This window comes from Aegilops tauschii, chromosome 4 (genome assembly GCF_002575655.3).
Source record: "Aegilops tauschii subsp. strangulata cultivar AL8/78 chromosome 4, Aet v6.0, whole genome shotgun sequence".
NCBI lineage: Eukaryota > Viridiplantae > Streptophyta > Magnoliopsida > Poales > Poaceae > Aegilops > Aegilops tauschii.
In genome coordinates this window covers 116,108,441-116,180,529 of record NC_053038.3, presented here as the reverse complement: position 1 = coordinate 116,180,529, position 72,089 = coordinate 116,108,441, and positions in this window count along the sequence as shown.

Below are 72,089 nucleotides of genomic sequence, written 5' to 3'. Positions count from 1 at the left end.
TCATAGTGACGTGCTATGTAACGCCCACGATGCGGCTATATCTCCCACGTGTCGAGGCACGACTTGGAGGCATAACCGCATGGTGGTTTTGTCGCAAGAAGGGTCATCTTCACACAATCCCATGTAATGAACAAGAATGGGATAAAGAGTTGGCTTACAATCGCCACTTCACACAATACATAAATTAAACATACATCATTCAGAGTACAATCAAGATCCGACTACGAAACCAAAATAAAAGAAGATAACCCCAAATGCTAGATCCCGATCGTCCCAACTGGGCTCCACTACTGATCATCAAGAAACGAAACATAGTAACGACCAAGGTCCTCGTCGAACTCCCACTTGAGCTCGGTTGCATCACATGCACTGGTATCGTCGGCACCTGCAACTGTTTTGGAAGTATTTGTGAGTCACGAGGACTCAGCAATCTCACACCCGCGAGATCAAGACTATTTAAGCTTATGGGTAGGAGAAGGTAGTGAGGTGGAGCTGCAGCAAGCACTAAGCATATATGGTGGCTAACATACGCAAATAAGAGCGAGAAGAGGAGCAACGGAACGGTCGTCAACTAGTAATGATCAAGAAGTGATCCTGAACTCCTACTTACGTCAAACATAACCAAAAAGTCATGTTCTCTTCCTAGACTCCGCCGAAAAGAGACCATCACGGCTACACACGCGGTTGTTGCATTTTAATTAAGTTGAGTGTCAAGTTCTCTACAACCGGATATTAACAAATTCCCATCTGCCACATAACCGCGGGCACGGCTCTCGAAATTTTATACTCTGCAGGGGTGTCCCAACTTAGCCCATTATAAGCTCTCATGGTCAACGAAGGATATTCCTTCTCCCGGGAAGACCCAATCAGTCTCGGAATCCCGGTTTACAAGACATTTCGACAATGGTAAAACAAGACCAGCAAAGCCACCCGATGTGCCGACAAATCCCGATAGGAGGTGCACATATCTCGTTCTCAGGGCACACCGGATGAGCAAGACATCGGGTTGGCATAGACCCTGGTTGCCCAGGGGGCGCCGGACATCGCTCGGTTTGGACCAGCACTCGAAGGAGCACTGGCCCGGGGGGGTAAATAAAATGACCCTCGGGCTCCGGAAACCCAAGGGAAAAAAGGCTAGGTGAGGCAAATGTAAAACCAAGGTTGGGCCTTGCTGGAGGAGTTATATTCAAGGCGAACTGTCAAGGGGTTCCCATAACACCCAACCGCGTAAGGAACGCAAAATCAAGGAACATAACACCGGTATGACGGAAACTAGGGTGGCAAGAGTGGAGCAAAACACCAGGCATAAGGCCGAGCCTTCCACCCTTTACCAAGTATATAGATGCATTAATTAAGATAAGATATATTGTGATATCCCAACATAAACATGTTCCAACATGGAGCAATCTTCATCTTCACCTGCAACTAGCAGCGCTATAAGAGGGGCTGAGCAAAGCGGTAACATAGCCAAACAACGGTTTGCTAGGAAAGGATGGTTAGAGGCTTGACATGACAATATGGGAGGCATGATATAAGAAGTGGTAGGTAGCGCAACATAGAGATAGAGTGAACAACTAGCAAGCATAGATAGAAGTGATTTCGAGGGTATGGTCATCTTGCCTGAGATCCCGCAAGGAAGAAGAACGAGTCCATGTAGAAGACAAATGGACGTAGTCGAACGAATCCTCACAACTTCGGAACGAAACCGAAGCTAACGAGAGAAGCAAACCGGAAAGAAGCAAACAACATGGTAAACAACCATCACATAAACATGACATGATGCACAATCAAGTATGATGCATGTCCAGTTTAATGAGCATGGCATGGCAAAGTGCACAAACAATACTACAAATTAAGTGGAGCTCAATAAGCAACGAGTTGCATATTGACGAAACACCACATCAATTATTTAGTTCTCCCTCGGTTATGTACCCAACAATATTAAATATTATTAAACATGGGAAAAGGGTGAAGCATAAGTAAACTAACTATTTAGGCAAGTTTAAATGAGGCCGGAAACAACAAACAACAATTCCGGAAAATCCCCATATGCGTATTTTGGATTTGGTACTGTTCTGCCCTAAACACAATTTTAATGTTGTTAAACAGCAAAATGAAGTGCACCATGTTAATCTATGCATTTTTCCACCCCATTTACATATAAAGTTTATTAAATTTGGAGCTATGGTTATTTAGTTATTAATTAAAGCATTTTAGCATGGCATTTGAGCAAATTAATTCAAACAGCATTTTAAACATTTTAAACATGGATGACAGTTGGATATTATGAAACTAGATGAAATTCTAAGCATTTTACATATATAAATTATTTACATATGATGCATGGTTAATTAGTTATTAGATGCATGAACACTAGGGGTTTTTCTGTAAAACAACAATTCACTGGATAATTAGACAAATCGTTCGCAGGAAAAAAAACTGTGACTCGGGCCGAAACTGAGAGGGGCTGGGGAGTTGCTCACATCGGACTTGACTAGGCCGGCTCGGGTCTGGAAGGAAGCAGGCCGACTAGGTGGCACCATGGGACTTGGGAGCGATGCTGATCCGGCGACGGCGGCGCAACGACGGGAGGCCGACGGAGGCCGGGAGCGGGCGGCGACGCTCCAGGGTTGCATAATTTGGCGACAGAGGGAGTTGGCGGGGACGCGAGCGTACCGCAGCTGCGACAGGAGCTCCTGCTGAATAAAAGAGAGAGGGTTCAGAGAGAGAGACGGGGAGGTTGAGATCCGGGGAAGAAGAACTGCCGGAGGAGGAAGGAGAAGAAAGGGATGGCACGGGGCCCGGGGAACCTCGGGAGGTTGCCGCTTGGTGGTCCGGCGAGGTCCTGCGGTGGCGCTCGAGGCAGCAGGGGGTCGGGATGGCCATGGCAGTTCCTGTCAGCGGCAAGAGGTCAGGCCACAGGGAGAGGCAGGGGGCAACAAGAAGAAACAGGGGGAGTGGGAGAAGAGGAGCGACGGGGAGGTCCTGGCCTAACGACGGCGGGGCTGCTGCTTGCTCCGGGTGAGCGGCTGGCAGCGTCGAGTTGATGGAGACAGGGGCGAGCGCTGGTTGGCTCGGGGCTGAAAACAAGGGGAGGTGGTGGATCGGGAGGGATCCCGATGGAGAGAGTGGCGGCTGGTGGATGGGTAGGCGGGTGAGATCTCGAGGGAGGAGGAGGGAATGGACAGGGGTGGCGGCGGCTAGGAGGATCGATGGGACAAGGCCCCTAGGATCTAGGGTTGGACCTATATATATGAAAAAGGAAGGAAGTTTTGATCTTCCGATCGAAATCCGATGGACGAGAATAAATAGGTTAGAGAGTCTAATAAATAAAACAATGATATTTTGGGGATGTTTGGGGATGATCCGAATCCAACGATGACGACTGAGCGGTTCGGGTCCGGAGAAGTCAAGAGAGGTTAGGTGGTTTGACAAGAGGGAAACGAAAACCCGATGGGACTCGAAACGGTCAACGAACGCAACAGAGAGAAGCGAGGAGCGGCAACTACGAGCGGATGCAAGTTTTAAGAAAACAATGCCGATGCAATGCGTATGATGCTATGAGATGAGATGCATGACATGAACAAAATGCAAAACAAAAGACAAAAACCCAACCATGGAGGAAATAACATAACACATAGCCGGAAATGGCAAGAGTTGGAGTTACCAATATGGAAAATTACATCCGGGGTGTTACAACACTCCACCACTACAAGAGGATCTCGTCCCGAGATCTAGGATGGCACCGGAGAAAAACGGAAGAGGAAGATAAAAGGTAAAACTAAGTTGCTTCTTCGACGAATGAGTGAAACCAAGGAACCTTCGAAGGTTAAACAATTTTTTGAAAAGAATACAATGGAGATGAACGAAGTTGAAAACACTCTGTTAGATAAGAAGAACATGGGATACGACGAGAACTAAGTGGTTAAGTGACAAGATAGATATTGAAATCACTCCAGTTAAAACAAGATAGAGAAGGAATAACAGTGATATAATTTGGGCAGCACTCCGACTGTAAATGGAAGGAATTGAACATGATCTTGACAAGATGAGAGGATACTTGAAAAGAGGACACGACACTGCGGTTGAATGGATAAGCACGAAAAGAACATGGTCCTCACAGTTCGAGATGATGAGTGAAGAGAGCAACATCACAATGCCTCCAGAACGAAAGAATAGAAGTTGGATCGTTGGAAAGGAAAGAATTGAGAAGAAAATGATATCTTCTACCACAACTGAATTTTAAAAGCATCCTTAAAAAAGAAGGATTGAACAGAGTTGTTGGAAAAATCAACAATGAAAAGAACAAGCTTGTTGTGGGCTTATGGAAAACATCTCAAAAACTTGAGGTGAAATTCTGCCACTAACGAAAGAACAATAGATTGGATTGATATGAACAAGGAGACGAGAAACTTATTCGCCGGGAGGATAAATGAAGAACTTGGGTCATTTATGAGCACCATAAACAGCAAAAATCCTTAGGGAAAGCTTTAGGTGAAATATAACCCAAGATAACTCCAATGAAGAGGTTGATTGGTTGAAAAGATGTCTTGAGCGAAGAGAAAATGATAGATTTAAATATGTCACTCTTGAAAACTTGTGAATCATGAAACCCGAAGGGAAATTATCGACAATGACATAACACCACCTCAAAAGATAAGGTAGAAAGAATTGCACTTCGGAATGCAAGATGAAGAATGCTTGAACTCCTCAAAACAAAACATGTGTTGAGCACCATGTTTATCTTTGAGTATAGCTTGGCGGATCTTAACTTCGAGAAAAATCTTGAAGAACAATTCGAGAATGAAAGGCATCCTTGATGAACCATCATGTAGAGCCTCCATGAATAACTCCGGTAATGAAAGGATGATAAAAAGAAAGAGAAGTTGAAAACACAAGGTGAAGCCTTGCGATGATTTACATGGAGCTTCGCGACGAGATAAAGCGGAAAAACTTGGAACTCCGGAAGAAGGAATTAATCACTTGGATGAAACCATAATAAGAATTACGTTATGCGTATCCTTCACCAATTTAGATTGATGACAAGCAACGGATTTGGCATACTACTTATTCTCGTACAAAGGATTAAGATAGATATAGCGCAAACTTGAGAAGGACTTCAACGAACCACCGGTAACAACGGAAGAGAATTTGGAAAGAACGAATGAATTGATACGATAACAACGGAGGAGAATTCTTGAATGAACCACCGTAAGAATTGAAAATGAATGAAGAAAAGATAAAGAAACACCAGGAAGAATTAGAAAACGAACGAAGATACTTGAGAGATTAAGATACATGAGAACGAAGAGATCATGAACTGATTAGAGGATATCTGAAAGCTGAGAATGAATAATTCTGAGATGATGGGCTCCGGAGAATCAAAATGAAAAGACTCCTGAATTGCTCTGGATGGGTGAAAAGAATTCTCACAATCGAAAACAATTATGAGAGGATGGCATGAAGCTAGAACCATGAATCTTTGGAAGAACGGGTAAGGATTTAAGAGGAACTCCTCTTCGGTCTTCAAAATCCGAGAATGACGACGAGAAACACCACCATGAATTGTTGAGATACTCTGGGATGAAAATAAGAAAGGTTGAACCAACAATGAAAAGAATTTGGAAGATCTTGGAAAAAGACATCTGACTGATGATAACTCATTCTTACGTCAAACTTTGAAATGAATTTGGGAATAACTCCGGGAAAATTAGAAGAGTCAGGTAAGATCCTGGGAAAAGACCTGTGGGTTAGGGCCCACTCAAAAGAAAACACCGTTGAACGATTGCTTAGGAAGAGATAATGCACCGGTTGATTTGAACGTCTTGAACGAGGTAACAACCTCGAAATAGCTTGGAAGGAATAAGAATGGAAACTTGAATCTTCTGGGATATCTTCAGCACTCCAGGTAACATGAATAGCAAGAGGTGGATGATTAAGAGATGTACCGACTTGAGAAAACATTTGAAACAAGGAAAGGATATGATCGACAAAGCTTGAATTGAATCCGCCGGAGAAGAAAAAAGAGCGAAGAATGATAAACTTGAAGCTTCCTGAGCATCTTCCTGAGAATTAGCGGATTAGAACATTGATGGAAAAGAATGGAGAAACTTCACATCCATAAGATGGATACATGATTAAGAAATTTGAGTCCTAGAAGAAAGAGGGTGGGAGGGCGGGAAAACAAAGGCAACTTGGGGCAGATGGAATAAACACCGTTGAGAAAACTTATAATTGATCTTGCGGATGGGGAGAATGATGGGATCATCTCGAAGAGAAACGCACCGGTTGGAAATAGAATTAAGATGGAAATCTCGATGATCAAGAAGGATTAGTATCCACATTGAATATGAGAACACCACTTAGAAAAGGTATGGAATCCACATTTGACTTCGAAGCAACTCGAATACCACAACTTAAAACAAAACAAAGGATTTGGCTTGCGGAATAAGCCGGAACAAACATATGATAGAGATTTCGTCCGAAGTTTTCATGGTGGGGCCCACACGGGCTCGATCGTACAACACCATCATGTACAAGGCAGTGCACATGACATACGAAGCGTCCCCGAGTCGGCATAGCCAAGGACTCTTTAAGACACTACGAGACCACTGTAAAACCGACCGTGGATAGGCGTACCACTAGACGTCGAACCCCAATCTCATATCATGCATCTGTCGGAAAGATATCCTATGAGCTACTTGAATTCCCACTTATAAACTCTCGAAACTTTCTGGTTATGCAATCAGGTGTTGGGGATACAGGGGACGCAATATATCTCACCCAAACTAACAATACCTAGATCCAGTTGTATCCATCCTTCAACACATAACCAAGAAACCTTCGGAAATCATTTACCTCAACCTTCGAAAAGCATCCGTTATACGAGTTATGGCAATACTCCCGAACTCCCGCCCCAGTACTGGGTGGCGTCGAGGTGATCTCACCAACAACTGCATAAAAGAGATTTTCGATGCCGGCGAAACTCAGGTATTCCAGAACTGCAACAATAAAATTGTGACGACAACACCTCAGAGCTCAACTCCCCGGGACACTGCCACAACCCCTAAATGTCAGGAGGCACCAAGAACAATGTTCTCGTCACAAAACCATCGGAACGATTCCAAGATACCCGCGTGATCCTAAATTTTTTTAGTGAAATTTGAGGAGAGGAGAGTCAAAACTTCTACGTCAGGGGCCTCACCAGAGCGACGAAGGGACTGAGGAGTAAAAAGAATGCTACTCTCACATATATATAATCCTAAGACTCAAAAACATTTTTTTCTAGACTCAACAATGCCAGCGATTCGATCAAGCAGGGGGCTCCTAAGTCGGGGATGGCTCTGATTACCAACTTGTAACACCCACGATGCGGCTATATCTCCCACGTGTCGAGGCACGACTTGGAGGCATAACCGCATGGTGGTTTTGTCGCAAGAAGGGACATCTTTACACAATCCCATGTAATGAACAAGAATGGGATAAAGAGTTGGCTTACAATCGCCACTTCACACAATACATAAATTAAACATACATCATTCAGAGTACAATCAAGATCCAACTACGGAACCAAAATAAAAGAAGACAACCCCAAATGCTAGATCGCCGATTGTCCCAACTGGGCTCCACTACTGATCATCAGGAAACGAAACATAGTAATGACCAAGGTCCTTGTCGAACTCCCACTTGAGCTCGGTTGCATCACCTGCACTGGTATCGTCGGCACCTGCAACTGTTTTGGAAGTATCTGTGAGTCACGAGGACTCAGCAATCTCACACTCGCGAGATCAAGACTATTTAAGCTTATGGGTACGAGAAGGTAGTGAGGTGGAGCTATAGCAAGCACAAAGCATATATGGTGGCTAACATACGCAAATAAGATCGAGAAGAGGAGCAATGGAACGGTCGTCAACTAGTAATGATCAAGAAGTGATCCTGAACTCCTACTTACGTCAAACATAACTGTAGCGACCAGACCTCAAATGGCCTGTGCTGCTGTGCACCAGTGTCATCCCTGGATCAGTAATGCTGACACGCACAGTACAAATGGAGGATTTATAACGGAGTAGCAATCACACACTTATTACATCGAATAACTCCGAAGAGTTTAAGTATGATAAACATGGCTTAAGGCCATCTAAAAACGATAACAGCGGAAGACTTGGAAGATAAGTGAGTCCATCACTCCAGCGGCATCACTGAGTATAAGACCACGACCTAAGGCACCTTAATCGTCGTCTGAAAAGTCTGCAACATAAAATGTTGCAGCCCGAAAACGGGTCAACACATAGAATATGCTGGCAAAGTAACACATAGAGAGCAATGAACAATAATAATGCTATACTATATGCATATATGGCTGGTGGAAAGCTCTATGGTTACAGTTTTGCGAAAAGCCAATTTTATCCTACTTCAAAGGAATAAATTTTATTTAACTATCATGGTGGTTGAAACATTGAGAAGGTACCTCCAACTCAATCCCAATTAAGTGTCATCATTAACCCAACAAAATTAATTATAAGTTTCACGGTGATGAGATTCAAATGATAATCCAGGTACTAGATACTCAAGTTGTCCATAACCGGGGACACGGCTAACCATGATTAGTTTATACACTCTGCAGAGGTTTGCGCACTTTTCCCCACAAGACTCGATCGCCTCCGCTTGATTCTCGCACTGCATGATGTTTGAGAAACGGATGACCGAGACACAGTCTTTCAGAAACAATCACTCTTTACTCTGGATGGACCGGTACACCTACTTTCCCCTACATCTGCTAGTCCACCTCTTCAAGAGATCCTGTAACCTACTCAGCTATGCTAGAGCCCATAATAGCTTGTGGCTGCACACGGAAGTTTCTAGCATGAATAATCTTATGATCCCTTTGAGCCTGGGTGGCGGACCTTATAAAATCAGACAACACTGGGTTCTCCAGGTGCCTCAATCCACCCAGATGTGAGTTTTAGTTGCCACCTTAAGTTGAACCATTAATAAACATCTCACATCTGTCATGGATATCACTCAAACCCAATCCACGTCTACGAGCATAGCATGGCAATATAATAGCAACGTAGAAGTAACTCCCAAGGGTTTGATAAGAAAACAGGTAATAGGTACTACCTCAACTACTTCCCAGTTCCCACAATTTAATTAGATCCTAATCATGCAATTGTTTGAGGAATAGATCTAATGCAATAAAACTGGGTATGGAAAGTATGATCAAAGTGTTACTTGCCTTGCTGATGATCCGCAAAACCTAGCGAGTCGAAGTAACAAGCGGCACACTCCGGGTACTCTATCGCAAAAAACAAGCATACAATCAGTACTCATCTAATGCACAGGTAAAACTCGAATGAAAGATCGAACCAGAAAGTTCAACTTAAGAACTCCGGTTTGCAAAAAGAATCAACTCGAAAGAAGCACGAAAGTCAAACGGCGAAAGAAAGAAACTTCGTTTGGTAATCTGGATCTAGGTCAAATTTTACTGTAGCAAAAACGTGTTTGAGTAGATTGAACGGAAAGAGAATTTCGAGACGAAACTCTAGGCGCTTGAATCACCTGATTCCGATAAACGAGCGAGAAGATAAACAGAATCGAAGATTTGATCAGAGATCGAATCTGAGAAAATAACGAGAAAATCCGACAAAAAGAAAAACGGACGAACGGTTAAATAACGGACGTTTGTTAACAGAGAAAAACCGACGAACGCGTTCGTTAAAACGAACGGTTCGGTGAACGCTCGTAAAATAATAAAACCGAAAAAAAACCGATCTAGGGTTTTTTTTTAAACGAAGGGGTTTTTTTTAAACGAAAACCGGCAAAGTCAACGGGCGGCGGGCAGTACCTCGGGACGGCTCAGGCGGGGGCTCGGGCGGGGCTCCGGGCTCGGGCGCGGGGCTCGGGGGTCGGGCGAGGCGAGGGCGGCGGCTCCGGCGGCGGCGGCGCTGGCTAGCGGCGGCGGCGGCGGCGGTGAGTGCGGCGGCGGCGGCTGCGGGTTGAGGGGAGAGAGAGAGGGGGTGGGCCGCGGCCTGGGCTCGGCCCAGCGGGCGCGCGCGTCTGTTTTTTATAAATAAGTTCCGCGGAAAATAATACGTAGAAAAATAAATAAAAATCGGAAAAAATATGAAATAAATTTTCCCCGTCTAGTTAGAAAATTTAGAATAGGGTGAACATTTTTTTTAATCAAAATAAATATTTTGAAAACATGCAATATTTCTAATGCAATAAAAATTGCAAATAAAATCCAAATAAATTCCAAATAATGATTTTAACATTTTTCCTCCAGTATTTCAATTGTTTTGGAGAAGTCATGTTTTCTCCTCTCGTTTTATTTTAAAATGAAATATTTTTTTCAGAGAGAAAAATAATTAAAACCAAAATCCTCGTCTTATTATTTGATGAAAATCAAATATGAAAATTCGAGTAAATCCCCAACTCTCTCCGAGGGTCCTTGAGTTGCTTAGGATTTATTGAGGATTTGTCAAAATGCAATAAAACATGATATGCAATGATGATCTATGTATAACATACCAAATTGAAAATTTGGGATGTTACAAACCTACCCCCCTTAAGATGAATCTCGCCCTCGAGATTCGGGTTGGCTAGAAAACAGGTGGGAGTGGTCTTTCCGTAGATCTTCCTCTCGCTCCCAGGTGGCTTCATCTTCTGTGTGGTGACTCCACTGAACTTTGCAAAACTTGATAACCTTGCTGCGGGTAACTCGGCTGGCATACTCGAGAATCTTAACAGGTTTCTCCTCATAAGTCAAATCACTTTCCAACTGAATCACTTCCAGTGGCACAGTATCTCTCAGTGGTATCTCAGCCATCTCTGCGTGGTACTTCTTCAACTGCGAAACGTGAAATACATCATGTACTCCAGACAATCCTTCGGGCAATTCCAACTTGTAAGCAACTTCTCCCATACGTTCCAACACTCTGTATGGTCCGATAAAACGGGGCGCTAACTTTCCTTTAACTCCAAAGCGCTTCACTCCCCGAAGGGGTGATACTCGAAGATACACTCTGTCTCCGACTTCGTGAATGGTCTCCTTTTGTTTAGAATCAGCATAACTCTTCTGCCTGGACTGGGCTACCTTGAGCCTATCGCGAATCATCCTCACTTTCTGTTCAGACTCCTTAATCAAATCTGGTCCAAACAACTGACGGTCTCCAACTTCGTCCCATAACAACGGTGTTCTACACCTCCTTCCGTACAAGGCTTCGAAAGGGGCCATCTTGAAACTGGTTTGATAACTGTTGTTATATGAAAACTCCGCATATGGCAAATTGTCGTCCCAACTAGATCCATAATCTAGTGCACATGCTCTCAACATGTCCTCCAAAATCTGGTTGACTCTCTTGGTCTGTCCATCTGTCTGCGGGTGAAAAGCTGTACTGAATTCCAGCCTGGTTCCCAATGTTTCATGTAACTGCTTCCAAAACTTCGAGGTAAATTGGGTTCCTCTGTCTGATACAATGGTCCTTGGAACTCCATGCAAACATACGATCCTGGTCATGTATATCTTTGCCAACTTAGCACTGGTGTAAGTGGTCTTCACTGGAATGAAATGAGCCACTTTCGTCAATCGATCAACTACAACCCATATCGAGTCATAGCCTGAACGAGTCCTGGGTAATCCGGTGATAAAATCCATGCCTATTTTATCCCACTTCCATTCGGGTATCGGCAATGGTTGTAGCAATCCTGCTGGCTTCTGATGCTCTGCCTTCACTCTCTGACATACATCACAAACTGCTACGTACTCCGCAATATCCTTCTTCATTCCGGTCCACCAGAAAGTATTCTTCAAATCCAAATACATCTTGGTATTCCCTGGGTGAATCGAGTACGGTGAATCATGGGCTTCTTGCAAAATCAACTTCCTGATCTCCGGATCATTTGGCACATATACGCGGTCCTCGAACCATAAGGTATCGTGCTCATCCTCACGAAATCCCTTGGCTTTTCCTTTGCTCATCTTCTCCTTTATCTCTTCAATCTCCTTGTCTGTCTTCTAAGCTTCTCTGATTCTTTCCATCAAGGTAGACTGAATCTCCAATGTCGCTAAATAGCCTCTTGGGACTATTTCCAAACATAGCTCGCGAAGGTCCTCGGCTAACTCCTGAGGTAATTTTCCTGTCATGAGGGTGTTGACATGACTCTTGCGGCTCAACGCGTCTGCTACTACGTTAGCCTTTCCAGGGTGATAATGCAATCTCATATCATAATCTTTAATGAGCTCCAACCATCTTCTCTGTCTGAGATTTAACTCCTTCTGCGTGAAAATGTACTTCAAACTCTTGTGATCCGTGTACACTTCACAATGGTTTCCGATGAGGAAATGTCTCCATGTTTTCAATGCATGCACCACGGCTGCTAATTCCAAATCATGCGTAGCATAATTCTTCTCATGGGGTTTAAGTTGTCGTGAAGCATATGACACGACTCTTCCTTCCTGCATAAGCACTGCTCCAAGTCCTCGACGAGAAGCGTCGCAATAAATTTCATAGTCCTTGCGTTGATCGGGCAGAATCAACACTGGTGATGTAACCAATCGTTTCTTCAACTCTTGGAAACTAGCTTCACATTCCTCAGTCCAATTGAATTTGGTGTCCTTCTTCAATAGCTCAGTCATGGGCTTAGCAATCCTTGAGAAATTCTTGATGAATCTCCGGTAGTATCCTGCAAGTCCAAGAAAACTCCGGATTTCTCCAACTGTCGTGGGTTATTCCCAACTGGTCACTGTGTCAACCTTGGCAGGGTCTACTGCTATTCCTTCTCCAGAAATAACATGTCCAAGGAATCCAACTTCCTTCAGCCAAAACTCACATTTGCTGAACTTGGCATATAACTGATGTTCTCTGAGCTTCTCAAGTACCAATCGTAAATGCTCCTCATGCTCTTCTTCATCCTTGGAAAAGATTAAAATATCATCAATGAACACCACGACGAACTTATCCAAAAACTCCATAAACACTTTGTTCATCAGGTTCATGAAATAGGCAGGTGCGTTAGTCAGACCAAATGACATAACGGTATACTCATACAATCCATATCTGGTGGTAAATGCCGTCTTGGGTATATCCTGCTCTCGAATCTTTAACTGATGGTATCCTGATCGTAGATCGATCTTGGAAAATACTTTAGCTCCTTGTAAGCGGTCAAACAAATCATTGATCATCGGCAGCGGGTACTTGTTTTTGATGGTCACTTCATTCAATCCTCAGTAATCAACAACCATCCTCAACGATCCATCTTTCTTCTCCACTAGAAGTACTGGTGATTCCCAAGGTGACGAACTTGGGCGAATATATCCTTTATCCAGTAACTCCTTGATCTGCTTCTTAATTTCCTCCAAATCCTTTGCGGGCATCCTGTACGGTCTCTTAGATATTGGCCCTGTGCCTGGAAGAAGTTCAATCAAGAACTGAATGTCTCTATCTGGTGGCATGCCTGGCAACTCTTCTGGAAATACATCCGGATAATCCTTAACCACTGGTACTTCCTCCTGTACAACTCCTGATAAGGAATTCACTTGAGTCCTCTTCGGCATATGTCGAGATACATACTTGATCCTTTTTCCTTCCGGGGTTGTAAGCAAAATCGTCTTGCTGGCACAATCGATGTTTCCTCCATACAACGATAGCCAATCCATTCCCAAAATCACATCCAAACCTTGTGATTCCAAAACAATGAGGTCTGAGGGGAAAACATGCCTACCAATGGCCAACGGTATCTGAAAACATCCTTGGGTGGCCATATACTCTGCTCCTGGCGAGGTTACTAACATAGGGGTTTTGAGAACTTGGGTGGACATCTTAAACTTATTCACGAATCCCCTTGATATGTATGAATGCGATGCACCAGTATCGAAAAGAACAGTTGCAGTAAATGACTTAACCAAAAACTTACCTATTACTGCATCAGGCTGAGCTTCAACCTCCTCCACGCTCACGTGGTTCACATGTCCTTTGTTGAACGGGTTTGGCTTCTTCCCAGAGCTTCCATTGCCATTTCCATTTTGGGCTTCAGGACAATCAGTTGCATAATGTCCAGTCTTCTGGCACTTGAAACAAGTAATGTGACTTAGATCCCTCTTGGTTGGGGTAGATGGGTTGGTGCGGTTCTGTCCGTTTCCTCCTCCATTCCCATTACCATTCTTGGAGCCATTATGGTTGTGCGAACTACCTCCTCCATGGGTATGCTGAAACTGTCCTCCCGGCTTCGGGGTAAATCGTGGCTTCTGCTGGGCTCCAGAATTGTACTTCCCTTGTCCATACTTCCTCTTGCGGTTTTCAATCTGCTGTTGCTTCCCTTCAATCATGAGAGCTCTATCTACCAGCTCCTGGTAGTTGTTGAAGGTTGCTACCATCAACTGCATACTCAGTTCATCACTCAGTCCTTCCAAGAATTTCTCCTGCTTGGCAGCATCTGTAGCGACGTCATCTGGTGCATAACGTGCTAACTTACTGAATTCCTCCACATACTGGCCTACGGTGCGTCCTCCTTGGCGTAGGTTACGAAACTCACGCTTCTTCATAGCCATAGCTCCTGCTGAAAAATGAGCTGTATGGAAAGCTTGCTGAAACTGGTCCCATGTGACAGTGTCAATAGGGTGCGTGGTTGTATAATTCTCCGACCATGATGCTGCGGGTCCATCTAGCTGATGTGCGGCAAAACGCACTCTTTCCGCATCTGTGCATCCTGCAGTGGTCAACTCCCTTCCAACTTTGCGGAGCCAATCATCTGCTATAATCGGCTCGGTGCTACTGGAAAACACCGGCGGGTTTAGCCTTAAGAAACGGGCTAAGTGATCAACAGGTGGTGGTGGCGGTGGGTTGTTGTTGTTGTTGCCTTGGTTCTGCACTAACACTTGCATCAGGGCATTCCGTTGCTGAATCAACTGGGTGATCTCTGGCGGGAAAACAAATCCGGTGTCGCGTCTCGGAGGCATCTGATAGGTTTAGAAAAGATGAGAGTTAAGAATAGAATGAGGTCTAGAGAGAAAACACTACCCATATGCTCATGAGACAAATTCAATCAATATCACTCAATCAATCCAAACAAGGCAAAACAATCGATGTAACTAGCATTACAAAGTGCTTGAACTATACTATTAAATGGGGGAAAACTACTACTGATATGGTGGTCTACTAGAAATTCTGATCCGTTGAAGACTCCATGATGTCTGCTCCAGCTTCATCAATCCATTCGTCTTCACTTGGTTCCGAGTCGGTGTCGTCGATGATGATGTAGTTATCCGGACAAGTGCATTCGTCGACTTCTGCTTTTGGCACTGGATTTCCCATGAATGCTCCAATCTTATTCTCCAGGTCGTCAATCTTCCCTACTAGTGCGTTGATTTCCTCCAAATAATCTTCGCGTGTAGCCTTGAGTTCTTCTTGGAGCTCCTTGATCTTCGTTAATGCCTTCTTCAGTTCTTCCTTGTCCGTGCACATCTGGTTCTCCTGGCGACGAATATGTTGGTTCTGCTCCTGGATGAAAGCTGCAATTGATCCATCCTTCTTAGTCTTGATCATCTCCCATTGCGCGTCTCGACATCCACAAATCTGATAAATTGTATCCTTAAGCTCCTGGTGGTAGACTTCTCCAATGCGTCCCATGGCGATGTGTGCGGCCATGCTCTTCCCTAAACTCCAAGTTGGTGCTTCGAAAACCAATCTCATGGCACTAAACATCCTTCCTGGAATGATAACTTGAATCTTCCAGCTCTCCTCTTCAGGTAAAGTGGCGTTGTAGGTTCCGGTGATGCTTGGTACTCCTATGTTCAAGTACTTGGTGACTTCCTTCAAGTGTCGACCAAACGGCGTGTCTTCATCTGGTTGCATGAACTTGCTCCTTGCATTCGCCATTTCCTAAAAGAGTAGAAAGTGGAGAGGGGTCAGAAATGAGAAGAGAGAAGCTTTCTAGGGCTTAAGCTTAGTGGTCGTGTCCTATAGTCAGCGTGTGCTCTGATACCAACTTTGTAGCGACCAGACCTCAAATGGCCTGTGCTGCTGTGCACCAGTGTCATCCCTGGACCAGTAATGCTGACACGCACAGTACAAATGGAGGATTTATAACGGAGTAGCAATCACACACTTATTACATCGAATAACTCCGAAGAGTTTAAGTATGATAAACATGGCTTAAGGCCATCTAAAAACGATAACAGCGGAAGACTTGGAAGATAAGTGAGTCCATCACTCCAGCGGCATCACTGAGTATAAGACCACGACCTAAGGCACCTTAATCGTCGTCTGAAAAGTCTGCAACATAAAATGTTGCAGCCCGAAAACGGGTCAGCACATAGAATATGCTGGCAAAGTAACACATAGAGAGCAATGAACAATAATAATGCTATACTATATGCATATATGGCTGGTGGAAAGCTCTATGGTTACAGTTTTGCGAAAAGCCAATTTTATCCTACTTCAAAGGAATAAATTTTATTTAACTATCATGGTGGTTGAAACATTGAGAAGGTACCTCCAACTCAATCCCAATTAAGTGTCATCATTAACCCAACAAAATTAATTATAAGTTTCACGGTGATGAGATTCAAATGATAATCCAGGTACTAGATACTCAAGTTGTCCATAACCGGGGACACGGCTAACCATGATTAGTTTATACACTCTGCAGAGGTTTGCGCACTTTTCCCCACAAGACTCGATCGCCTCCGCTTGATTCTCGCACTGCATGATGTTTGAGAAACGGATGACCGAGACACAGTCTTTCAGAAACAATCACTCTTTACTCTGGATGGACCGGTACACCTACTTTCCCCTACATCTGCTAGTCCACCTCTTCAAGAGATCCTGTAACCTACTCAGCTATGCTAGAGCCCATAATAGCTTGTGGCTGCACACGGAAGTTTCTAGCATGAATAATCTTATGATCCCTTTGAGCCTGGGTGGCGGACCTTATAAAATCAGACAACACTGGGTTCTCCAGGTTCCTCAATCCACCCAGATGTGAGTTTTAGTTGCCACCTTAAGTTGAACCATTAATAAACATCTCACATCTGTCATGGATATCACTCAAACCCAATCCACGTCTACGAGCATAGCATGGCAATATAATAGCAACGTAGAAGTAACTCCCAAGGGTTTGATAAGAAAACAGGTAATAGGTACTACCTCAACTACTTCCCAGTTCCCACAATTTAATTAGATCCTAATCATGCAATTGTTTGAGGAATAGATCTAATGCAATAAAACTGGGTATGGAAAGTATGATCAAAGTGTTACTTGCCTTGCTGATGATCCGCAAAACCTAGCGAGTCGAAGTAACAAGCGACACACTCCGGGTACTCTATCGCAAACAAACAAGCATACAATCAGTACTCATCTAATGCATAGGTAAAACTCGAATGAAAGATCCAACCAGAAAGTTCAACTTAAGAACTCCGGTTTGCAAAAAGAATCAACTCGAAAGAAGCAACGAAAGTCAAACGGCGAAAGAAAGAAACTTCGTTTACTAATCTGGATCTAGGTCAAATTTTACTGTAGCAAAAACTTGTTTGAGTAGATTGAACGGAAAGAGAATTTCGAGACGAAACTCTAGGCGCTTGAATCACCTGATTCCGATAAACGAGCGAGAAGATAAACAGAATCGAAGATTTGATCAGAGATCGAATCTGAGAAAATAACGAGAAAATCCGACGAAAAGAAAAACGGACGAACGGTTAAATAACGGACGTTTGTTAACAGAGAAAAACCGACGAACGCGTTCGTTAAAACGAACGGTTCGGTGAACGCTCGTAAAATAATAAAACCGAAAAAAACCGATCTAGGGTTTTTTTTAAACGAAAACCGGCAAAGTCAACGGGCGGCGGGCAGTACCTCGGGATGGCTCCGGCGGGGGCTCCGGCGGGGCTCCGGGCTCGGGCGCGGGGCTCGGGGGTCGGGCGAAGCGAGGGCGGCGGCTCCGGCGGGGGCGGCGAGCGGCGCATGCGGCGGCGGCGGCGAGTGCGGCGGCGGCGGCGAGTGCGGCGGCTGCGGCTGCGGGTTGAGGGGAGAGAGAGAGGGGGGGCTATATATATAGGAGGGGGCTCCGAGGCGGCTTGGGGAAGGGGCAAACCGAGGCGGCGACGGCGTCGGTGAGTGCGGCGGCGGCGGCTGCGGGTTGAGGGGAGAGAGAGAGGGGGGTGGGCCGCGGCCTGGGCTCGGCCCAGCGGGCGCGCGCGTCTGTTTTTTTTTAAATAAGTTCCGCGGAAAATTATACGTGGAAAAATAAATAAAAATCAGAAAAAATATGAAATAAATTTTCCCCGTCTAGTTAGAAAATTTAGAACAGGGTGAACATTTTTTAAAATCAAAATAAATATTTTGAAAACATGCAATATTTTTAATGCAATAAAAATTGCAAATAAAATCCAAATAAATTCCAAATAATGATTTTAACATTTTTCCTCCAGTATTTCAATTGTTTTGGAGAAGTCATGTTTTCTCCTCTCGTTTTATTTTAAAATGAAATATTTTTTCCGGAGAGAAAAATAATTAAAACCAAAATCCTCGTCTTATTATTTGATGAAAATCAAATATGAAAATCCGAGTAAATCCCCAACTCTCTCCGAGGGTCCTTGAGTTGCTTAGGATTTATCGAGGATTTCTCAAAATGCAATAAAACATGATATGCAATGATGATCTATGTATAACATACCAAATAGAAAATTTGGGATGTTACAATAACCCAAAAGCCGTGTTCTCTTCTCGGACTCCGCCGAAAAGAGACCATGACGGCTACACACGCGGTTGATGCGTTTTAATTAAGTCGAGTGTCAAGTTCTCTACAACCGGGTATTAACAAATTCCCATCTGCCACATAACCGCGGGCACGGCTCTCGAAAGTTTATACCCAGCAGGGGTGTCCCAACTTAGCCCATTATAAGCTCTCACGGTCAACGAAGGATATTCCTTCTCCCGGGAAGACCCGATCAGTCTCGGAATCCCGGTTTACAAGACATTTCGACAATGGTAAAACAAGACCAGCAAAGCCGCCCGATGTGCCGACAAATCCCGATAGGAGGTGCACATATCTCGTTCTCAGGGCACACCGGATGAGCAAGACGTCGGGTTGGCATAGACCCTGGTTGCCCAGGGGGCACCGGACATCGCTCGGTTTGGACCAGCACTCGAAGGAGCACTGGCCCGGGGGGGGTGGTAAATAAAGATGACCCTTGGGCTCCGGAAACCCAAGGGAAAAAAGGGTAGGTGAGGCAAGTGTAAAACCAAGGTTGGGCCTTGCTGGAGAAGTTTTATTCAAGGCGAACTGTCAAGGGGTTCCCTTAACAACCAACCGCGTAAGGAACGCAAAATCAAGGAACATAACACCGGTATGACGGAAACTAGGGTGGCAAGAGTGGAACAAAACACCAGGCATAAGGCCGAGCCTTCCACCCTTTACCAAGTATATAGATGCATTAATTAAGATAAGATATATTGTGATATCCCAACATAAACATGTTCCAACATGGAGCAATCTTCATCTTCACCTGCAACTAGCAGCGCTATAAGAGGGGCTGAGCAAAGCGGTAACATAGCCAAACAACGGTTTGCTAGGAAAGGATGGTTAGAGGCTTGACATGACAATATGGGAGGCATGATATACTAGTGGTAGGTAGTGCAACATAGAAATAGAGCGAACAACTAGCAAGCAAAGATAGAAGTGATTTCGAGGGTATGGTCATCTTTCCGGAGATCTTGCAAGGAAGAAGAACGAGTCCATGAAGAAGACAAATGAACGTAGTCGAACGAATCCTCACAACACCGGAACGAAACCGAAGCTAACGAGAGAAGCAAACCGGAAAGAAGCAAACAACATGGTAAACAACCATCACATAAACATGACATGATGCACAATCAAGTATGATGCATGTCCAGTTTAATGAGACATGGCATGGCAAAGTGCACAAACAATACTAAAAATTAAGTGGAGCTCAATAAGCAATGAGTTGCATATTGATGAAACACCACATCAATTATTTAGTTCTCCCACGGTTATGTACCCAACAATATTAAATGTTATTAAACATGGCAAAAGGGTGAAGCATAAGTAAACTAACTATTTAGGCAAGTTTAAATGAGGCCGGAAACAACAAACAACAATTCCGGAAAATCCCCATATGCGTATTTTGGATTTGGTACTGTTCTGCCCTAAACACAATTTTAATGTTGTTAAACAGCAAAATGAAGTGCACCATGTTAATCTATGCATTTTTCCACCCCATTTACATATAAAGTTTATTAAATTTGGAGCTACGGTTATTTAGTTATGAATTAAAGCATTTTAGCATGGCATTTGAGCAAATTAATTCAAACAACATTTTAAACATTTTAAACATGGATGACAGTTGGATATTATGAAACTAGATGAAATTCTAAGCATTTTACATATATAAATTATTTACATATGATGCATGGTTAATTAGTTATTAGATGCATGAACACTAGGGGTTTTTCTGTAAAACAGCAATTTACTCGATAATTAGACAAATCGTTCGCAGGAAAAAAAACTGTGACTCTGGCCGAAACTGAGAGGGGCTGGGGAGTTGCTCACATCGGGCTTGACTGGGCCGGCTCGGGTCTGGAAGAAAGCAGGCCGGCTAGGTGGCCTGGGGAGGCATGGGCGCGGTCAACGCTCGCGGGCGCTGGATCGGAGCACGTCGACGCGGATGAACCCACATCGCTCGATGCAGAGGAACAGGAGGCAGAGACGAGGTGGCACCATGGGACTTGGGAGCGATGCTGATCCGGCGACGGCGGCGCAACGACGGGAGGCCGACGGAGGCCGGGAGCGGGCGGCGGCGCTCCAGGGTTGCAGAATTTGGCGACAGAGGGAGTTGGTGGGGACGCGAGCGTACCGCAGCTGCGACAGGAGCTCCTGCTGAATAAAAGAGAGAGGGTTCAGAGAGAGAGAGAGAGACGGGGAGGTTAAGATCCGGGGAAGAAGAACTGCCGGAGGAGGAAGGAGAAGAAAGGGAAGGCACAGGGCACGGGGAACCTCGGGAGGTTGCCGCTTGGTGGTCCGGCGAGGTCCTGCGGGGGCGCTCGAGGCAGCAGGGGGTCGGGACGGCCATGGCAGTTCCTATCAGCGGCAAGAGGTCAGGCCACAGGGAGAGGCAGGGGGCAACATGAAGAAACAGGGGGAGTGGGAGAAGAGGAGCGACGGGGAGGTCCTGGCCTGACGACGGCGGGGCTGCTGCTTGCTCCAGGTGAGCGGCTGGCTGCGTGGAGTTGATGGAGACAGGGGCGAGCGCTGGTGGTCTCGGGGCTGAAAACAAGGGGAGGTGGTGGATTGGGAGGGATCTCGATGGAGAGAGTGGCGGCTGGTGGATGGGTTGGCGGGTGAGATCCCGAGGGAGGAGGAGGGAATGGACAGGGGTGGCGGCGGCTAGGAGGATCGATGGGACAAGGCCCCTAGGATCTAGAGTTGGACCTATATATATGAAAAAGGAAGGAAGTTTTGATCTTCCGATCGAAATCCGATGGACGAGAATAAATAGGTTAGAGAGTCTAATAAATAAAACGATGATATTTTGGGGATGTTTGGGGATGATCGGAATCCAACGATGACGACTGAGCGGTTCGGGTCCGGAGAAGTCAAGAGAGGTTAGGTTGTTTGACAAGAGGGAAACGAAAACCCGATGGGACTCGGAACGGTCAACGAACGCAACAGAGAGAAGCGAGGAGCGGCAACTATGAGCGGATGCAAGTTTTAAGAAAACAATGCCGATGCAATGCGCATGATGCTATGAGATGAGATGCATGACATGAACAAAATGCAAAACAAAAGACAAAAACCCAACCATGGAGGAAATAACATAACACATAGCCGGAAATGGCAAGAGTTGGAGTTACCAATATGGAAAATTACATTCGGGGTGTTACATGCTGCTGGTTCCATAAGAATGTACTTATCCTCTCTGAGGCACACTGGCGGTACATGCACGAAGCGAAGATGTGCACGCACGCCACGCACGCACTCATTCCCTCGCACGCACATGTGGGTACACGGGGGGATGCATTTTTGTACGAAGATCCACCCCATGTGATAATTTGACGCGTGTAAAGGCCTTCAATTCATTGATGGTCAATTAATACAGCGCATGAAAATTGAGTGGACGTGAGGGAGGAAGGAAGACATTACTACTCCACTGTGCGCATTCGAATAGTTAAATCATGGGTTGCTACTTCCATTGGTCTCCTTCGTATTTTGTGCCAAATTTTGACCATATTTTAAGTAACATAATATTTATGCATGTCATGAAAAGTGGCACAAAAAAAGGGGGCCAATAAACCAGGACGCATGCAGCATGATCAATTTTTGCTAGGGCTACTGTTGGTGGCCTTTGTATTTAAATATGGATGGAGTGGAGTAGTACTATCTTTATCTTAAGCCTCGTAGGGCTCTCCCAGCACCTAGGCTCGCCTCCCCGCCTCGCCCACCGGATCCCGCCATGGAGGATCCCACCAAGGATAATCCCTTAGATCCCAGGATCCCGCGGGCTGCCCTCTCGCGGTGGCCCGCAGCACTACCGCCTTTGAGAGAAACCCACATGTGTTTTAGAGGGGATCCATTGCTCTGGAATCACAGATCGGTGGCGCCGGAGGACATGCCAGGGCTGCGTTTCAGGTGGTGGGCAGCAAGGGCAAATCGGATCGAGGAACCGTCGCATCGGTTGGAGAGAAGTTCCTAGGAGCTGCGCCTGGCGCAGCACAAGGCATAGGCACAAGTCGATCTCAGGGGAGAGGTGCTGAGGGATGTCAGCATCTGGCAGCGTCGCGTTGATTTCAAGCTAGGGCTAATGGCAGAGATCATGTTCACCGAGTCTACTGCGGAGGAAAGAACGTGCATGCCTGCGCAATGGCATGAGCAGCCAGTGCAACTGTTCAAATGGGCGGTAGGAGAAGCAAAATCCCGGGACCAGTTGCGGCGGCGCCGCTGGGCATGCATCGTAGGAAAGGTGAGCTGCCCTCCTTCCCTGCCAGCGATGCAGTGACCTAGTCGATTGCTGCTGTAGTGAACTTGCAACGCCATGTCGGTTTGCAACCTTGACAATCACTCCATCTATATGTATTGTATTCCTGTGAAAATTCTTGGTCGTTTGGAAAAAGATGGTAATTGATTTATCACTAGTTTTAGAATGCTTGGTCGTGACAATCAACCGAAGCCACAACCAGAAGTCTCCATCGCGTAATACTTTACGGCCGATCGCACCAACAGACGGTCGGTCGGACCCGCGTCTCACCGAAGGGACACGCATCGGCTTGGTCTGACATGTATGACCAGTTACACCACTGACTTGTGCGACCGCATTTGAGCAGTGTAGTACTCCCTCTATCTCAGTTTACAAGTCTTGCACGTGTACCTAGGTTGTTAATTTGACCAACTTAATAAGAGGCATACATTATGAAAAATATTTCATTACAAACTTCAAATATTCTATTTTTAATGATATATTTTTTATGTTAAACAATTTATTTTATATAAGTTACATTGACGACCTAGATACACGTTCAAGCCTTGTAAACTGAGATGGAGGGAGTACTTGAAATTTATGTTCCACTAAACTCATCGGGAGCAGTTTCGGGCCTCGGAACCAAAACCATCAATTAATCTTTACCTTGTTCCCATCACATTCCAAAGTACTAGTGCTACAATTAAGTGCAAGCCTACCCACACCTACTAGTACGTACCAAACCTCAACGTGTTCCCACTATGCAGGTTTTAGTACTAGTGCTAGTACTTAGGTTATAAAAAGGGGAACTACCTAACCGAAAATTACTCTACCTTCATCCTCATAAGTCATTCTTCTTCGTCCATCCTTGCCATGGCCGGTGTGTAGAGCTCTAGGTCGAGAACTACACGTAACAAGGGAGCGGCAACCAAGGCTGCGGAAAAGAAAGAGGGCTCACCGCCACGCAGAGACCTCGAAAGATCTCTCACGGGCAGGCGATGGCTCCTAGGAGCACCCTAGCCACGGAGGTGAACATGCTGAGCTGGCGGTGCTGGAGTCGTTATCCCTCGACGGCATGCCCGATCAGCTCAATAAGCACCTCAATAAGCAGAAGGAGTTCATCCACGGCTTGGTGGAGCTGCTGAAGGAGAGCCTCGACGACATGCCCGCTAAGCTCAATGAGCAGGGGGAGTTGACCGCCGGCTTGGTGATGCTGCTGAAGAAGAGCATTGCCTCGGAGAAGAAGGTGACCGGTGAAATCCTGCAACTTCAGGAGGACAAGGCGAAGCTCTGCCACGAGCTCGACCTGCTGAAGGAGGAGAACGCCGGCTGGAAGAAGCTGCATGAGAATAGTAGTTCCTCGATGAAGATGTTGCAGGCCCTCGTCATGGAACAGAAGGAGGAGTTGGCAAAGCTCCGCATCTAGCACCCGGCTGCTGTCAAGGTACGTAATGCAGCTGTGGAACCAATGATGAAGGCTCGCGTCGAGAAATCCCGTGTCATGGACAGAATGAAGAAGATGGCGGAGGAGACGCGCAAGGAGATGGAGGTCGTGGAGGCAATGAAGAAGCAGTTACGACTCTGCGGCCAGCAACCCTTCATGTAGTGAGAGCAGCGCCCCAGACTTGTGTGTGTGTCTTCCTTCTTTTTTGGGGTGATAATCTTCCTTCTTCTTTTGCTCCTGTGTTTCTTCTTTTGCTTCGGGTGCTTCGCCGCACGTGTCACGTTCTTTGCGAGGCATGAATAGAACAATGCTAACAATGAGATGACTAGCAAATTAGATCATTTTTTATCGCCACTAGCAAGATGCCCGTGCATTGCAGGGAACATGAAGATGCATTTTTTTATAAAACACCTGTTGTGATTGACCCATGCAGGAGTAATCCCATGTGTAAAAACTAATGATGTCTCGAGAATTTTATTGGGAAAATGGTATCTCGAGAATTTCATCGAAAAAATTGATATCTCGAGAAAGATGAGAGATAAGGTGAGGAGGAGTGGGGCGTGGTGGTGACTGGTGGTCGGCCTGGGCGGAGGCATGGGGATGGACGGCACCGGCAGGCGGCAGCAGCCACCATGCTAGATTGTTCCAGAGACTTCCTTTTTTAATTGCTCAGCAATGAGGTTGTGGGCGGTAAGGATGAACGAGGCAAGGCCTTATCTGTAAATGTAGAGAGAGGTGTGGGTATCTTTTGCAAAATTGCCATAGTTTGCTTTCTATTTGTCAGATATAGATCAGATGGTCTATATTACAAGATGGCAGGCACACCATCATCACCAAATCGGTTTTTTATAAGAGTAGAGATATGGCACTAGGCTGCTGTGTTTCGTGCTCCTCCGTCATACTCTAGTGGAAAACTTGAGTATATCGCACGGTTCTTTGCTCCTCCTCAAGTCGTCGGCACATTTAGACGAGCAGTCAAATCACAAGGCCCCGCCTTTCGGCAGTAATGAGCCGTCAAATCACAAAGGCCCTCGCCTCTCTTGAAACCGACCTAGCTAGACTGCCCCCCCTCTAGCCTTTTAAAAAATGTATACTTTTGTACAGTAGTAGTATCGATGGATTGCGCCATGGAGCAAAACTAACAAGATGAAATTAAAGAAAAAAGGTGGTACATATAGAGAGTGCTCATCGCCAAATTGTGCATATAGTACTATTAAAAAAGCTAGTACGTGCTTAAATGGGGTGCTAAATTCTATTATAGAAATTAGCATACCTATTTAATTCTTGGGTTCTTATTATCTATGCCACTAGTTGTGTATCACTACTCAGTTTTGCCATTAGAAGTTACAACTACTAAAAAATGCCATCGATCCGTGAGATGCCTGCTCAAAAATGCAATTAGATATCTCAAAAATGCCATCGTTAAGTTAGATGTTTGCTCAAAAATGGCATTAGACATTGTTATTTTCACGTCACACCCATTGACCATGTTATATGACAAAAATAAGCCGATTCTCACAATGATAAGTGTGGCCCCACTTGTCAGGAGTAACCAAGCGAATAATTTTTACAGGAAAATAAGAACGTTGTTGGGATCAAGTAGGCCCACACTTTATTTTACTGTAGTGAGATAGAGGGAGAGCTGGCATGTTGGTCCATCGGTATTTATGTCATTATAACATGGCAAAAGAGATTTGAGTCACAATAATGGTGTCCACCACAACACACCCCTCAAATAAAACTAAGCACCTTGAAATTCTTTGACAAAACTAAGCACCCTGAAATTCTTTGACAACTAAACTGCTGGGTATATGATGTTGGCCATATATATTGTACGTATATAATGTGAAGAAACGAGTGGTAGTACTATACCAACTAAAAGATGAACTGTAAGAAATACTATTATGTACGTACTGAAGAGTTAAAGTAACGAGAAGGAACATAACATAGTTCTGCCGGGGGCTCAGCACAACACACCCCTCAAAAAAAAACTAAGCAGACCTGAAATTAAACTAAGCAACTAATCTGGTAGACACTGCATTAGAACCACCATGAGCAACGACAGTGTCACCTTACTCGGAGTCCTCGTCCACGTGCTCGACTTCATCCTTGTCCCTCTTCCTCTTGGCCGATACTTCTTTGCTTGAATCGCACACTTGGTCTTGCTCTTCATCCAACCCTTGTAGATATTGAAACAAAGGTAGCCATCCATTGCAGCGTAGTGGATGTGGTCAATATCTAGTACATTCCACTGCCATGCACGATGAAACTTGGGCGGAGGTTTCTTAAGTTTATCGTACGAAGGATGAACCATGGCTCCTGCCAGGGCCAGCATTGAAGGCTGATCACGGGAGGGCACCAGCCCATTCTTCTGGAGGTCGAAGGGGTTACCTACAACGAGGCCTATCCGACCGAGGATTGTTCTGTCGTTCGTAAAGTCTACAGTAACGAATTTGACTAGGCCGCCCTTGAGGAAGCTCTTAAATTCCTCGCACTCAATGTCGGCATGTCATATGTGGTAGACCAAGCATAAGTCATGCACGCAAACCTGGATCACGGCGGGCTTCATCTTTTCTTCCTCCTTCAGATTCTTCTCTTTGTCCACGGTTGTGGTGTACTCAACATCTAGCCCAGCGACCCACTCATCATTTGAGTTTTCGAACATGGATCTGAAGCGAGCAAGGCATCCTTTCACCGTCGCGGAAGAACGGGTGTAGATGACGTCGAACTCATCACCGGTGATGGTTCTAACCTTGTACTCACCGCTGATCAAGGAGATTTGGGACGCCATGGATTTGGGAGGAGGGTTAGGATTAGTGGAACTGTTGTAATGTGAAAGGACGGGACGACTAGGAGCGAACTGCCGTAATGTTAAAGGACGTCCGGGGACGAGTAGGAGTGAACTGCCGGCGGTTTTGCGATTGTAAAAATGCTGAGTGGGGCGTGCGAGCGGCAGGGTAGTGGCTTGCCTGGTGGATAAATGGATTCATGCACAGTACTATGGGGGCCCAAGTAGATGTCATGTCTACTCGACGCCCAATTAAATGGCTTTTGATGTCATGTCAAGCGTCGGGAAAATTACAGGTGATACGAAGCTTTCGATTCTCCCATGATACGGGCTTCCAAGAGCCCTTGGATCTGAGATCGAATGGTTGCATGGCGTGATTCTAGACCTATGGGTGAATATCCTATCCTGGAAAGTTATTCTGTAAATTTTCAACAACTTAGCATGCGACCATTTGATCTCAGATCCAAGGGTTGCCAGCAGCCCATATCATGATTGTGCCTACCACGACCATCGCCTCGCTCGCGCGGTCGCGCCCTTGGAGATTTAACACGGTGCGTTAGGCTATCTGATGTTGGCATGTCATACATAGTCATCACTTAGTCACTCATACTACAACAAGGTTAGCTATAAGGTTGGCTATAGGAGTATTTTTTTACTTCTCTCTATCTCTTTCTTTGTAGTATTTATTGCATTTGCCAAGGAGTGACTTCTTCCAATGAAATGGTGCTTAGATGAGGTGCTAAGGGCATTAAATGGCTTAGCAACTCAAGTCCCCAATGCATAGGTGCTTAGTTTTTTGTTGCTAAGTTTGCTTCATTTAATTAGCTATAGACTCAAAATTGTCTTTTCACCTAGGTACACGCGCTTAGCACCGTTTCTTCCTGGGGTCACCAAACTAGTCTCTCTCTTCTTAATTAACTTGCCACATCAGACTTTATGCCTATGTGGTAGGCTTAGCACCTGTAGGAGCAAGTACAATAGTGGGCTATAAGCCCGCTTACATGGCATTTTTGCATATGTGGAGGAAAGAGGCGAGGAAAAAGTGGAGGAGTGGGCTCTCATACAAGAGCCAGCCTCTACATGGTGGAGCATTGGGAGAGGCACATGCATGGAGGTGGTCAGGAATCGGGAGACTCACGCCGGTCGTAGCGCCGCTACTAAAATGATAATGGCAAGTCAAATCACGGGGCCCCACCTGTCCAACAGTAACTCGCTGTCAAATCACACAGCCCTACGTTTGCAGCAGCCTACTCCCTCCTCTTCTCGCGTCTCTCTCGAACCGACTAGGCAGAACTGCCCCGCCTACCGCGCGGGAAAAGCCTCGCCCTCGACTTTGAAATAGTACAGTATACTAATTTTGTATCCATGGATTGCGCCATGGAGCAAAGCCTCAAGAAAACGGTGGTACACATGTACGAAGTATACAGCATGCCCGTCGCATTCGCGTCGCACCCCAGACGGTCGGTTGGTCTGGCACGCCACTCGCCGAATGGAACACGCGTCATATTGCGTTTGCACACACATGTGGGACCGCAATTGAGAACCGACTATAGGCACAATCCCCGGCCCCGCAAGTCGGGTGAGTTCATAGAAGAGAGAGATGACCGATAGTACTAGAGAAGTGTTGTACAGACGTTGGTGCCTGGACAATCCTTGCATGACACGGAAGATCAGTTCGTCCATGCATGTGAGCAGACTCTAGCAAACACGCCTGGATTGGCTATCGTCTACATATCATGCAGGCTGTGTTGTACAAGGCTGTAGTTCTGATGAGAAATCTAAAAAAAGGTTTCTTGTCATCTCGCAATATTAGGTGTCATGTGCTTCGGATCACTACGAGGGTTAAACAGTGACAACTGAGTTCCTCCAAGGCGCTGGTCATTGGGGGCACATGCATGAAGACTACTCGGCTACCATCTAGGTCAAGCCGGCTATGTTAATTAGGACATCTATCGATGGACCCCTTTTCTATGAGTTTATCTTTAATTTGAGCTTTGATCCTTGTCTAGTTTGTCCGTCGGGATTCATGTTGTCTCCTCTGGGCAGTGAGGTTATGGTTTCTTGTCATGTGGCATTTTTTCGTGTTATATGTTATAATTCGGTGCTTCAGATCAAAATGACGACAACTACGCCTCCGGGGCATGTGCATTAAGACTTCTCGACAGTCATTGATAAGGTCAAGCCGGCTCCGGTAGACAAAATAAACCTAGTACTCCACTATATAGGCAGGAGCCTCCGCGCTTGCTTGCTACTGTTGCTCTCTTCACACTGTCTCGTCCTCTCCAGATCTAAACATGATAGTGGTGGCCACACTCTCTCTGCTCACCGATGGTCACAAATCCAACCGGACCCTCTCCGCCGGGGAAGGTGAGAAGGTGCAACGTTCACGTAGTCGTCCTCGGCGATGGCTCTTACCCACTGCCGGCGCGTCCTGATCAGCGTGCCTTGACGTACTTTCCCAAGCACCGCTGGCTAGGGAGGGCCTCCGACTCCTTTTCCTCACTGCCGTAGTGTGGGCAGATCCGGCCTCCTGCCGCCCACCTAGCGACATCCCGGCGACCCTCAGGTATAACTTCCTTCGAAACCGGCCTTGCTCTACTTCCCGAGCTCCTGACGTCGTTGCATTTGTATCTTTTACTATTTCTCAGGCCGCCTCATAGATAGGATCGATTAGCTGTTCGAAAGCCACCTAAATTTTTACTGTTAAGAGGTAAAACTAGTTCACGCACTCATCTAGTACTACTTGGTTCAAACAAGGAAGAAAGGGGGTGGGGTGGGGGAAGATTTGTTACCTGAATCTAGGACTTGGTCGAAAGAGGAAATAATGGGGGCGAAAAGTAGCAGAGACTGGCTATCCAACTGGTCTCGTGGTCTAATAGGGAAATAAAGGGAAACGCAGTACAAACTCAATATAAACCCAATCTATTGGTTGAAAAAGTAAAGAAAGTGGGGACTGGGGGACAAGTCAACAGAGTAAGTCCAGCACTAGATTTTCTAGCCTCACACAGTATAAGGTGGCTATACCGAACAAAAATGGGACCAACCCAGATATCATGTTCTAATGTTTGTTGCCCCGAGCCACTCTTATGTAATGCCACTGGTAAAATGTAGCAGTCGCACTGTTAAAAGTAAGGACACGTTAAATCAATGTTGTTTTCAATGTAGTGCCTCCAGTAATATGAATCAATGGCACTTTTTTCATGTCCTGCTAAATTTCCCATTAAGATAAGTTGCATCTTTTCGTTAGAAATGCAACTGTCCTAGTCCGCCTACTCTCCCGTGCCCAAATACCAACTCTGTAGCAGCTGTTAATGTAATGTTGCTGGTAAAATGAAGCAATGGCACCATTAAAGTAATGTCGTATTTAACGGTTGTCATAGTTAATCCTAATGCTCACACTAATATCTAGCAATGCTGCTGCTTTAGAAATTGCTACTGTCCTTGTAGGATTGCCATTCAGATAAGGAACATGCTTCTTTTCATTTGATGTATGTTTCATCACTTGTTAGTCACCCTCCTTTCCACCTTTTTTGTGCAAACAGAGATATACATTTCACGCTTGATCTTAGTTGAACTGCACAAATGATATCCAAATTATAGTTGAACATTCCAGGAGCTTCACAACCAACCTATATGTTGCTTAATTTTGTTGCAACTAATGAAGAAGAAGCTCTGTGGGTTTCGTTTTCTGATGGAAATGGAACCGGGGCTGGAGCCCTTTTCTTAAAAAAAATGAAGAAGAATCTGCTAGCTCATGGGACATTGCTTCATTTTTAGGTGAACTGCACCAAATGGTTCCATGAATTGAATCATCCATGTTGGTGACTAGTGTCATCCCTTCTACGATGCGTTGACTGCAGATATGGTTCCCATCACGAGGTATGTTCCTTTTGGGTCTGACCGTTTGCCAAAGATCCTGCATGTTGAGTCTGCTCTTGTGCTACTATTTTGGCACTGCCATGATAAAGCAGTAATGTTATTATTTTGCAGCTTAATCTAGTGGCACTATTAATTTGAGGCAATGTTTTGGCAACGCTAGTTCCACTGTTTTTTTATAGATCGACAGAGGGGGTTTCCTCCGATTTCATTAAAGAAACCCAAGAAACCCAACCATAGAGAACCATTATCCAAGAACATCTCAGTGTAAACGGGCAGTTATGCAACTACTACTAGAACGGACTGAGTACTAGCAGGAGACAAGTTCGCCACATAAGCTAGGCAGGTAGGGGGACGCAGCACCAGCTCGACCAAGTTTGGATTACAACCCAAATGCTACCACAGAAACATCAGGGGGGAGATAGGGACTGAAAGAGCCAGCTTCAGCATCCCAGTCTAAGCACCCCCGGCCTCCATCCTTGCGACGCACGGTACACCTGGTTTGCCACCTGCTCGACCCTAGTGCCACTGATAAAATGAAGTAATAATACATTTAAAATAGAGCGAGTGTCCTCTCTATCATTTCATTTCCAATGTAGATAAAGAAAGTGCTTCTCTTTGTTAGTATATGGTTCATCAACTAGTTCCATTTTTAATGTTTAACCGTTTCTGCAAACTGGGTGCTTAATTTTAGTTGATCTGCACAAAAATAGAGATTGGAATGTCTCAAGGCCCCTCCTTGTACTACCGTTGTACACTGATGTTCATCACTGGCAGAAGGTGTATCAGGGAGACTTGGGTCGATTTCCAGTATGAGGTGTACCGTATGATGTGTCGCAGGGCCCATCTCGCCCTCGCAGCATGGCATACTATGACACTATCGCAATATTTTCTTCTATTTATTAGTGTATGTTTCATCAACTAGTGCCACTATAATGTAATCACGCTTTTTCATTATCTGTGCAAATAGGGTTATTCAGCTGCATTTTGGGGGAACTGAACAAATGTAGGGATGGAACCGGCATATATGCAGAGTGCGAGGTGTGCCAAGTAAAAATTGCCGACACAAACCATGCTCCATGCACGCATTGGCATCCACCACCAGCAGTGGGATGTGTGGCTCTCTCTATGGACGGATCTTTCTCGGCAGCAAATCCTGTAACCAAATACTAGTAGCTTATATTGGCAGTTTTCTAGGGAGTACTCTTTTCTGAAAGAAGCACCAATCTATTTTTCTTTATTTGTACACAGTGTCACAACTTTGATCCAAAGGTCCAGAGCTATTTTAGGGTGATTGGCGTAGTACTCAGAGACCGATTGTAAGCATGATTTTCATTAGCTGTCACACTGATTGTAAGCATGAGCAGATGGAAGATTAGGTTAGTGCGAAGCTTACCTTAAACACTACCGCCGCCGTTGAAATGAGGCGAGCATCGAGGGAACCATGGAGAACGGCAGGGAAGCGACGTCGCGCCATCCGGCCTCCTCTTGCGGTGGGAGAACGAATACTCCTGTGGCTCTGGCTGGCTCTGCATCCTCACGAACGGCACACCGTACTCGATCGATTCGTTATCCTCTGGGTTCTCGACCTTCAACCTGTACGCCCACCACCTCCGCCTGACTTTCTCCTCGGGCGAATCTGTCTGCTCCATCGCCCAGAGGAGATACTCAAAGAACTCAAAGGACTGCGGCGTGACTGCCGCCAAGGTGTACATCGCCGCCGTCTCGCTCTTTCGCATACATTGTCACATGGCCCTCACCGTCCTCGAAATCTCTCACTCATTCACTACAAAAAAATACACTTCCGTGATGATACATGTTTGTCACAGTAGGTCACGTTTTCTGTCATGCATGTACATCCATGACAATTTTATGACAAAATCAAGATAGTCATACCCGTGCTGTCGTAGAAGTCTTCCATGACATTACCAAAATTATCATCATGGAAGTGTCCACTTCCATGACGATAAATCGCGCGTCACATAAGTGCTTTCGTCAAGGGTGACCAACACGTGGCATCCACCATAACGGAACGCCGTTAAGATATCGGGTCTGGTTTTGTATCCGATAACCCGTTAACAGCCCCGACCAATGGGGATTTTCCACGTGTAAAATCATCATTGGCTGGAGGAAACACGTGTCGGCTCACCGTTGGGACAGATGTCATCCACTCATTAGACCCAAAGCGCCTATGATATGTGGACACGTGGCACGGCCCAACAGAGGCCCATTCCTGTTAAAAGGCCGGCCCGTTTGACTTGGTCAAAAGGTGGCGGGCCAGCCCACGGCAAGCCTATTAACGGCCTGTTCGCATATAGCCCATTTACAGCCCGCTAACCCAGGGCCCGTTTACGGCCTATCCGAATCAGGCCCAGTAGCGTCATCTGGGCCGTCCAATATAATTCCAGCATGTTTTAACTTCCGGCCCATGTATGGCCCATGACGTATTTCGGCCCATATGAGTCCCTTTGTAACTCTTGGCCCATTAATGGCCCGTGGTGAAACCGGCCCGTAATGAATAGTGTATCGCTTTATACCCATTAGCGGCCCATTATTCCATTGGGTCATTTCCAGCCCGTGTTACCTTTCGGCCTTCGGAGGGCCCATTTATTCTTGGGCTCATTTCCAGCATTCGGTTACTTACGGCCCGCTACTGGCCTTTTCTGCTTGTGGGTCAAATTCAGCCCGTGAATACAGTCGGCCCGTTTGTGGCCCGTTAATCTGTTGGGGCATTTTCATAGCATCATCAAATATGGCCTATTAACAGCCCGTTATGGTCAGCCCATAAAACGTACGATTTCCACTCTAGCCCGTGTACGGCCCCTTATACGGCCCGTACAAGGCCCATAATGAGACGGCCCATACAAGGCCCATGGATCCGATGGCCCATAGAAGGCCCATGGATCCGACAGCCGATAGAAGGCCAATGGATCCGACAACCCATAGAAGGCCCACGGATCCGACAGCCATAGAAGGCCATGGATCGTCCGTCCCGTAGATGGCCCATGGATCGTACGGCCTGTGGAGGGCCATGGTCACTACAACGTTTGGGCGAGTTGGCCCCCGTTTGAATGATATAGCATATTCAAAGAATTATCCTACTCTATACTATCACCTCTAAAAAACATACACCATACAATAAAGAGACTAAGGCATAGAAACGTAGAATAATCCTACACTATACAATAAAGAAATTACAGCCGATTATACCCACTTGGCATTATGGTTCGGCACTAGTGATAATAAAGCATACACAAACAACAAATTACATACACTGGGCAAATACAGCTCATACATCATGGACGCGCATCAACATAACTTACCATTTGAACTATAATCTCTTCAGAAAATAGGATTGGCCGGATTTAGATAGCACAAATTTGAGTCTACAAAATCTCCAATTCCTTCATTGTTACCTCAGTGTCTTGTTTCATTTTTTTGACTCTTGCATCTAATACCTGCATGTCCAGTCTCAACTTGTTGATTGTACGTTCAGAATCATGTACATGTTGTCTTGCCACCTCTAGTTGATGCTCGAGAACATCAGCACATTCCAATTCCAATCCATAATCATTCGGTAATGGCATGCCGCACTGCTCGCAGATCTTTGTGTTGATGTCACTTCATCCTGAAATGTTTCTGTAAGTACACATGACTAGGGCAAAAATATAGTTACAACAGTGAAGCGAGCAAGACAGACTATTTTGTACATGGCAAAACAGGACTAACAATAATGTTACACGTCATGAAGCATAAGCAGGTGATATTTTAAAAATTATAAAAAAGGTAGTCTGTGCAGCCTGCATACAGAAATCTCTCTTAGCTCACCACAGGAGCATGATGTTGGGGCCCAATCCAAAACAGACAAGTTACAAATTTAGACAGCACGTTGCGTAGAAGTAAGCAAGCAGTTGGCCATTCTGTAGCTCAATTAAAGTCTTAGGGAGCATAATGAACAGCAGAGGGTTTCATACAAACGTACTACATCAAGCAAAACTATGCAATCATTAGCCTAGTATAAACTAGATTGTGAGCCTCATGCAATAATAGTTGGTAAATAGACTTCAAAGCTTCAGGCACACTTCAGCAGAGTAATTAAATGGTAAGGCCTTTAATTATGTCAACTAATAGTTATACAAGTACCCAACATCAGGCATCATTCTTTGGGCATCTCATTAACTAAGGACAAATAAAGCAATTGAAAAGAGCAAATTAACTATGCCTGAAACAAACAAGGAATTGAACTGTTGAGTTGGATACAGTGACTTACCTTAACAGGTTGAGGAGGCTCAGCGCAACTCCTACTTCTCTTGCAAGGCTCCTTCCTAACATCTTGTACTTGGAAATCCTCAATCTTATCTTCATTGCACCCCCTCTGCAAGGTGACACAAACTAGTTACTCGTCTCCTTGGAAGATAAATATGCATACTTTCTAGTCTGTGAACACAAATGGATGAGATTATAACAAAACAACACCACATAATGAGACATGCCGCATCTCTTGCACTTGCACACAATGAAATGAGCATTTACTATGTCTGCACTATGTAAAAACTAGGCATACCTTCGAACTGGATCTCCAGATACTCTTGGAGAGCCTACTTTAGTGTACAACCAAACCTTTATGTCACCTGTGAGTTAGAAAAGGCCCCACTACAGCAGCCCTTAGTGTTTAAATTGTTGACAAGCTCTGTTAGAGTGTTAGGTCAAGAACAATAAGTAATCAAAGCAAATAGTCCTAGTATGGCTGGCTGATGCAAACAAGCAATTGAACAGATGTGTGAGCAAATCTTACATATCAAGAAAAGAAGCAAAGAATGAGGCTTAAAGACCATCACTTGACTGACCAGATTTAAGGGGCATTTAAATATCATGTGCAACATATGAACTAACATAAACATTGCATATTCCATATTCTACAATGGAATGCACATGTATTAGGTTATGCCATGTATGATGATGCCTAAATGTACACTATAGCAGGTAGGAGTGATTCATCATTGCACGCACAATTGAATTGCAGGTTAAGGGCCAGTTCTATTCCGCCTTTTCAGGGCCTATTGTCAAAATAAGCCATAAAAGCTGTAAAGAAGTCATTTTTGAGTTAGGCTTGGGCTTAACTAATTTCGCTTTGGAGGGGGTGTTTCGGGTAGAACCTCACTAAAAATTGAAGGTAGGGGGAATAGTGAAATGACTCTGTTGTCTGCCTATATTACACTCAAAATGCAACTGGTGACGCCCGCGTCACACCTCACCCTAGAATAAAAACAAACACAAGCGTTCATTGCCCTGCCCGCTTGCATCTCCTCTCCCCTTTCCCTCTACCTCGATCCCCTGCCTGCAGCACTATGGTTCCTCCAGCAAGCCGTCGCCACTGTTCCCATCTAGCCTGGTCCTCGACGATGCTCTGTCCAGCTAGGCAACATGGCTGGCGGGTAGGGGCAAATCTCCCTGGCTGCTCCTCCCTCTGGCGCCGCCCCTCATTCTCATGGTCTCCAGCAGCTGCTCTACTGTGGTTCGTCCAACGCACTACTCCGGCAGGCGCTGCAAAACTACGGCTGATGCCACACTGCAGCAGAAGGCACCTTATTCCCCCTCTCCACCTCCCAGGTCGTGGCCTTGAGGTGCTGTTGAAGGATGAGCTCATCCAACATGGTGAGGATCTCCTCTGATTTTTTGCCAAATTTTCATTCTGATCCACTATACGATGAATTGCTATGAGCTGCTTCTGCTGCTGCTATATGATGCATTGCTATGAGCTGCTCCTGCTGCTGCTATTTGATGAATTGCTATGAGTTGCTGCTACTATATGATGAATTGCTCTGAGCTGCTGCTGCTATATGATGAATTGCTATGAGCTGCTGCTGCTATATGATGAGTTGCTATAAGCTGCTCCTGCTGCTGCTGTATGATGAATTGCTATGAGCTGCTCCTGCTGATGCTATATGGTGAATTGCTATGAGCTGCTCCTGTTGCTGCTATATGATGAATTGCTATGAGCTGCTCTTGCTGCTGCTATATGATGAATTGCTATGAGCTGCTCCTGCTGCTGCTATATGATGAATTGCTATGAGCTGCTGCTGGTATATGATGAATTGCATACTGCTGCTGCTGTATGATGAGTTGCTATGAGCTGCTGCTGCTATATGATGCTTTCAGGTGGTGCTGCTATATGATAATAACCAGCCACTTGGACCATTGAATTTCAATAAATAATTGTTCTTCATTTAAATGTGGGTCATGCGTTTTTCGTTTAAATTAGGCAATGGGATCTCTATGGAAAACATTGACCAAGGTAGATTGTATCTTTGTATTTGCATTTTGAGCAAATAGTGATGGTCTGTTTTCCTATCATATTAATTACTGCACTGGGTTTAATTTGTGATGTTTGCAAGTCAAATTAATTTTCATATGGGTAGCAAAATGAAAAAATATAATGCAATCTAGACTTTTCAATGATCATACCAAAGATAAGCTAAAAACGCAATGAAAAGAACTGGTTGGCTTATTACATGGAGCTTATATTCATAGGTGCTTATTTTCTTAGGATAACTCATAATAACTGTCCCTAAGAAACTTGGCCAATAGAACTGACATACAAATAACATGTCACGATGATTGCAATGGAGGAGTGACGTACCATAGCACACTGTATAGGTTCACCGCTGGCTCTCCTTTTTTTGCGATGTTCCATGAAATTGCCACAGACATCTTGTACTTTTTCATTGTGTAACCCTATCTGCAAGTTGACATGGCTAATTTCAGACATCTCTACATGATAATACATTGCATATCACTTGCGCATATTTAAACCACCAATTAATGATTGTGTGCGTAGCATAAACTAGCCATGACTCTGTGTGCTGGACTAGCAGGCACTCTAAGGGAGCCTAATGTAGTGTACTGGAATTCCTACATGCCACCTACGATTTTGTGTAATGTACTGCCTCTGTTCCTAAATATATGTCTATGTAGAGATTCCAGTATGGACCACATACAGATGTATATAGATGCATTTTCGAGTGTAGATTCACTCATTTTGCTCCGTATGTAGCCTATAGTGGAATCTCTAGAAAGACTTATATTTAGGAACGGAGGTACGAGGTAGTGTCATGTATGACATCTACATATCTAATTTAGCAGCCAGTAGTATAAATCATTGTCTGCACAAAGGGATTACTGGTCGAAAATCCTAGCAAAGCACGCTGGCAGGCACAGAACAATACAAGAGAGAGAGAGACACGCTTACAAGATCATAGCAATGCCTCGGTCCAGGATCTTGGTTGTCCAAGCTGTTAGATCCAGAAGAAACATCGTCCTTGTAGTTTTTGCCAGCTGCATAACAGGTAACAGTGACCTGTTAGTATATTTGAAGTACATCGGGCAGGTGATGCTGGACGGGTTTAAAGGTGACAAGTACCTAGGCAGTGGCGGCTGCTTGGTATCTTGCCAGACGGTGGGAATCAGGTTAGAAACGTCAAGGGTGATGATGCTGTGCTGGCTGTCGGGATCCGGTAAGGAGATCTAGAACCGTCGAGTAAGGTGTTTGTGGAGCGGCTCCGGTAGGGTGGACTACGGTGTGGGCGAAGCGGATCTGTGGCCGTGGACGAGGGCGTAGGTGAAGCTGCTCCGGTGGTTGGGTTAAGGATGGTGTCGACGATGCGGATTTGTGGCCATGGACGGGGCGTCAGAAGGTGCTCCGGTAGGTTGGATGAGGATGCGAGGAAGCGGATCTGAGGCCGTGGACTTGTGAGTTGGCAAAGCGGCCCCGGTAGGGTTGAAAATGGTATAGGCAAAGCTACTCAGGTGGCGTTGACGATGGTGTCGGCGAAGCGGCTCCGGTAGGGTTGAGGAAGGTGTCGACGAAGAGGATCAGAGGCCGTCGATGGGGGCGTCGGTGGGGCGGCTCCGGGGGGGGGGTGTGGACGAAGCATCTCTGGTGGGGAGTACGAATGAGCCGCCGCAGATGCGCTGCGGTTGACGAGAGTACCGGCGAAGCAGATCCGGCGCCGTGGACAAGGTCGGCACTGAATGGGCTGTGGTACAGTGGTGGATGAGCAGTCTACTTGTTTCTAGGGGAGGTGGGAGGGGTAGATGCGGCCGCAGAAGCAGATCCGGCGAGGTGGACGCCGCTGGCAGTGAATGGGCTCTAGTACGCCGGTGGATGAGCAGTCTAGGGTTTCGAGAGGGGAGGGTATAAAGGATGATGAAGTACGGACGGCGTGATGTGAGATGCTCTGGTGCTGTGGAGTTAGTCGTTTTTGCGGGAGGGGGAGAGGAAATGGGGGTGCCATGTAGTGGGGGGAACCGGAAGTTATCAAAGCAGCCTCGACCTATTATGTAGATGAGGGCGGTATTGTAACTGTTGGTCTCCGTGCACCAAGGACAAAAGGGGAATTTCGCATGCTAAAGACTAAGGTGGCGGAAATTTTAGAAGGAGGCGGGAGATTTTGCCGCCCGCGGGATCGTTCGTATCCAGTTTCAACTAATTTTGGACCGTGCTAGCGGGAAGGTCATGCGAGACTCTGTACATGGGGCACGCATCAGCAGTTAATAACTGGTGTGAAGTCCACCCCAGAAAAACACAATAACTCGGGATGATGCGCCGATAACTTGGACGTTCACACGGGCGCGGCGAATCGTACGAGTGTAGTGGTGCGTTCACAAAAAAGGGATCAAATGCTCATCCTATGTATTTCTCGTGTAAATAGATAATTTAGTGCAATTGGTTATTTACTTTAAGGGATAATTGGTTTTATGCCCCTAGTTGTGTCCCACTCGACAGGATTGCCCCTAATTTTCAAAAGCCAGTGGTTTTGTCCAACTCACTTTGGTCGTCTTGTGCTTTTGCCCTTTGACTGTCACTTTGAAAACTTCATAACTAATTCATACTAAATCAGTAAAATGCAAATAAGATACCAAAATGTTTGGGAAAACATCACCTACATGTCAATGTCATTTGCATTCATGACAAAAGTGTTCAAAAGTGCCCATCTGAGTTTTAGCTCTTATCATACCACCATCAATAGTAAAATCTAAAAAAAAATCAAAAAATTCAAAAATAAATTTGGTGGCATAGAATGACAAATGTTTTAAGTGCTTGCCAAGTTTTATTAGGGAATGACATTCATGTAAGTCGTGGCAAAAAACAATCAACACTCCAAAATAGATTATTTTTTTGCCACGACTTCCACGAATGTCACTCCCTGATAAAACTTGGCAAGCACTTAAAACATTTGTCATTCTTTGCCACCAAATTTATTTTTGAATTTTTTTAGATTTTGCTATTCATGGTGGTATGATAAGAGCTAAAACTCGGATGGGCACTTTCCAACACTTTTGTCATGAATGCAAATGACATTGACATGTAGGTGATGTTTTCCCAAACATTTTGGTATCTTATTTGCATTTTTGTGATTTAGTATGAATTAGTTATGAAGTTTTCAAAGTGACGGTCAAACGGTTAAAGGGCAAAAGCACAAGACGACCAAACTGGGTTGGACAGAACCGCTGGCTTTTGAAAATAGGGGCAATCCTGTCGAGTGGGACACAACTAGGGGCATAAAACCAATTATCCCTTACTTTAAACATAATGCATTGACGTGTTAGTGTAGAGGCGCACAAAAAGAAATGGATATTGTAGTCCGCTACTTAAAAGTGTTACCTCATATGATTACATAGTCTCCATTTCATAAATTGTGTACCCATTGAATTCATATATGAATATTACATATATTACTTCATAATAGAACCTTAAATCATCCAAGACTAATGATTTTGAATGCAAGAGTAACAATGATGCATGTACATGATAGCTACATTGGTTGTTTGAAGAAACATCACTGTAACTTTGGCATGCACAACTGAAAAGGTTTATTTAAATAGAAAAAATGTGATATGTGAGTGTCCAATCTTTATAGCATTGAATCGATATTGTACCTTTGGCCACGATACGAAGTAGATATTGATTTATGTTCAAGCGATGCACGTCCACGATCGCTAGATAGTGATACGTGAATGAATTGTGTAATCTGTCTCACACGCATACATATCTCATTTCCCTGTGGGCATCAGAATCACACACGCGCACTTCGTATATTTCTCTCCCTCTGTCAAGGTTAGAATTCGTCTTTCTACCCCGTCCTACAAGTCTCTCACACAGAAACACACACGCTCTCTCTGTCGAACACGCCCACCCCTTTAATTCCGCCCACCCACAGCCACTAATGTCTCAAAGTATAATAATGTCTCTCACACATATGCCTAAGGTTAACTCGAGTTCCGGAACCATATGAATACATACAATGGGATTCTAGCAGAGCACCTTTTTTTTGAGATTTCGCTCTCTCTCTCCCTCTCTCTCTCACACACGCGCGCACACACACACACATTATTTCTCGCTTCATTTTTCTGGCACTTGCATGCACACAATTTTGTTTATCTTCGTGATGCTTTAAGTATGCCTCGCACAAATGCTATCTACCTATCCATTAATATATCTAGATATGTGTCACACAAACTCCTTCTCCCTACTAGCAAGATGCCCATGCGTTGCACCAAACATCAAGATGCATTTGTATGAGTAGTTTATCTTGTGGGAGAAAAGGATGAACGAGGGAATGCCTTATTTGCAAATGTGGAGAGGAGTGTGGGTATCTTTTTGCAAAATTGCCACAGTTTCCTTCCTATCCGTCGGATATAAATTGGATGGCCTATATTGCAGGATGGCAGGAACACCATCATCACCAACTCTATTTTTTATAAGAGTAGGGATATGTAAGTGTCACTGCCCCCCCTCGAGACACACACCCACACCCACACAACCACACACACACATTTCCCAACACCGAAGGAGTAGGGTGACACCTCGATCTTGATACTAATTGTAACACCCACGATGCGGCTATATCTCTCATGTGTCGAGGCACGACTTAGAGGCATAACCGCATAGTAGGTTTTGTCGCAAGAAGGGTCATCTTCACACAATCCCATGTAATGAACAAGAATGGGATAAAGACAGCTGGCTTACAATCGCCACTTCACACAATTCATAAATAAATTCATACATCATTCAAGATACACACATAGACCGACTACGGTCAAATCCAAATGAAAAGAAGATAACCCCAATTGCTAGATCCCCGATCGTCCCAACTGGGCTCCACTACTGATCATCAGGAAACGAAACATTGTAACAACCAACACATAAGCATGGCATGATGCATAATCAAGTATGATGCATGTCCAGTTTAATGAGGCATGGCATGGCAAAGTGCACAAACAATACTACAAATTAAGTGGAGCTCAATAAGCAACGAGTTGCATATTGACGAAACACCACATCAATTATTTAGTTCTCTCTCGGTTATGTACCCAACAATATTAAATGTTATTAAACATGGCAAAAGGGTGAAGCATAAGTAAACTAACTATTTAGGCAAGTTTAAATGAGGCCGGAAACAACAAACAACAATTCTGGAAAATCCCCATATGTGTATTTTGGATTTGGTACTGTTCTGCCCTAAACACAATTTTAATGTTGTTAAACAGCAAAATGAAGTGCACCATGTTAATCTATGCATTTTTCCACCCCATTTACATATAAAGTTTATTAATAGTTATGAATTAAAGCATTTTAGCATGGCATTTGAGCAAATTAATTCAAACAGCATTTTAAACATTTTAAACATGGATGAAAGTTGGATATTATGAAGGTAGACAAAATTCTAAGCATTTTACATATTTAAATCATTTTAATCCGATGCACGGTTGATGAGTTATTATATGCATGAAGACTAGGGACTTTTCTTCAAAACAGTAAATCCTGGGGTAATAGCTAAATTCGCAGATCCTGAAAAAAACATCATTGGGCTAAAACTGGCTGGGCCCATAGGAGCAAGGGCACTGGAGGCTCACCATGGGCCTTGGCCCGTGGGTGGAGCTGGCTGCAGGCTGGCCGCTCGAGCTGACGAAGTGGGCGCTTGGGTCTGGAGGATGCTGGCCCAGGCACTGGAGGCACGGTCAACGCGAGGAGCAGGGGCGCGTCGTCCCGTCTCGCGCGAAGCAGGGGAAGCAGGGGCGGCGGCAGGGACTTGGCGACGGCGAGGCAAGCGAAGGCGGCGGCGCCAGGTAGGATCTGGGCAAAGGCGAGGTCTTGGAGCGGGCGAGCAAGGCAGCTGCGGTGCTTGCCGTGAACGATGACAACGGGCGGCGCGGAGGTCGTCCATGGCATCTTGGAGGTCCTGGAGAGGAAGAAGGTGAGAGAGAGAGAAACTAGATGAAGGGAGAGAGAACACTAGAGGAAGAAGGAGATGGCAGGGAGCGAGGTCGACCCGGAGGGGCGGCGCGCTCTTTGCTGGTTCGCCAGCTGACGGGGTCCGGCGAGGTTCGGGAGGCAGCACGGGCGTTGGGGACGAGGTGCTCGGGGAAGAAGAGGGTGGAGGAAGGAGCTCCGGTGGTTCTACTTGCTGCTGGTGGTGGTAGCCGGTGGAGCTCCAGCGAGGTCCGTCGAGGCGGCTTGGTGGTGTTGGGATCGATGGAGGTGAATCGGGAGGGGAGGTGGAGGCTGCCATTTGGGTGGATGGGGAAAAACGAGGTGGATCTGGCGAGGATCCCGAGAGGATTTGGAGTGGCGGCGGCGAGGAGGAGGATGGGTCAGCTCCCCTAAAATTTAGGGTTGCTCTCTTTATATATGTTATTGGATTAGGTTAGGGGTATTCGGTCCGTCCGATCGTAATCGGGCGGTCGAGAATAAGTAGGCTAGGGCGTCCAATTAAGAAAACAGAGGTGTTTTATAGATGTTTGGGGATGACCCGGACCCAACGGTCATGACTGAGTGGATCGGGTTCGGAGAAGTTTCGGACGCGCGAGAGGGGTCTATGCACTGTGCAAGGAGGGGTTAGGCGGTCACGGTCAAGAGGAAAGCGAAAATCCGGTTGGACTCGGACCGGTCAACGAAGGCAAGGGGGGAACGCGGCAACTACGAACGGATGCAAGCTTTCTGAAAACATGCAGATGCAAATGATGACATGATGCATGCAACAAACAACTAAATACACGCGACGATCACGAAGAACATGGAAAGCGTCTGGAGCGTCAGTCTCGGGGCGTTACAACACTCCACCACTACAAGAGGATCTCGTCCCGAGATCTAGGATGGCACTGGAGAAAAGCGGAAGAGGAAGAGGTAAAACAAAGTTTCTTCTTTGACAAACGAGTGAAACCACGAACCTTGAGAGGTCGCAAAGCTTGAAGAAATGACACGACGGAGGTGAATAATATTAAAAACACTCCGTTCAGTAAGAGGAACAAGGAACAATATGAGAACTTTGTGGGTTGAAAGACATGAATGAAGAGTTCTAGCGTTAAGAAAGGACCTGTAACCACTCCGGTTGAAACGGAATAAGCAAGGAAAGAACATGATCTTTGATAAAACGAGATGATGGTTAGAAGGGAGTTAAATCACAATGCCTCTGGAACGAGAGAATAGAATCTAGATTGATGGAAAGAAAAGAACGGAGAAGAAAATGACAACTCCTCCCACAAATGAATTTGAAAGAAACAACCTTACGAAGAAGGCTTGAAAGGAGTTATTGAAAAATCAACAACGAAAACAATAAGCTACTTGTGGGCTTATGGAAAACATCCCAATAAATTGAGGCTAATTTTGCCACCAATGAAAACAAAGATTGATTGAGATCAACGAAGAGATGAAAACTTCTTCACCGAGATGAGAAGGAGAAAATTGGATCATTGATGGGCACCACAATAGCAACATTCCTTAGGGAAGGCTTTAAGTGAAATATAACCCAAGATAACTCCAACAAAGAGATTGATGTGTTGAAAGATCTCCTGAGCGAAGAGAAAAAATGATGGGTTTAAATATCTCATTCCTTACAACTTGTGAATCATGAAACATGAAGGAAATTGTCAAGAATGACATAGCACCATCTCAGAAGATAAGATAGAGAGAATTGCACTTCGGAATGCAAGATGAAGAATGCTTGAACTCCTCAAAACAAAACATGTGTTGAGCACCATGTTTATCTTTGAGTATAGCTTGGCGGATCATAACTTTGAGAGAAATCTTGAAGAACAATTGAAGAATGAAACAAATCCTTGACGAACCAACAAGTGAACCTTCCATGAAGAACTCCGGTAAAACAAGGATGATAGAAAGAAAGAGAAGTTGAAAACACAAGGTGAAGCCTTGCAATGATTTAGATGGAGCTTCGCGACGAGATAAAGCGGAAAACTTGGAACTCCGGAAAAGAAAAGATGAAGCGTCTCGAACCGAGATATGTGACATGATGAACAACTCTGGAAAGAAGAAATTAGATCACTTGGATGAAACAATAATAAGAATTACGTTATGCGTATCCTTCACCAATTTAAATTGATGACAAGCAACGGATTTGGCATACTACTTATTCTCGTAGAAAGGATTAAGATAGATATAGCGCAAACTTGGGAAGGTCTTCAACGAACCATCGGTAGGATTGAAACAACGAATAAAATGATATGATAATGAAGGAAGAGAAATCTTGAACGAACCACCATAAGAATTGAAAATGAACGTAGCAAACGCACAATTCACCGGGAAGAATTGGAAAACGAATAAAGATACTTGAGGGGAACTTGGATACAAGAGAACAAAGAGATCATGAGTTGACTAGAGTATACTTGAACGATGCACCGGTAAGATTTGGAGAACGGGAGCTGAAAGCTGGAATAAATAATCATTCTGAGATGATGGCCTCCGGATAATCAAACTGAAAAGACTCCTGAAAGCTCCGGATGGTTATGAAAAGAATTCTCGCAATCGAAAACAATTATGAGACTATGGCATCAAGCTGGAACTACGCATCTTCAAGAGAACGGAGCAAGATTTAAGAGAAAATCTTCTTTGGTCTTCAAAATCCGAGAATGACGACGAGAAACACCACCATGACTTGTTGAGACACTCCGGAATAATGAAGAATATAAAGGTTGAATCAACAATGAAAATAATTTGAACGCGATCTTGGAAAGCATCTGACTGATGAAATCCATTCTTACGTCAAACTTCAAAAGGAATTTGGGAATAGCTCCGGGAAAATTAGAAGAGTCAGGTAAGATCCTGGGAAAAGACCTGTGGGTTAGGGCCCACTCAAAAGAAACACCGTTGAAATGATTTAAAAGAGAGATTGCACCAGATGAATTAACTGGCTTGAATGAGATAACAACCTCGAAATAGCTTGAACGGACTAAGAATGGAAACACGAATCTTTCGAGATGTCTACAGCACACCGGAACAAAAGAATGGCGAGAAGTGGATGATTAAGAGGTGCACCGACATGAGCAAACATTTGAAACGAGGAAAGGATATGATCGACAAAGCTTGAATTGAATCCACCGGGGAGGATAAGAGAACAAAGAATGATAAACTTGAAGCTTCGTGAGCATCTTCCTGAGAATCACCAGATAAGAACATTGATGGAAAAGAATGGAGAAACTTCACATCCATAAGATGGATACATGATTAAGAAATCTGAGTCCTTGAAGAAAGAGGGTGGGAGGGCGGGAAAAATAAAGGCAACTTGGGGAATATGGAATAAACACCATTGAGAAAACTTATAATTGATCTTGCGGATGGGGAGAATGATGGTATCATCTCGAAGAGAAACGCACCGGTTGGAAATAGAATTAAGATGGCAATCTCGATGATCAAGAAGGATTAGTATCCCCATAGAAATATGAGAACACCGCCGAGAATAAGGTATGGAATCAACACTTGACATTGAAGCAACTCGAATACCACAACTTAAAACAAAACAAAGGATTGGCTCGCAAAATAAGCCGGAAACAAACATATGATAGAGATTTTGCCCAAAGTGTTCGTGATGAGGCCCCACGGGCACGACGTACAGCGGACGTCACGAATGACAAACAAGACGTCCCCGAATCGGCATAGCCAGGGATTCTTTAAGACGCCTCGCGACCACTGTAAATCGACTGTGAAAAGCGAACCACTAGACGTTGGACCCCAATCTCAAATCATACATCTGTCGAAAAGATATTCTAGGAGCTACTTGAATTCCCACCTATAAACTCCCGAAACTCTCTGGTTATGCAATCTGGTGTTGGGGATACAGGGGACACAATATATCTCACCCAAAACTAACAATCCCTAGATCCAGCTGTATCCATCCGTCAACACATAACCAAGAAACCTTCGGAAATCGTGTACCTCAACCTTCGAGAAGCATCCGTTATACGAGTTATGGCAATACTCCCGAACCCCCGCCCCAGTACTGGGTGGTGTCGAGGTGATCTCACCAACAACTGCATAAAAGAGATTTTCGATGTCGGCAAAACTCAGGTATTCCAGAACTGCAATGATAAAATTGTGACGACAACACCTCGGAGCTCAACTCCCTGGGACATTTCCACAAGCCCTAAATGTCAGGAGGCACCAAGAACAATGTTCTCGTCACAAAACCATCGGAATGATTCCAAGATACCCGCGTGATCCTAATTTTTTTTTAGTGAAATTTGAGGAGAGGAAAGTCAAAACATCTATGTCAGGAGGCCTCACCAGAGCAACGAAGGGACCGGGGAGTAAAAAGAATTCTACTCTCCGATATATATAATCCTAAGACTCAAAACATTTTTGTTCTAGACTCAACAACATCAGCGATTCGATCAAGCAGGGGGCTCCTAAGTCGGGGATGGCTCTGATTACCAACTTGTAACACCCACGATGCGGCTATATCTCTCACGTGTCGAGGCACGACTTAGAGGCATAACCGCATTGTAGGTTTTGTCGCAAGAAGGGTCATCTTCACACAATCCCATGTAATGAACAAGAATGGGATAAAGAGAGTTGGCTTACAATCGCCACTTCACACAATTCATAAATAAATTCATACATCATTCAAGATACACACATAGACCGACTACGGTCAAATCCAAATGAAAAGAAGATAACCCCAATTGCTAGATCCCCGATCGTCCCAACTGGGCTCCACTACTGATCATCAGGAAACGAAACGTAGTAACGACCAAGTTCCTCGTCGAACTCCCACTTGAGTTCGGTAGCATCGCCTGCACTAGCATCAACGGCACCTGCAACTGTTTGGAAGTATTCGTGAGTCACGAGGACTCAGCAATCTCACACCCGCGAGATCAAGACTATTTAAGCTTATAGGTAGGATGGGGTAATGAGTTGGAGCTGCATCAAGCACTAAGCAAATATGCTGCCTAACATAGGCAAATAAGAGCGAGAAGAGAAGCAACGGAACGGTCGACAAGCTAGAAATGATCCAGAGGTGATCCTAATCTCCTACTTACGTCAATCATAACCCAAACACCGTGTTCACTTCTCGGACTCCGCCGAAAAGAGACCATCACGGCTACACGCGCGGTTGATGCATTTTAATTAAGTCAAGTGTCAAGTTCTCTACAACCAGACATTAACAAATTCCCATCTGCCACATAACCGCGGGCACGGCTCTCGAAAGTTCAAACCCTGCAGGGGTGTCCCAACTTAGCCCATTATAAGCTCTCACGGTCAACGAAGGATATTCCTTCTCCTGGGAAGACCCGATCAGTCTCGGAATCCCGGTTTACAAGACATTTCGACAATGGTAAAACAAGACCAGCAAAGCCGCCCGAATGTGCCGACAAATCCTGATAGGAGCTGCACATATCTCGTTCTCAGGGCACACCGGATGAACACTACGTACAACTAAAACCAGACCTCAAGTTTCCCCGAGGTGGCGCTGCAAGTGGCTCTAGTTCGGACCAACACTCAGAGGAGCACTGGCCCGGGGGGTAAATAAAGATGACCCTCGGGCTCCGGAAACCCAAGGGAAAAAGGCTAGGTGAGGCAAATGTAAACCCAAGGGAAAAACGGCGAGGCAAGCGAAGGCGGCGGCGCCAGGTAGGATCTGGGCGAAGGCGAGGTCTTGGAGCGGGCGAGCAAGGCAGCAGCGGTGCTTGCCGTGAACGATGACAACGGGCGGCGCGGAGGTCGTCCATGGCATCTTGGAGGTCCTGGAGAGGAACAGGTGAGAGAGAGAGAGAAACCAGATGAAGGGAGAGAGAACACGAGAGGAAGGAGATGGCAGGGAGCAAGGTTGACCCGGAGGGGCGGCGTGCTTGTTGCTGGTTCGCCAGCTGACGGGGTCCGGCGAGGTTCGGGAGGCAGCACGGGCGTTGGGGACGAGGTGCTCGGGGAAGAAGAGGGTGGAGGAAGGAGCTCCGGTGGCTCTACTTGCTGCTGGTGATGGTAGCCGGTGGAGCTCCAGCGAGGTCCGTCGAGGCGGCTTGGTGGTGTTGGGATCGATGGAGGTGAATCGGGAGGGGAGGTGGAGGCTGCCATTTGGGTGGATGGGGGAAAACGAGGTGGATCTGGCGAGGATCCCGAGAGGATTTGGAGTGGCGGCGGCGAGGAGGAGGATGGGACAGCTCCCTTAAAATTTAGGGTTGCTCTCTTAATATATGTTATTGGATTAGGTTAGGGGTATTCGGTCCGTCCGATCGTAATTGGGCGGTCGAGAATAAGTAGGCTAGGGCGTCCAATTAAGAAAACGGAGATGTTTTATAGATGTTTGGGGATGACCCGGACCCAACGGTCACGACTGAGCGGATCGGGTTCGGACGCGCGAGAGGGGTCTATGCACTGCGCAAGGAGGGGTTAGGCGGTCACGGTCAAGAGGGAAGCGAAAATCCGGTTGGACTCGGACCGGTCAACGAAGGCAAGGGGGGAACGTGGCAACTACGAACGGATGCAAGCTTTCTGAAAACATGCAGATGCAAATGATGACATGATGAATGCAACAAACAAATAAATACACGCGACGATCACGAAGAACATGGAAAGCATCTGGAGCGTCGGTCTCGGGGCGTTACACTAATCTATCGACTGGCTTCTCTCTCAAACACACACACACACACACACACACACACACACACACACACACTACTTGACACCGAAGGAGTAGGGCGGCACCTCGATCTTGATAGTAATCTATCTACTCCTCTTTCAAACGCACACACACACACACACACACACTCGCTAGTTGTGCCTCTGTGCCTACCGCGCATACTCTCGATACGTCTTTCTCTCCCTCCCCCTCCCCCCATCCCAACAATGACAGCAGAAGGGTGACAACTCAATCTGATCGTAATCTGTCAATTGGTTTCTCTCTCGAACATTGTGTCTCTGTGCCTTGCTCAGTAGCCCCCTCGATATGTAGACTTCTCGCGCGCGCACAGCTGTAGTGACGATGACGCTGAACCCAGTGTGCCTCATTTTTACCGGCCTCATGTGATAGTTTTCACCCTGTTTTCTATTAATTAACAAGGCAACCTTTCTTTGATACTACTAGTAAATCTTAAATCATTCGGGGCAGACATAAAATATATCACTTCAACCCAATTATCGCAGTAACTATGTTAAAAGAAACTAGCTAGATGCCCGTGCGTTGCACGGAACATCAAGATGCATTTGTATGAGTAGTTTATCTTGTGAGAGAAAAGGATGAACGAGGGAAGGCCGTATTGGCGAACATGGAGAGGGGTGTGGGTATATTTTTTCAAAATTGCCATAGTTTTCTTCCTATCCGTTAGATATAAATCCGACAGCCTATATTGCAGGATGGCACGCACACCATCATCACCAACTCTGTTTTCTACTCCCTCCATTCCTAAATATTTGTCTTTTTAGAGATTTCAACAAGTGACTACATGTGGAGCAAAATGAGTGAATCTACACTCTAAAATATGTCTACATCCACATCCGTATGTGGTAGTCCATTTGAAATCTGAAAAAGACAATATTTAGGAACGGATGGAGTATAAGAGTAGACATGGAGATATATCTCCAGCATGGTCTACAACAAAAATGTGTTGGACTAGTTAGCGCTGGATGCTCGCAACGCAATGACATGAGTTTGAATTCTGTCTTTAACTTTAGATTTTTATATTATATATTACTTATTTAATATATACTTCTTTCGCTACTGTACTGACAGTGGAACCCACAGAGTACTTAGAAAACAAGATTAAGGATGGACTTGTTTCTTTTTAACTTACTGTATGAAGCTGTAGCCACCCTGCAAGTCACATGTACACTGTACATGCAATTAACTTTTTATAGAGGGACAATCATACACGCAATTAACTCAAATGGATTGGATGTCACTATTATTTCTAGCATAAGAGCATCTCCAACGGCAGCCGGCAAATTTCCTCCCGCTTCCTTCCGCGGAGGACGACATCAAACGCCAGCGGCATACATTCTCACAACTCTAACCAACCAGTTGAAATTCATGCAAACACGGACTGATTTCATATAAGCATGAAGGATTTCGTATAAAAAAGCCGGATCTTCATATAAACATGATGGATTTCATTACATTTACATAAACTAAGCGGTGCCAATCCGGCTCTCTTAGTATAATTAATACTCCCTCCGTCCGTAAATACTTGTCCTGGAAATGGATGTATCTAGACTTATTTTAGTTATAGATACATACAATTTATCCATTCTTAGAACAAAAATTTCCCGCCAGCTAGAGAGGGAGTACATAATCTAAATGGCCGCCCGCGGATCCCTTTGTCTTCCTCATGTCCGGCAGACACTTTGCGGGGTCGACGAAGGTCCTCGGAAGAGACGAAGAAGCAAAGAAACCACCTGAATGCGCAGTCGTCGCCTCGGCGGAGGCCTTCATGGGACCCAAGTGGCGGCGGCCTCCCGTGTTCTACTTCTCCTCGATGATGGTGGCGGACACGGAGAAGCTGGCCACCGACTCGTCGCTCTCCACGCACCCGGCTTCTGTCTCTGCCTGCATGGCGCTGCCGCAGGCACGGGAGGCGCACCCACAGACACAGCAGGCGCGACACTGCAGACACTGGTGGCGCGGTACGACGCAGCAGCGACGACGCCCGTACCGGTGTGCTTGCTGCCGTGCCGGCGTGGAGCAACTCGCCACTCCTCATCGAGCTGAACTGGAGTAGCGAGTTGCTGAACCACGCGCCTGCTTGGGGCGGCAACTGGCTCCGTTGGGCCAAGCGAGGTTGGTGAAGCACCGAACGGCCTCGCCCGTATCCGGAGGGCTCGGCTGGCCACCCAGCCGGGTAATATGCCGGAGAACGGCTCCTCGGAGGCCATCGGAAGAGTGGAGAAAATTGTGAAGGAGGAGATGGGGGAGCGGCGGAGGGGTGCGATTCTTGCCCGCTATCTGGCTGGCCTCGAGTAAATAGAGGGCGGACGGTAGGAGCTTGGCCGGCGTATGGCCTCGTTTAAACTGAGGGCGGACGGGAGGAGCTCGGCCGATGTTGTGTTTAATTCCGGCCCGCTCATGAACGGACGTGTCGCCAGAGTAGGTTTCTCGGTTTGCATGCGGGTTTAACGGAGGGGTTTGATGGAGGCGAGGAGGCATGTTCAGTCGGCCTTGCAGCGGGCGGCGCAGTACTATTTGATTTGACAGCGGGCGGCGCAGTTCCCGATACGGCTTTAACGCAGACGAGGGAGGGAGTAGCGGTTCCCGAAATGTTGAACGGCCAATGCATCCTCCTTCAATTAATGTATGAGGGAAGTAATGGGAGGAGGACCGGGAAAAGAGGCTACACGATGTGAATGTAACACAGTTTGCCCTCATATAAAGGCGCCCCTCCATTCCAATGCATCTACCACATCGTACGCACCTAAGCATTTGCCTAAGCACCTACACTAAGTGCAAAAGAGCTCACTCCAGACCCATGGCGGCGATGCGCGTGCGCGGCCAGCGGGTGTGCCAGATGGTCCACGACGTCGGCCTGCGGCATGGCACCGAGGATCGTCTCCAGACGGTGCTGGAGACCGGCTAGTGGATGGCCGCTGTCGACGCCAACTACGACTCTCAGTTGGACTAGATGATCGTTGCCACCACCAACAAGTTCACCGTCCTCAAGAAGCTCGCAGACGACATCGCCGTACTCCTCTAGCTCACGCGCCCGGGCTCCTCATTGCCTGCCACCCTAATCGGCCTTCATGGCCGGAACCTCTTTCAAGCACTGGTGGCCCTGCGACTGCCCGCCGACGCCACGAAGAATGTCCACTTGGAGGTCGCGCTCGCCCTGAGGCGCCTCACCCTGCAAGAATTCGTCGACCTACACATCCACGTGTATGAGCAAATCGTGTACATAGGTATCTACAAGGCCAGTGAAGACGCTACGACGTTGGCCTTCCTCAACCGGCTGGAAGCCTTGGATGCCTTTGCTGAGAAGCACCTCGACCTCGCCATAAAAGCCGCCGCTCCTTAGCAGCCGGTCGGTGGCCTGACGCACTAAGTTGGGGAGGAGGAGGAGGTCGTACGTTGATGGATGCATCTTTCTTCTTGCCTTCTGTAACCACCACTGCGATCGCATCATCATCGTCGCCTTAATTCTTATTGTGCTGTTGTATTCTCGTTCCAGTCAATACCGAAATGTGCGATCCCTTTGCTTAATTATATGCATCACTGTAACTAGTACTCCATCCGTCAATTTATAAGTTGTGCTTACCTTTTTTTGTGCAACGCGCAGGCATCTTGCTAGAAACACTAGAACATGTCGGGCCGCGTGTGACCACCGACGATGCACCAACCTAGCTACTACGTACCCTGCTTATCTGGCGGAAATAACCCCGCCCTAGTGTTCCAATCGTTATTTCTATCTATCGATTGTGCCAAGGAGCAGAACCAAAATGTTACAATTTATACATGTTTCTCTACTCCTGCTCCTATAAAAGACTCAGTTGGTGATGGTGGTGTGTCTGCCATCCGTCGTTTCTGACCATTAGATCTGCATCTAACGGCTGTGAGGTAAGTTGTGGCATTTTTGCAACAATAGCCCACTTCTCTGCTCCAATTTGCAGAAAACCCCTTATTATCTTGAAAGCAACCACATCCCTCCCTCACCTCATCAAAACAGCCTGAGAAATATATTTTGACTGAAAAGTACTCCTCCGTTCCTAAATATTTGTCTTTCTAGAGATTTCAATAAGTGACTACATACGGAGCAAAATGAGTGAATCTACACTTCAAAATATGTCTATATAATCCGTATGTGATAGTCCATTTGAAATCTCTAAAAAGACAAATATTTAGGAACGGAGGGAGTAATATATTAGGAGTATATCAAAACAAGAGTGATTTCTTTCAAGTTTGTGAACAAGTACTACTATTCTACTACTTTGGATCCATCGCAACGCATGGGCACATTGCTAGTAAAAGGAAAAGGCCTGACGCGTTTGCGTCGCACTCCCCCCCCCCCACACGCCCGGGAATCGGGAGTACTCCACGGCCCGTCCGACACGACACATAGCTTAGGGAAGGCGTGTTGCCTGGCATTTTCACTTTCATGTGGGACCGCCGTTGAGCAAACCGACTATTGGCAAACCGCACCCCGCCCGCCGCCGGGTTGGAAAACAGAAACGAGGGGAAGATCTACCTGTAGCACGGAAGCCAAGAAATTTGGTGTCAGATGGGGCTCGTTGATAGAGTAGGAGCATTCGGTACTACTCTACTCCTACTAGTACCAAGTTTGTACTATACAACTAGTACTACCACTATACAACTAGTTGGTACGTGCACGGCACAACATCGTAGGAACAAAAAACGGGAAGATCTTGTTTTGGGTGATTTATATTTTTTCAGTCAACGTAGTATGAATAATATGATGTGGGGGGCACCCATGAAGCTTATGTGGCTTGGTTGCATGGCTACGAAAGGTTAGAGAAAAATAAATAGATAATGTGTTTAGAGTGCACTCCACTAAACAGATATACTTTGGATCCATTGCAACGGGCCGGCACATCTATATCTATACCCCCTATATAGTGTGTGAATAACTTTGAAAGTTGGTCGTTGGATGAAGCCAATCCGACGGTACAAAGATGGCAAATCCGAGCACTACTGGCCGTTGGATATCATATACATTCCACTAGATTCTGCCACATGTAGAATCTAGAAGACTCCATGGTTGAACTTCATTCATGACTAACTTTGCCACAACTAAGCTTAGGCAAAGTGTGTCTGCCACAAAAAATGTGGCTAACAAAATGGCCACCACAAGTGTGGCAAGATTTGGCAATAAGTTGAGTCTATGACATGTGGACCATGTAGCTAGAAAAGTGTGGCAAGCCACAAGTGTAGCAATGAACCAAACACATGCCTGTTGTGTTTGGTAGGGTGTATGAAGGGTGCATGATCCCAAGAGTTCCCTTCTCGACCCACTTTTGGGTGTTTGGTAGAGTGTATGGAGGGTGCATGAGTCCACACTAGATTAGCACAAATACACTAGAAGCATGCATGAAGAGAGCATACATGAAGAGGGGTGTTGAGTTGAGCATGCATGAAGAGAGCATACATGAAGAGGGGTGTTGAGTTGAGCATGCATGAAGAGGGAACAACTATGCTGAGACGAGAACGCAACCAAACACACTTGTGGCATGCCTAAGCTTAGGCGTGGCAACCTTAGGCTGCAAACCTAACCATAACTTTGAAAGTTGGTCGTTGGATGAAGCCAATCCGATGGTACAAAGATGGCAAATCCGAGCACTACTGGCCGTTGGATATCATCTACATTCCACCAGATTTTGCCACATGTAGAATCTAGAAGACTCCACATGTAGAAGCATAATGCAGAAACCACCAGAATCTCATGCGTGCAATGCACGTGTACCTTACTAGTAGTTGGTAGTAGTAAGAAACAAATTCCGGGTTTGGCACGAGCTCGTACTGCGGGAGCACCACAAGGCCTGCCGCAGGAGTTACATTTCCCTCTCGGGGCCCACGGGACCGAACTTCTGTGGCTTAGTGCCCGGCCTATGAGTCAATGACATGCGGACCTTAAATGCGGCTGGCCCACATGTCTTTCTCATGGTGGTGGTGTGGTTCGCGACTCACTCGTTCGAGATGAACCGGCCGGTGGTGGCGTGGCCGTGGCGAGGGAGCCACAGCTGGGCGTCGGGGCGTTACGAGGCGTAGATGGTCACACCGGCGGGTACTACCTGTAGTACAGAAGTACTCCAGCTGAGGATTGATGCTCGGGACGAAATGTGTCACAGCCGCTGGATGAAAATTCGATGGTGCAGGAGTACGGATCGGAGCACAGCAGCGGAGCAGGCAAACCGCGTCCAATCGGGTGTGGCTGTGGTAGAAAGTTGATGGTCGCCGCAGTTCAGCTAGCCCGCATGTCATGCACACAAAGGCAGAGGAGCGATGGGGCCGAGAGGGATGAGGCGCACGTCGGGGGGATGAGGATCCCCTAACGTGAACAATCCTACCATTCTATCACTAACATGTGGGACCCGCAAGTGTGGGTCCCACCAGTCAGTGAAGGAAAGGCAGGGTAAGGCAGTGATAGCCACGTCAGAGGATCCATGTCCACGCCGGGGGACGTCGTGCTTACATGTAGGGTTGGATCGGCGTCGTGGGAATCGTGTGTGGGTGTGGCAGTGGTAGAAACAAGAAACGTGATGGTCGCCATGGTTCAACTTCCATGGACAAGCTGTCATGTCTGCTAACACGTGTATATCAAAACTAGAGTGTTTATATTTCAGGCACGTGAACAAGTATTATTCTACTACTTTGGATCCATTGCAACGCACGGGCCGGCACATTGATAGTAGTAGTGTCTATCTCTATCTCTAGAGGCCTTCCCTCGTTCATCCTTTTCTCTCGCAAGATAAACTACTCATATAAATGCATCTTGATGTTCCGTGGAACGCATGAGGATGTTTCCTTGGGGGTCTCTCCAGTGCGGCGTGGCCATAGTTGCAAGTTGACGCCCCTTGAGATGCCGACGTTGAGGGGCACTCGGATTTCCTCCGATGAGCAGGTAAGATGAGTTTGATCACGTAGTAAATGCATTCTAAAGACTACTTCCGTGTCCATTTCCGAATTCTCCCCCTGCCCACTGTTTCACAGGTTAGGCTCGGTGCGAGTGGAGATTGGCTTGCATATGTACGGGAGGGTACCAACATCAATTTGCACAACATTTACAACGGTGACACCGTTCCCGTAGAACCTTTGTCCAACATTGGGATCAGCCATGCAATGGGCCACCGCATGAATTGGTACAATAGAACCACAGTGAGATTGAATAACATAGCACGAACCTTGCACATGGCGGTCAAAGGTGGACCATGCAGTCTGCGCCCGATTTGTTGCCGTACGAGTACGAAGACGTTGTGCTCCTTTCTAACCGCATCTTCGCGGTGACAAACCAGGGGACTTGTTTTGTATGGGACACATCCTACGATATACTCCCTCTCTCCCAGTTTATTTGTTTTGAATCTTTTCGTTTTATAAGTTTCAAATTCAAATTTAGAGGGGCAGTGGGGCCGAGAGGGGTGAGCCGCAGGTCGGGGGACGTGTGGTGTCATGGGTTCGTGCGGCGTCGTGGGAATTGCATGTGGCTGTGGTAGAAACTTGATGATCGCCGCATTTAAGGTGGCCCACATGTCATGCACACAAAGGCAGAGGGGCGGTGCAGCCGAGAGGGGTGAGGCGCACATCGGGGGACGTGGTGCCGTGGGTTGGAGCGGCGTCGTGGGAATCGCGAGTGGCAGTGGATGAAACATGATGGTCGTCGTAGTTGAACTTCCATGGACAAGCTGTCATGTCTACGGACACATGCATTGCATATCGATCACTCGAAGGAGTAGTAGAGAAAGCTAGGCAGATAAATAGTTCCTTATAGTCAAGCGGACCCACGCTACTACTTGTTCCAAAGACATGCACACCATCGAAAAAGTCCATCTATATCTATATACATAGAGAGGGAATATTTTTTTACAAGAGAGGAAATAGTTCATCCATCCATAATGCCCTGCTAGTGGTGCAACATCTTCTTCTTCTTCTTCTCGTTCTCATTTTCTGTGGGAGACGGCTTCGCAACAAGCTCTCTGGACCTTGCAGCTATCTCGAAACTCACACGGGTATCGTGGGCAGCATATTTTATCCGCTCGTACGTCAAGGGATAATTCTCCCATCCAGACGACCTTAATGCCAGCGTCTCGTCACCCTTCTGAAGATTTGTTCCTAGCACAAAATTTGCTACGTCAAATAGGGATGGTTTCGGTTTATCACAATCTTCTACAGGAATTTATATTTTGGTTTGTAGGTCAGCGATGCTTTTGAAATCAAGGTTGTACGACTCCAACTTCTATTTGTCCCCTGCGATGGCTGCCCCACAGAAGTATATGTCCTCCCGAGACAAGAAATCGTGAAGCTCACCTGGTATGGAGGGTGCGTGTATGATGTGGTACACCAAAACATCATCTTCGAGGCACAACTGAAGGACAGCGGCGCGTTGGATCTTCCCAGTGGCACGCTTCGTGTACTCTGCGTCGAGACCGATGACATTCATCTCCACCTTTTGGAGGGAGTTGGATACACTGTTGATCCACTTCCGAACAACCCTTGGGTGGTCGGTGACTGTGGCAACTATGCCCAACGAGCCTTCGACGAGGACATGTTGGACGCTAAAAACCTGCATCTCGATCTCTTTCGCCATTTGGAACCGCTGGACCGGAGGGCTATGGTTTGGAGAATTAGGATTAGATGGCTAGTCTAACTGAAGAAGATGATTATTTATAGGGGCTTCGGAATTACTCCAGGAGGATGTGAAGAGGTTAAAACAATGTGAATGCAGTGTGGTTTGGATGCAAATGAAGATCAAGGAGTATTGAAAAAGCCGAGGAAAATCGGTTCCCGATGGAGAAGTAAATGGGAGAATTTATGCGCATGCATGAGGAGAGCTGCGGTGGTTTGACTGCTGCATGCAATGGATTGGACGGGCCCTTCGGTTGCCTTTTCTCTCTCCCACGCGCACAGAATGGCCCACTTGCATGCTGTAGTTTATTGGCTGGAGTCTGGCTACAGCTGCTCATGCGTACGCTAATTAATGTTGTGAATGCGGGGCATGGAGGGAAATGGGCACATGCAAAAGGGTATATACGCAGACTAATTAGAGAAATACTGAAAAAAGTTATGCGCAGACAAAATAGGACCGGAGGGAGCACTACTCATGTTCCTACTACGGGTAAGGAATATGCGGTTATGCTCAAAAAAGAAAAGTCCTTCTTCGCGCTTCCGCATGCATGAGAATTCGGTTTTGCTCGCAATATGGATGATTGCCGGAGGATGAAGTGAACCCAGAGGCATGCTAGCACGGGAGTGTACTCATGTTCCTACTACTCCTACTAGTAGTAGTAGTACAACTGTGGTATACTTGTTGGTCAAAATACTATTATTCATCCGGTCCTCACAGTGAAGTGACAAGACCCTACGCCCGAGGTGACACCAGTCCAGGCGACGTGTCCGGGTTACCAAAGTCAGCCTCACCTTGTGCACTGTGCAATCACTGTCATCGCCTCTGTATAGCATGCCTCGCCTCGTCTCCCTCTCCCCTAGCACCACTCCATCTCCGTGTCTCCGGAGATCCTGAGGTCACTCTTCATTATCTCACTGTGCCCCCGCATACCCTCGCCTCGCTCGCCTCCCCCAGTACCACTATTCCGTTGCTAGCCGCTCCAGCACTGACAGCCTTCTCCCCCGTAAACCAAGCCCCCCAAAACCCCACCTTCCAAACTCCACCATGGCCGAACGCGAACCGCGCAGGATACATATGAGCCGCGATTGGAGAAATCTCCCCAGTGATGTCCTCGACCTCTGTTGTTCGTGTATGGATATGTTGAGCGCCCTGCGGCTGGCTGCATGCTCGAGGGGCATGCACACGGCCATCATCGAAGTGAGGCCAAAGCTTTTCAAGACACCCTGCTTGCTGCTATCTGGTCTTGCGAGATTGGCTCACCATGATACAGAGGCGTACATGATGCCCCTCAACTTCAATCCGATCTGCATTAGCCGAAACATCTTTGTAGGTATGTAGTGGGTCGCCGTACATCATTTCCCTCGACTTCGATCCGATCACCATCGCCCGAAACTTCTTGGCAGGTATGTACTGGGTCGGCATGAACTCCCACTGGATGGCTGCCTTTAGAGAAGACGGTAAAAAGATGGTGCTCGTGAACTTCCAAACCTCCCATGAGATTATCCTTCCTCCGTTGGATTATATAGAGTTTTACCATCGCGGTCCTAGTCATCTAGATTACCACGTCAGTTGGACAGACCTTGTTTTGCAGAAGATCGTAATCTGCCAAGTGCCCACACGACATGCGAATTACGCAGACTTCAAGCTAATTGCCTTGTTCGACCGCGGACTCGCCTATCTTTATGCCAGTGCCTTCTTTAGCTGGAGACAACTCAGCTCGTAGTGGATCATCGTCAAAGCTGATACACACTTCTGTGATGCTATTGAACACAATGGCATCATCTACGTGATCGGCAAAGCAGATGGCACCACGTATTGCTAGGACGGTGCGTGTAAGTTGTTTCCATCTCATGTTGATGATGACGCCATGACATTGTTTGAACTTTTTGTGATGATTGGCATATCCCTGTTTGAGCAGAATTTGAGTAGAACTATGGCAATGTATTAGAGACGCCGTAAATCAGCTATATTTGGAATGTTAATTCATGCGATTGTGATCATGTCATTACAGCCAATTTGTACCCCTGAATAATCAAACGGTTAGGAATATATGGATATTCTCCTTATTTTACAGTAATCTATATACTACTACTAAATATGAGTGTGTATCAATGGCCATGTTAGTTTCCTCATTTTCATGATGTAGAAACATGCACCACACTGTTGGTTTCATCTAACCATACATTAGGGAGGTAAATGTGCATATGGAGAACTCTATATTTGGAAGTAGTGAAATCCTGTAATGCTTACCATGTGTACATACCTATATACGCCCTTCAGCAATCAATGGCTAGAATAATATCCTCACAAAAATTTTGCCCACAGAACACGAGTATATAAGAATGCATGGTCTGTTAGTTACCTTGAAGAATTTGTTTGTGAGGACAGAACATGATTACATAACATGCATGACATGGTAGTTTCCTGTGAAGAATCGATTGCGAGATAACATGAGTATAACCATGCATGGCACTTCTATATTTTCGAACCTAGTATACATTTCCCTGTATTTTCCTCCCAGTTCCAACAGGGACATATCAATGCTGTTTCTTGCATTATCCTACTCATACTCTGAACAATGCTGGTCTTACATTAACAATGCCTGTCCTTTTTGATATGATGCAGTGTCCCTACAGATACTGCCCTTTGTAATCACACCACCTTTGCCAAAAACAGGGAAGCATAACTGGTTCCTCGCTCGATCAGACGACGGCAAAAGACTGATGATCATTCGGACACATGAGCCGGAAAAGTTATATTGCAAAAACCCCACTGTATACAAGCACCGTGAAATACGTGAGTATCCGGACAGCGGCTGTTACGTCTATGAGCAGGATACTAGCTTGTTGGGGCCTTCAGGATTTTTTAGTTGGAGGCGGGTAAACAACCTTGGTTCACACTCTCTATTTCTCGGACTCAATTATCCGATTAACCAGGAGATCACCATTGGCAAGGACCTTGATGGCAGAGAGGCTCTGTTTGCTATGGAAAACTGTGTCTACACGGCGAGCCCTAGGAGTTCGGGAGCAAACTCCCCTGATTGCCAACGATACAGCCTGCAGCCAAAAGAGGGTGAGAATGACAAAGGCATCCGAATTAACTTTGATCCTTGGAGTACTGGTGTCTCCGGATGTGGTTCAAGCCTTCAGGTTGATAGGTAATTGGGCTGTTGCGTCGAAAGGGTGGAGTACTGGTGTCTGCGGATCATTCGTCGCTGAAGCGGGGCTGCAAATTATGATGGTGTTGGATCATCTCTTCGAATGACTTTGTTGTCTTTGCTACTTGTTCTGGATGGGTAGTTCTTTCTTTTGTTATGCATATTCCTTGTCATTTGGTCATCCTCGTCTATGTCTCTTTTACTATGTAATAGTTGCCTCTGTTTAGAATGTCATTCTCGTCTGGATCATGAGAGTTTGAGCGCTGCAGATGGGTGCGTTTTGGTGGTGTACCAAGACTTCTTATGAACTATCATGTCTTGTTGTTTATGTCAGTAGTAGTCACTTGTCAGTGTTTGAATGTTGTATATATCGTTGTTTCGAACTGTTTATTGTCTCGAACTACTGGTGGACTAAATGAGGACATCACCATTCTCCAGTGTTTAGAGTGTATCTCCTTTTTTCAATTTATATAATTTGAGCTCAGTGTCTTTTCGATGATGTACACTTGTTTGGGCCAGTGAGGTGTCGTTGAATATGGGCCGAGTAGTAACGCAATGCCAAATAGGTCAATTATGACTCTCAGGCCGGGCTCTCAAAAGATCCTAAAAAAAGGTCGGGCTCTCCAAAAAAGAAAGAATAAGGACTCTTAGGCCGACATGTGGGCGCCACCAGTGTTTTCGTTGCTTGCGCGCCGAGAGCATATTGGCGCGTGTTCAAAATTCAAGCTACCTTTTCATCCCCAATCTCCCGCCCCTCCCCCACCTCTAGAATCACGATTCCTACTCCAGTTCCCCCAAATCCCCCTCCTGTACTCCCTATACTCAAGCTCACTATCATGTCGCCAGTCAATGCGGATCTCCGAGCCGGAGATCCTGAGGTCCGTCCTGCCTTCGGTCGCTGCGTGCTGTCGCTCAACAGTGGCATGGCGGCACTTGACGACCAGTTTGCTGGCAAAGTGCTGATGGTAACCGTCAACGGCGACCGGCCTCCCGTCTCACCGGATGACCTTGTCAAAGCTCTTGGCATTGCGCACGGCATCCAAATAAGTGACTTGCTCATCGAAGTCTGTCCGCCACTAGCTGTTTTCTTCGTCAGGTTCCGGACAACTTTCGACTGCAATCGTGTGTTCGAATCTTCCCGGCATTTGTTCTGCGATGGCGCACTGGTGAGCCTTGATTGGTGGCACCCAGGATGGGGCTCGGTGCCCTCTGAGCTTGAGTTTTTAACAAAGCATACCTTCCACGGCATGCCTCGACGTGCTTGGAACAGCGAATCCATGAATGAGCTTATCAACGACGTTGGAGGTGAGCTCGTAAGTATGTTTATTCCTCCAGACAGCTGGGCTCTGATGGTTATGGCATGGATGAAGAAGCCGTCCACCATACCGAAGGTTATTGGTGTTGAGATACCGGTGCAGGAACCGGGGTTGTACTATTCGTCGCCACCAAGCCCGCTGCGGACCACGTTAGGGATGTACCTGTATCGAGTGTTCGTTCATGTCGAAGAAGTGGTCAATCCATCAATCGAAGTCCTGCCGCCGCCGTTGGTGCTAGGGTCCGTCGACGACGTCCATTACAGGAGTCAACGTTAGACTTTCCCCGTGTTGCTCAGAACGATGGATGGCACAGGGCCTACTCCATCGCGCGGCGGAGGCCACTACTTCTTTGGGAGAAGAGGCAGGGCTGGCTGCCTGGATGTGCTCTAATTTGAGGTAACAACTGAATCTTGTCAGATACTAGTTAAATCCGAGCTATGGGTGTGAAGCACTGATGTGCCAGTACATTTGATTGTGACCTGTTCTAATTTTGTACCTGAACTTTTTTTAGAAAGGGCTGTACGTCAACTTAATGTGCTAGCAGAACTTATTGTGTTGTCTGTCTGTTTTCTTTGCACAACATTGAAGATATTTCCCTGTCATTGATAAAGACGATGAACCGTTATGTACGAGTTCGTTGGTTTCAACATAGCTCTACCCGTAGCGATCCACTGCTTCCATCCTGATTGTGCCGCCTGCATGAAATTTTTGTATGCAAGTTCAGTGTGCTATGATGTTATATATGATTGTGTCAACTATATAAGTTTTTACTGGGCATCAGCAATGCATATGGCTGAAAGATGTATTTACGAGCATCGACCGATGGGTCTCTCTCTCTCACACACACACGCACAGGTGGGACCCGTTGAATTATTTCTTTGCTCGTGACAACTTTTAATTAGGTTCCACTGTAATCTAACTTTTTTCTTAAGTTATTAATTGAGCTCATTGACTTCACAAAGTTGTACAGAAGCCTTGTTTGGGCCTTTCCGGCGTCGCTGAATGTGGGCTGAGTAGCCATGTTAGGTTGTACTGTACTACACATGCCTTTTTTTCAACATCAGCAATGCAACTGGGCCGACAGTTGTACACAATATCCGGGTCAACTTGTTATTCTCCGCCCCGCTGGGCTGCAAACTTTCCTAGGAGGTATGCATTAGGCTTAACAAGAAAATGGACTTTAAGAGATAATAAATGGGATGTAATTATAATAACTGGGCAGTAACTATAAAAAATGCACCAAACGAGTAATTAGTTTAACAAATATATTATTTTTGGAATTCGAAAATTTTAATTTCATTACATGTTGCGCGCGCAATATTTCATTGGATTTTAACGTAATACGACTTTATTTTGAAATTATATTTAATCTGACTACAATTTCGGATAAAAATATTTCGGATCCATAAATATGTGGGAATTTTTTTGAATTCTGTTTTGAGCGGTTGGTTGAAATTATTAATCGTTGTCCTAGCTAGAAAATGGGCGGTACTTTTAACAAACTGTAAATGGGCTGTAGTAAATTCCATTAGAATTAAAAAAATGGGTTGTACATTCTTACAAATCGCAAATGGGCTATATGTTCTCTGCCACACACTTGTGGGCCTTCTAAGTTGACGCGTCCCCTAAAAAAACTAAGTTGACGCGTATGCAAGGCTTTGTGAACAACACACGGTTTTGGCAGCTGTGGCCGTTGGATGTCCATCCAACGGATGTCGTGCTTCTTCATCAATCTTGGATATTCTTGCTTCAGCCGCCCAAAACATGATTCCTCCCCCTGACATCTGGGGCGCACCATTTCGGAGGCAGACCTGTGGGCCTACTAAGTTGACGCGTACCAAGGGCTTTGTCAACTTAGTCAATTTAAACGATTCTAGCTCCAGTGACCATACGATGTCCACCCAACGGCCATAGTGCTTCTTCAATCTCTGGTCTTCTGCTCCAGCCGCCCAAAGCAGCGCCGGTCGTGCCGCGTGCTCCTGCCTCCCGTGGCCGGCTGTGATGCCGCGGAGGCCTCACCGCCCCCTACTACTCCCACAGCTGGCCAGGCCATCCCTCTACTCACCCACACCCCCTGTTATTCTGCGCCGACAACAGCCTCACACCGCAGCCGAACCCGCGAACCCTCGTACTCCTCTCCTCCCGGGCTTCCACTACCGCGTCTTCCCCGGCTCCGCGTCGTCCCCTTCTTAGGCCTCGCCGTCGTCCACCGTCCAGGTGCTCTCGGCGCGGCGTGGTCAACGTGGTCAAGGAACGGCTTCCATCGGACGTGGACTATATGTGGAGAGGCTGACAGCTGGGTCCAAGACGGCAGTAAGGAAGTGCCTCCTTATTACGCGAAAAATAATGATTCCTCCACCTGACAGCAGGGACCCACCAGACGGGCCACCATATTTCATGAAAAAATGGTTCCCCCCTGACTGCTGGGACCCATCGTACGGGCCACCGTATTGCGCGAAAAAAAGTTCCCTCCGCTGTCAGCTCGGACCCACCCGAAGTGCCTCCTTATTACGCACAAAAAAATGAATAATCCCCCTGCTGGTTGGGACCTACCTTGGTGCGAGGCTGACTTGTGGGCCTACTAAGTTGACGGGGACGGAGTGCTTTGTCAACTTAGTCAATATGAACGATTCTAGCTCCAGTGACCGTACGATGTCCATCCAACGGCCGTAGTGCTTCTTCACCCTCTGGTCTTCTTGCTCCAGCCGCCCAAAGCAGTGCCGGTCCTGCCGCATGCTCCTGCCACCCGTGGCGGCTGTGCTGCCGTGGAGGCCTCACCGCCCCCTACTATTCCCACCGCTGGCCAGGCCATCCCTCTACTCACCCACACCCCCTGTTATTCTGCCGCGACGGTAGCCTCACACAGCAGCGAACCAGTGAACCCTCGTACTCCTCTACGCGTGGGCATCCACTGCCGCGTCTTACCCGGCTCCGCGTCGTCCCCTTCCTAGGCCTCGCCATCGTCCACCGCCCTGGTGCTCTCGGTGCCGCGTGGTCAACGCGGTCAAGGAACGGCTTCCATCGGATGTGGACTATACGTGGAGAGGCTGACAGCTGGGTCCACGGCCGCAGCAAGGAAGTGCCTCCTTATTACGCGCAAAATAATTATTCCTCCACCTGACAGCGGGGACCCACCGGACGGGCCACCGTATTTCGCGAAAAAAATGTTACCGCCGCCGATAGCTCGGACCCACCAGCTATATCTTCGCACGCAAGGAAGTGCCTCCTTATTACGCACACAAAAAATGAATACATCCCCTGTTAGCTGGGACCCAATATAGTGGCAGGCTGACTTGTGGGCCTACTAAGTTGACGGGGACGGAGGGCTTTGTCAACTTAGTCAATATGCACGATTCTAGCTCCAGTGACCATACGATGTCCATCCAATGGCCGTAGTGCTTCTTCAACCTCTGGTCTTCTTGCTCCAGCTGCCCAAACCAGCGCCGGTCGTGCCTCGTGCTCCTGCCTCCCGTGGCCAGCTGTGCTGCCGTGGAGGCCTCACCGCCCCTACTACTCCCACCACTGGCCAGGCCATCCCTCCACTCACCCACAGCCCCTGTTATTCTGCGGCGACGGCAGCCTCACACCGCAGCCGAACCAATGAACCCTCGTACTCCTCTCCGCGCGGGCTTCCACTGTCGTGTCTTCCCCGGCTTCTCGTCGTCCCCTTCCTAGGCCTCGCCGTCGTCCACCGCCCTGGTGCTCTCGGCGCGGCGTGGTCAACGTGGTCAAGGAACGGCTTCCATCGGACGTGGACTATACGTGGAGAGGCTGACAGCGGGGTCCATGGCCGCAACAAGAAAGTGCCTCCTTATTACGCGCAAAATAATTATTCCTCCACCTGACAATGGGGACCCACCGGACGGGCCACCGTATTTCACGAAAAAATGTTTCCCCCTGACTGCTGGGACCCACCAGCTACATCTTTGCACGCAAGGAAGTGCGTCCAGCCAAAAAAAAGATTCCCCCTGACTGCTGGGACCCACCAGCTACATCTTCGCAGGCAAGGAAGTGCCTGACAGTCGGGACCCACCTGGTCGAAGCGTACGTAGCATTGTCATTCTGGTAGCGAACGTGTACGTACATTCTGGTCGATGTAGAGGCGTGCACGTGTCGTAGTAGAGGCGCGCACGTAGCATGTACACGTACGTACAGCGGCCAGTGTGCAAGAAATAAAATTCGGCCATGTACGTACATACGGGCAGGGTCTTGAACGCCTACTCGCGCATACGTACGGCCAAGGCTCTTGTACATGGCTGGGTCGGAACGGAGAAACTGCGTCGTCGTCGCGTTCATGGGGAGCCAACCGGCTGGGTCGGAACGGAATGCGTCGTCTTGTTCATCGGGAGGGCTTGGACGGAACAACCGATGGAAACGAGGCCTGGCGTACCGCAGAACAAAGGAAATGGCCTTGTGTTCAACCGGCCACATTTGAAACGGGATCCTGTTCATCGGGAGGGGTCTGGCGTACCGCAAAACGGAGGAAACGGACCTCCTAGGTCAAAACGGGGGTCCTATTGATCGGGAGGGGTGTGGCGTACCGCAAAACGGAGGAAACGGACTTGTGTTGGAGCGCTACGGTCGAAACGGGGGTCCTGTTCATCGGGAGGGGTGTGGCGTACCGCAAAACGGGACTCCACGGGATACTGTTCATCTCCACCGTCGACCCCCTCCAGCCTCCACGGGCTACTGTTCATCCACCGTCGACCTCCTCCAGCCTCCACCTGCGACTGTTCATCCACAGGCTCCTGTTCATCTAGCCTCCACCGCGCGCTACTCCACCGGCTACTGTTCAACCAGCCCTCTCCACGGGCTCCTGTTCAACCACCCCTCCACGGGCTACTGTTCATCCAGCCCTCCACCGTCTACTGTTCATCCAGCCCTCCACGGGGTGGTCCTGTTCATCCAGCCGTCCACGGGGTCCTGTTCATCCAGCCCCAACCGGCTCGATCGATCGGGGGTCCTGTTCATCCAGAGGCAACACCACGGGGTCCTGTTCATCCACCCCCACCGGGAACTGTTCATCCAAATCCCCAGCAATGCTCACTGTTCATCCAGAGGCAGCATCGATCGGCTTCAGTTAGCAGCAGTAGTGAAGGAATCGCTCGATCGGGTTCAGTTAACAGCCATCGATCGATCGCTCGGGTTCAGTAACGCGTAGCCTACAGTGCAATCGCTTGGGTTCAGTTAGAGCCCAATGCCTTGCTCGGGTTCAATTAGAGCCCAACGCCTCACACCCACGCGCGTACGTGTACGAAAGAAACGCGCATCGCTCGGCCCCGACCACCCACCATAACCGGGAACACCCCGATATTTTCCTCGCCCTCGCTTCTACCACGGTTTTTTCCGTCATGGACGGCCCAAAGAATGTCAAGCAGCTGCGTCTCCGGCCCGCCCAGGACGAAAAACCCATTTTCTGTCATGATTTTTTGTCATAGAGGTAGGACCCCACCACATCTATGATGATACCGTGTTTTGTCACAATTATTGTCATAGAAGTGTCATAAGTATGACAGAAAAAAATTCGTTCGGCCCAAAATGTCACGGATGTGTCTTTTTTTGTAGTGATTGTCAAACCAAGTAAGGATCTTCTTCAAGCTGGCTAACTTTGCCTGGTCGCCGTCGGCGATCTGCCTGATTTGCTGCTGCATCCTCTCCATAGATGTCCTTCTGAGTGGTCCGGTGCTAGCTTTGGAAGATGGGAGGAGAGACGATGGTCTTGCAATAGAGAAGAGGGAGAGGCGAGACGGTGGTTTTGGAATGGAGATGATGGACAGGAGAGGGGGTGGTTTTGCAATGAAGAAGAGGGAGAGGCGAGACGGTGGTTTTGGAATGGAGATGATGGAGAGAAGAGGAGGTGGTTTTGCAATGGAGAAGAGGGAGAGGCGAGACGGTGGTTTTGGAATGGAGATGATGGAGAGGAGAGGAGTTGGTTTTGCAATGGAGAAGAGGGAGAGGAGCGTGCGACAGCGATTTGGGATTGGACGAGAGGGCCGGCGCGCTGTGACTGGATCAAAATCAAAATCAATTTACCCTTCAATTAAGAAAGCGACCCCACATTAACTAGTCTCCCTTTTATTCTAGGTCATAATTGACCATGATTTTCACAAATAAAATATATGTTATATGTTGTGAAAATAATATAATTTGAAAGTACATTTAGATACGAACCAAATGATACAATTTTTGGTGACATGCATTTACATTTTGCTTGTCAAATACAGTACGTGGTCAAACTTTGGCCCAAAATACGCAAAACAAAAAAATTGTTCCAAGACCAGCGCCGCTCCTCTCCTCTTAAACCACTGCCACTCCTCTCTTGTTCCAATCTAAATCCAGCGCCGCTCCTCTCCTCTTCCATTTCAAAACCACCGCCCCTCCTCTCCAGTTCCAATCCAAAACCAGCATCGGTCCTCTCCCGTTCTAATCCAAAACCAGTGTTGCTCCTCTCCTCTTCTATTCAAAAACCACCGCCGGCGAGTGAAGGTGTTGTGGAGAAGTAGATCGATGGAGGAGTACAACCGATACGTGAGGATTGCAGACGGCGACCCTGTGAAGCTATCTAGGATGTTGGAGATACAGTCTTGGTTTGACAACAGGGACCAACTAGCGGCGATGGCGACATCCATGGCCAAATATCTGCAACAGAGCGAAAAGGCGGCGATACTCCCGAAGGGAGTCGCGCGGGAGTACATAGAGCTGCTCCTCTGGACCATGGAGCAAACAGATTCACCGAATCCGATCGTGAGGGAGCGGTGCTGGGAGTATCGATCCCAGATGGAGCATCCACCAGAGATTCAAGGATCGAGCATCTATAGGGTGCCGTTTGTGAGGGTGTCATGCCAGAGCGAGCCGATGGAGTCTTCATCGACCGAACCCAACTGCAAGAGGAGAAAAGCAATTGGCCCGACGATGCTTCCCCGCCATCCTCTCCCTCGCCGTTCACATCGTCTCACGGGGCGGCTGTCGGCCGCCGAGGAATAGGAGGGGACTGCCCCCAGCCCAATAGTCGGGTAGGTTGTGAATTGTCAGGAGGAGCTTAGGGTTATCAGTATTTGTAGGTTGTGAATTGTGTATTTTGAGAGTACTTTCAGATATGAATGTCTTTTGAATTTCAGATTTGCAGTATTGAGCATATGAAGTATTTTATAAATTCTAGAGATCTATTTTTAGCACTTAAAAAATGTAGTTTCATAGGAGTATAAAAGTGCAAACAATGTGATTCTCAGAGAAGAAACTGCAAGTTTCAGTTTTAGATAAGAAACTGCAAGTTCAGTTTCAGATAAGAAACTACAACTTTCAGAGGCAGAGCATTTATATTAACACGACCTTTTCAAACAGGGATAACATCATGTTGGAAGTTTTATTCATGGTCGAAAATGGAACTACCAGCCAGTTAACATCATGCTGATCAACATTCATGCATAGCACATCTTCATATGATGCACAGTCAAAAAGATATGCTATTTTCAAAATGCCCACACAATGTCGAGTGTGCGAAAAATAGAGAAAACAAGGGAAGAAGTTTTCCAAGTGTTGGACGTGGTGTGCGTAGATGACAATGGGGACCCACATGTCAATAATGGTAGAGGCAAAAAAATTGGAGATATTTTCCCTACATCAGGTGGAATCGAACCCAGGCGGAACAGCTGTGGGGTAGTGTTACTTCGCTACTGGGCTAGTTCAGTACTTTCATTACAAATAAGGCACTGCCTCAGGTGGTCCGATCTCCTCCTGCGCCTTTGTGCGCTCGCCGCGGCGCCGCTGTCTGTCATTGTGAACATGCTGAACAAACGAGAGGAATCTGGAGAGGACTATACGAGGAGAGGCGGACAGTCAGGACCCACCAGGTCTATGGCCGTACGCAAGTAAGTGCCTCATTGAAAAAATACTTCCTCCTAATGCTATACTGACGTTGGGGCCCACGGGTTTGTCAATATAGTTACATTTTTTAGGTGCTTCAATGTAGTTACAAAAGGAGATAAATTCACAACAAAGCCGGGGAGTTGGCAGGTATCATTTATTATCACTAGGGCAGCAAGTATCAGCTGGGTTTTGGGCTGCCCCGTCTAGGCTTTCTTTTTTAACATGCGCAGCCCACGACATGCCGGTTTGTATTTTCTTGAGGGTCGTCATGTATCGACCGGCCTATGGACCTCCATTCGAGGTTTTATTTTTCCTGAAATATCGGCAGCCCAATTTATGTATTTTTTTGAAGAAAACGCAGATGTCTGTTCTATTTTTCTATATAAGAATAGGAACACCTGGTCCAACTTATGTTTCCCTTCTAACTATATTATATATATTTAAATTATTTTATATGTTATCATATATTATTATTATTGTCGTCATATATTTAACAGATACTTACATATTTAAGAAAACAATATCCCACATCTTATTAACTTATAAAAATAATTTCTTAACAATAAAATCCTGGATTTTTTTGGCAATGAAAATCCTGGTGATTGTGTACAAAAGCTTGGTAAGATTTAAGGATGAATGTAATAATAAATCACTTATTATTTAAATATATTTATAACAAAATGCTCAGCCCCTGTTTATTTTTTGATAACATTGTTGTGCCCAACCCAACATTATAATTAGAATCAGCCCAGCAAAATCGTGTATTTCGAGAAAGTGCAAATGGCCTATAATTTTTTAGGAAAAAAATAAATGGGCCGCATGGACGCTACATTATTTGTTCACCCAGCCCAGCAAATGGACTGTAATTCTAAAAAAAGAGATCAAATTGATTGTAAATTCTGAAAAAATGGGTTGAATACGTGCCACATTTTTGGAGGCTGAAATGTGGGCCAATAGGTCGAAGCCAATGCAAGTCATTGTCAACTTAGTCAACAAATGATTCTGACATCATTAGCCATTGGATTTACATCCAACGACCGGCATCCATCTTCAATCTCTCGTCTTCTTCCTCCAGCGCCGCCGGGACCATCTGCTCCCGCCTCCTGCTG